This window comes from Nicotiana tabacum, chromosome 13 (assembly GCF_000715075.1).
Source record: "Nicotiana tabacum cultivar K326 chromosome 13, ASM71507v2, whole genome shotgun sequence".
Lineage (NCBI taxonomy): Eukaryota > Viridiplantae > Streptophyta > Magnoliopsida > Solanales > Solanaceae > Nicotiana > Nicotiana tabacum.
Genome location: NC_134092.1, coordinates 95,236,291 through 95,308,379, shown reverse-complemented (window position 1 = coordinate 95,308,379; position 72,089 = coordinate 95,236,291). Strand labels below are relative to the sequence as shown.

General features: G+C 41.4%; 1 pseudogene; it reads left to right on the top strand.

Annotated features, from left to right (window-relative positions):
- The first annotated feature begins 13,123 nt into the window (after window positions 1-13,123).
- LOC142168241 (LOB domain-containing protein 1-like) lies at window positions 13,124-46,173 on the top strand (annotated as a pseudogene).
- The last annotated feature ends 25,916 nt before the right edge of the window (window positions 46,174-72,089 follow it).

The window sequence follows — 72,089 nt, the reverse complement described above, 5'->3', positions numbered from 1 at the left end:
CATCCACTCAAGCCAAAATATCTGAGCCTCCAGTTTTTAACCTTTTTCTATCTTATTCAAGCTTTCTCTTAGAACAATGGACAAAACCTCAAAATCTGTTCCCCAAAAGGTTACTTCTACTTCCCAAACGACTGCCAAAACTACTTCCGATGTGATCGACCTCGGGAGACCTGCTGCTAACGTGGCTATCGATGAACCGGATCCTAAACCTCCCTTGAAGATGTTCATTCCCGGAGGTTGTTTGATCACTGATGACTTCAAGGTCGAGAAACCCTCCTCGGTGCAGGGTCGGTGTGAAAAGGCATCGAGATTTATTTGCTCGATCACTGAAGATGATCTCCCCTTAGTCCGAAAGGACTGTACCTGGGTCGATAAAGACGTAGTGGTCCCCGACTCTAAGGAGGACATTATTACACACGTTGAGGGATATCTAAGTGTCTATACTTATCCCTTTACGCTGGGCCCGGTGGATCCGATCATCATAAACTTCTACAAGAGGTACGAGGTGTGTTTCATCCAAATTCACCCTTCACTATGGAGGATCCTGATCCTCCTTCGATTTTTTGTAAATAAAACCGATTCGCATACCCTTCACTATCGATCATCTGCTCAGTTTATACAGTTCCCGAATTCTTCGGGGGGGAGGGATTGATAAAGCTTGTTTCCCGGGCCAGCAAAGCCCCATTTTCTAGTATCGACGAGGACCTAGACCGAGGCTGGCAGGGTCATTTTTTCTGGGTAAGGACCTCGGATTTGATCCCGGCCGAATTCATGCCATTCCCTGAGAAGTTGAATACATCACGTAAGTAAAACTTTCCCTCGAATGTTGATTTCGTGTTGCATCCCTCTTTTTCTTATTGGTATTCGTGGTGGTGCAACTGTCGCCCGAGTCCCAAATGTTGTTCCTCGACTCTTAGAGTGGGTCGAATGCATCATTTCACAGATGCCCTACTCCTAGCGCTCATGGCGCAAACTCTCGAAGGGCCGTTGGGAGGCCCGTTCTCATGGTAAGATTTTTCCCGATTAGGTTGTGTTAGGCTTCCTCTCTCAGCACCATGTTCTCATTTTTTTCTTTACTTCCCTTTTGCAGGTTTGCCTAAGACCGTCGATCTTCAGCCCTCGGTTAGGGACGAGGACATACTGCTGGTTCTTCCGCTTCAGGACAGTTCGGGGCCACAACAGGGGAGAAGAAAAGAAAAAGGGCTCCGAGTTCACCGAGCTCGGAGAAAAAGAAAACGAAAAAGAGGCTGGTTTGTAAGTCAAAAGAAACCTCCAACTCCCGAGTGCTTGACTCAGAATCGCTCCTCTGGCTCAGAGACGAGCCCGAGGAGGATGATATCTTCATGGTCCATAAGCTATCTGTCCCCGAGGAAAGGGTGGCAGCTGAGGGGGAAACGACTCAAGCTAATTCCCCCCAAGTTCGCGAGGCTGATGCCGAGGTAAGGGCCAAGGACTCGCGAGATGCCGGTCCTGCCCCGCCCGGCATTATAGATATATCGAGATCGCTTTCGTTCACTGAATCAATGTTTGATGAAGCCCGAACGATGAAGGAGCGATCCTAGGAGGAGGTCCATGGAGAGGATGATCCCCTCCTAGGCTTTTTTGACGGTATAGACTCATCTGCCACGGAGGATTTTACCGGGTTGGGTGACTTAGAGGTACCAAAGAAAAGTCCTCCTTCGGCTGCTGGCGGGTCGAGATCGAGCCTGAGATTAACCAATCGGTTCCCCGCTCCGAGCACGGATCCTGGTCAGAAGCGGACTGTCGTTATCACCGTTCCTGAGGATGCCCAGATCCTTTCTTCCCCCGTAGGGATAGCTAGTTACCTCCGGTGCCTGGTGACTAGAGAAGACCAGGCCAAAATGAACAAGGTAGACGCTCCATTCCTATTCAACGAAGCACAACATGCGCTAATTCGGGTAACTCTTGATAATTCCTGATGATTTCAATATCTCTTCTGATATTTTAACTATTTATTTGATAATTCTAATATCTTTTATCGTATGTGAAGGCCTCGGTGCTCCACCATGAGACCTTCTTCTGGTACCGGGATGAGCTGAACCAACTCGAGGTCGAAGTCAAAGAGCTTGCTGAGAAGAGAGGCATGTATAAGCTTCTCAGCAAGCAACGTGAAGGAGAAGTCAATAGCCTCCGAGCCTAGTTGGACACGACTTAGAAGGAGCACGCTGACCTGTTAGAACAAGTAAAAATCTTTGAAGTTAGTGATGATGAGCTAGGCACGATGTCTAACGGTCAAAATTCATAGGTCCAGTAGAAGGTCGATCAGGTCGATCAACTCCGGGCTGAGATGGACGAAGTCAAGGCCATGGACGAGTAGTTGAAGGGAAAGATGTACCGGTTGGCTTCTGAAAAGGAAACAGCCCAGGAGTAATTGGCCTCGGCGGAGGCCCAACTTTGATCGGTAAAGGAGAAGGCAGAGGTTCGATCCCAGAAAATTGAGGAGATCCAGTCTCAACTGAGCTCAGTTGTTGCCGATCGGGAGACCCTCGCCAAAGAGCTTAAAGCAGCCAAGTTAGTGGCTGAAATAGCCAAGGTCGATGCCGATGAGATGGTGTCCCAGTACAAAGCTGATGCTGAGGCAACTAAGAAATGCCTAAAGGCCATAGTCGATCATGTGAAGTGGCAGTCCCGGAGGGAACCTCTCGAGGAGGTTCATGCCCGGGGGTTCGATTTATCGGCCGAGCTTGAAAAGTTTAAGACACTCGAGGCCGAGGCCAAGAAGTTGGCGTACCCCGAGGATGAGGAAGATTCTGAGGACAAGGAAGATTCCGATGGTCCCAGTGATGAGGTGGGCTCTGGTGAGGATCAGGCTTCTTAGGTGCCTTGTAAATTTTGCTTTTGTACTTTTGCATTTTGTTGAGGCCGTTTGGCAATGTAAAAATTTACGTATATATATAAGGCTTTTTCCCTTCAGCAATTTTCAAGCTTGTTTCTTTTTGCTTTTTTCTTTATGATTGCAAAGATTTCGGATGCCTTAGCACGTAATAATTAGGTCTTATTCGAAGATTCGAACATTGTTCATTTTCGATATTATTTTGCTTAAGACTCGTGGGGGCTTGGTATGATCGGAAGCTTTCCCCGAAATGTTTACTTAGAATTTTTTATAATTTTACCGAGGGTAGCCTTCGAACCAATTTAGAAATTTTGAAGGCCTTGTGTTTTGGTTATGGATCTCGGACGTCTCCGAGTAGTAGCCTTTTAAGTTCGGGTGTTGCCTAATGAGCTTATTACCCCGAGCCATCCGGGTTTGCCCGGGACAATAGTCCCCGAATAGAGATGGCCATAACCTTTGAAATTCGGGCATGATTCTTGGCCGTTGATCTCGATAATTCGATATAGGCCTTCCCAATTCGGTCCCAGCTTCCCTTCGTTCTGGTTCCGGGTGCTCAGCATCACCTTTCTTAACACCAAGTCCCTGACACTAAAGTATTGAAGGTTGGTTCTTCGATTTGTAATACCTTTCAATCCGTTGCTTTTGGGAGGCCATTCAGACGAGGGCGGACTCGCGCCTTTCGTCTAACACTTCCAGGTTCGTACTCATGGCATTGTCGTTTGATTCTTTGGTCACATATCGAATCTGAGACTAGGTTCTCTTACTTTGACCGGTATAAGAGCTTCCATACCGTAGATCAACGAGAATGGAGCGGCCCCGATACTGGATTTTGAGGTTGTACGATATGCCCATAGGACTTCGGTCAAGGTTTTCTTCCATTTTCCTCTGGCATCGGTCAACCTCTTTTTGAGGTTCTAGAGTATAGTTTTGTTAGTGGAATCTGTTTGCCCGTTTCCACTAGGGTGATAGGGCATTGATAGGATCCTTTGGATCTTGTGGTCCTCGAAAAACTTGCTCACTTTGCTACCGATGAACTTCTTCCCATTGTCGCACATGATCTCGGCCGGCATTCCAAATCGACATATTATATGGTCCCATATGAAATCAATGACCACCTTCTCCCTGACTTTCTCAAATTCATGGGCTTCCACCCACTTAGAAATATAATCAGTCATAAATAAGATAAATTTAGCCTTACGGGGCGCCCAAGGCACGGGACCAATGATGTCCATCCCCTATTTCATGAATGGCCAGGGTGACAAGACCGAATGTAGTGGCTCCCTGAGCTGGTGGATCATCGGAGCATGCCTCTGACACTCGTCGCATTTTTGTACGAACTCTTTTGCATTTTTTTTACATATCGATCCAGTAATAGCCGGCTCTGATTATCTTCCGAACTAATGACTCGGCGTCCGAGTGGTTCCCGTAGGTGCCCTCGTGGACTTCCCTCAAAACGTACTTGGTGTCTCTCGGACCCAAACATATGGCAAGTGGGCCATCGAATGCTCTTCTAAATAGGGTACCGTCTTCAGACAAGTTGAACCGGGCTACTTTCGTACGCAAAGCTCTCGATTCTTTAGGATCTGAGGGAAGTTTTTTCAGTGTTCAGGTAATCTATATACTTGTTTCTCTAGTCTCAGGTTAATTTTGTCTAGTTTATCTCGGCGTGGCCTTCCTCTACTACCGATTTCATGAGTTGTACGACCGTTCCCGAGTTGAATTCATTGTCGTCGACTGACGATCCAAAATTAGCAAGAGCATCGGCCTCGTTGTTTTGATCCCGAGGTACGTGTTGTAAAGTCCATTCCCTAAACTGATGTATCGTTACCTATAGCTTGTCCATGTATCTTCGCATTTATTCCTCTTTGACTTCGAACGTTCCATTGACTTGATTCACCATGAGGAGAGAATCACATTTATCTTCGACCACCTCGGCCACCAGGCTTTTAGCTAGTTCAAGACCTGCAATCATGGCCTCATATTCGGCCTCATTGTTAGTCAATTTTACAGTTCTAATAGATTGTCTAACTACATTACCTGTCGGTGGCTTCAATACGATGCCAAGTCTGGACCCCTTTGCGTTCGGGAACCGTCCGTAAAGAGGGTCCAAATTCCCAAAGAAGTCCCCGAGTTCAACAACAACTCTCTTTCGACCTCGGGTATTAGGGCCGACGTAAAGTCGGCCATGCATTCTGCCAAAATTTGAGATTTGATGGCGGTCCGGGGTCGATATTTGATATCGTACCCACTGACTTCCACGACCCATTTGGCCAGTCGTTCTGAGAGCTTGGGTTTATGCATTATGTTCCTCAATGGGTAAGTAGTTACAACACATATGGGGTGGCATTGAAAGTATAGTTTTAGCTTCCTAGAGGCGCTTAGCAAAGCGAGTGCCAATATTTCTAGGTGAGGATACCTTGTTTCGGCCTCGCCTAGAGTTCTGCTAACATAATAGATAGAAAATTGCGTACCTTCTTCTTTCCGGACCAGGACTCCACTTACCGCCACCTCGGATACAGCTAAGTATAGGTATAATTGTTCGTCTGCCTTCGGAGTGTGAAGCAAAGGTGGGCTCAAGAGGTACCTTTTGAGTTCCTCCAAAGCTTGTTGGCACTTCGGAGTCCATGTGAAGCTATTCTTCTTCTTCAACAGTGAGAAGAACCGATGGCTCTTGTCGGAGGACCTCGAGATAAATCGACCCAAGGAGGCTATGCGTACGGTTAATCTTTGTATGGCCTTGATGTTGTCCACTACGGTAATGTCCTCTATGGCCTTGATTTTATCAGGATTGATTTCGATCGCCCGGTTGGACACCATGAATCTGAGAAAATTTCCGTATCCGACTCCGAATGCACATTTTTCTGGGTTCAGCTTCATATTGTATTTCTTCAATATGTCGAAGGTTTCCTGCAAATGCTTCAAATGGTCCTATGCTTACAGGGACTTAACCAACATATCGTCAATATAAACCTCCATTGATTTTCCTATCTGTTCTTTGAACATCCGATTTACTAGGCATTGGTAAGTGGCACCGACATTTTTTAGTCTGAATGGCATTACGTTATAGCAGTAGGTACCGTACATAGTGATGAAGGATGTTTTTTCCTGATCGTCACGTCCAACCGAATTTGGTTATACCCGGAATAGGCGTCGAGAAAACTGAGGATCTCGTGGACGGCCGTCGCATCGATCATGCGATCGATGTTGGGAAATGGGAAAGAGTCCTTGGGACATGCCTTATTTAAATCTTTATAGTCTATACACATTCTTAATTTATTCCCTTTTTAGGGACTACCACTACGTTTGCTAACCAATTCGGGTACTTAACCTCCCGAATGAACCCTATTTTAAGGAGTTTAGATACCTCTTCTTTGATGAATGCATGCTTGACTTCGGACTGAGGTCTCCTTTTCTGTTTGACTGGATGGAACTTCGGGTCCAGGCTCAGTTTGTGAATGGTTATTTCCGGGGGGATCCCTATCATGTCAAGGTGGGACCAAGAGAAACAACCCACGTTAGTTATAAAGAATTTAACGAGTTTTTTCCTGAGCTCGGGACTTAACCCCGTGCCCAGGTATACCTTTCGATCGGGCAAATGCTCAATCAATATGACCTGCTCCAATTCTTCGACCGTTGATTTGGTGGCATTGGAGTCATCAAGGGTTATAAAAGACCTGGGAACTCCGTAGTCGTCATCTTCATTGGTCCCCTGCTTCTCCAGTTGGGTCAGGGCTGGTGTTGGTAATTTCTATTTGGCTTCTTCCTTGGCGAGCGAACCTAGACCTTTTGTCGTTATAAGTGCGGATATCGGGATCAAATCTTTGACCGCAAACATTTCCTTTGCGGCTAGTTGTTCTCCGTAGATTGTTTTAATACCTCTTAGCTTTGGAAATTTCAACACTTGGTGCAGAGTCGAGGGTACTGCCCTCATGTTGTGGATCCATGGCTTCCCGAACAGATCATTGTACCTCATATCTCCTTCGATTACATAGAACTTGGCTTCCTGAATGGCCCTGATGGCATTTACCGGTAATGTTATCTCCCATTTAGTGGTCTCACATGTCATATTGAATCCATTTAGAACTTGGACTACAAGCACGATTTGATTTCATAGACCGAGTTATTCCATGACCCTCGATCTGATGATGTTGGACTAGCTACCTAGATCAATTAACACACTCTTAACTTGAGATTTATTTATGAGTACATATATTACCTGTGCACCGTTGTAGGGCTGTATGATCCCTTCGGCGTCCTCGTCGTTGAAAGACAAGGTTCCCTCTGGCACGTAATCCCGAGTCAGTGTTTCCCTTGTGATGGATACTTTGGCGCGCTTCAGCATCGGCCACTGGGGAACGTCGACCCCACCGATGATCATGTTGATGACATGCTGAGGTTCCTCCTGCTCGATATGTTTATTAGAATCTCTATTCCTGAAATGATTCTTGGCTCGATCGCTCAGGAATTCTTGGAGATGTTCGTTGTTGAATAGCCAGGCTACTTCCTCTCTTAATTGTCGACAATACTCTGTTTTGTGGCCATGAGTGCCATGATATTTACACATTAGGTTAGGGTCCCTTTGTGCTGGATCGGACTGTAGAGGTCGAGGCCATTTGGTGTCATTGATGAGTTTGATGGTAGATACGATGGTGGCGACTTCGACGTTAAAGTTGTACTCTGATAACCTTGGCGCCTTCTTAGGCCCGATAGTCCTATCAAAACGTTTTTGCTTATAAGTCCCGGTTATTTTGACCTCGATCACTCCTCCTTTCACTTCTCACAGTGTTTTGCCCAGACCTACTACTTCTTCGTTCTCCATTGTATGGCTGATACCGATCCTTGTTTGATCTTGGTTCACGTTCCCTGTTTGATCTTGGTTCACGGTCAACGTCTCTCTTGACTTCGTCGAGGGCTCTAGCGGGATAAATGGACCCAGAAGGGGACCCAAGCTGATCATCTTCGACCCTGATTTTTGATTAATATCGGTTATGCACATCGGCCCAAGTAACAATCGGATATTCTACCAGATTTTGTTTCAACTGTTGTGAAGCCAACAAGCTTCCAACAATGAGTCCTTGGGTGAAGGCCTGAACGGCCCAATCGTCCGCGATCGGAGGCAGGTCCATCCATTCCATTTGAAATTGGGACACGAATTCTCTAAGCATCTCATTATCCCTCTGTTTCACTTTGAAAAGGTCTGACTTCCTAGTCTCGAACTTGATAGCCTCGGCGTGTGCTTTTACGAAGGCATCTGCAAGCATAGGAAACGAGTCAATAGAAATAGGAGGTAGGTAGTGATACCATATCATATCTCCCTTTGACAGAGTTTCCTCGAACATTTTTAGCAGTACAGACTCAATCTCATCATCCTCCAAGTCGTTCCCTTTGATGGCGCACGTGTAGGAGGTCACATGCTCATTTGGGTTGGTTGTTCCGTTGTACTTAGGAATCTCGGGCATGAGGAACTTATTAGGGATCGGCTTTGGAGCTACGCTTGGAGGAAAAGGTTTTTGAGCAGGCCTTTTAATATCGGCGATGCTCTTGGGATTTGGTTGACCCTGGAATTGTAGGTTTCCACCTTTTTATCATTGGCTTTGATTTTCTTCTCTCCCGATTCTACCCGTTTTGTCAGCTCCTCGAGCATATTTATGATCTCGGGGTTGGTCTTCGATTCATTCTCATTCGTCCTCTCTGTGACCCGTTCATTTTTGTGGGTGACTTCCCGAGCTAGCTCGGGTTCAATTTTACTCGGCGCGCGGCTTTGGTTCTGCAACTGGGCTATCGCTGCCTGTTGAGCTTGTAACATTTTGAAGATTACCCGCAAATTGATCCCATCACCTTCACCGTTGTGTGTATTTTGGGCAGTCGATTGGACTTCCCTGCGGACGCTGTTCTTAGGATCGGTAGGCAAATTTGCATTGATGGACACATGCGAGCTAGTGTCGATCGGATCCGCGGCTGGAACTCCGCCGAGATCGACGGGGGGCACCTTGTTACCAGGTGCTACATCGTTGTTCTCACCATGGTGGCCGGATTTGGCATCCACATTTAGAGGGGCAGACTGGGAGTTTGACATTTCAAATTTTAACCTGGAATCAAAGATACTCCAAAGAACAAGTGTAAAATAGGGTGTGTTATGGGAATTTGTATCAAATTGCTGCTATTATCCTTAACCCCACGATGAGCGCCAAACTGTTTACCCTCAAAATCGGATAACAGTTAAATTTGTAAGTGATTTTAAGGATACACGAATTAATTTGATACAAAGCGATAAATTAAGTCAAATTGAACAAACAAAGATAAAATGGATTCAAACCACACGAGTAGGATAGTTTCGACCTTAGTGAAATATTCACCCTCGATCCGGGCTCGTTATGGACAACACTGATGAACAAGAGAAAGAGCTAATAATAGAGAAACTAATAATATATTGCTTTGGAATGTGTGTTACAATATGCTTAATGAATTATCGGATCCCCCTTTATATAGTAGGGGAGTCATACTCTAAGTATACAACTCTATAAAAGGTAAAAATATCTTATGTTTAATTGATTGTCGGTTCTACATCGATATGTGCCGAGATCCACGCCGTGATATCCGGCCGGTCACGGATATTATGGACTCTTATCGGCCATGCTTGATTACCTGGTGACGCTCTCCGAAGTCCTTCAGGTTTTAGGTCGGTCTTGAATCATGACCCCGACATTATCGAGGGTAGATGGTCGGCCCCCGTACTCTGACTCGAGGATATTCTTGCTTCGATTCCGATCTTTCGCAATCATATCTCGAGCTCGGTTTACCCTGTTGGAGGTTGGAGTGTATCATGAGCCTGATTTTTACCCGTACACAGATAGTCCCCTCATTTCTCGGAAAGTAAGCTGATGAGAAACGACATGAGCGTCCCGATTCCTTCTTCGATACACCGTGACATAAACGACAAAAATCCGAAACATCTCGTCAGTCATGTCAGAATGGAATTAAATGCATGTCAGCCACCGGTCCTGGAGGCGAAGCATCACGGCACCATAATAAATAACCCCTATTTCGTTCATTTTTTACTTTGCGTTAAACCGTCTACCCTCGTACCGTCAGGATTTCACTACTCTCTTTCACATTCTAGCATTCTTACCTCTGGTATTCAAGATTCCTTTGAGATTTTTACTCAACATCCACTCAAGCCAAAATATCTGAGCCTCCAGTTTTTAACCTTTTTCTATCTTATTCAAGATTTCTCTTAGAACAATGGACAAAACCTCAAAATCTGTTCCCCAAAAGGTTACTTCTACTTCCCAAACGACTGCCAAAACTACTTCCGATGTGGTCGACCTCGGAAGACCTGCTGCTAACGTGGCTATCGATGAACCGGCTCCTAAACTTCCCTTGAAGATGTTCATTCCCGGAGGTTGTTCGATCACTGACGGAGATACCCTCCCCGGTGCAGGGTCGGTGTGAAGAGGCATCGTGATTTATTTTCTCGATCACTGAAGATGATCTCCCCTTAGTCCGAAAGGATTGTAACTGGGTCGATAAAGACGTAGTAGTCCCCGACTCTAAGGAGGACATTATTACACACGTTGAGGGATATCTAAGTGTCTATACTTATCCATTTACACTGGGCCCGGTGGATCCGATCATCATAAACTTCTACAAGAGGTACGAGGTGTGTTTCGGCCAAATTCACCCTTCACTGTGGAGGATCGTGATCCTCCTTCGATTTTTTGTAAATAAAACCGATTCGTGTACCCTTCACTATCGATCATCTGCTCAGTTTATACAATCCCCGAATTCTCCGGGGGGAGGGGACTGATTAAGCTTGTTTCTCGGGCCAGCAAAGCCCTATTTTTGAGTATCGACGAGGACCGAGACCGAGGCTAGAAGGGTCATTCTTTCTGGGTGAGGACCTCAGATTTGATCCCGGCCGAATTCATGCCATTCCCCGAGAAGTGGAATACATTACGTAAGTAAATCTTTCCCTCGAATGTTGATTTCGTGTTGCATCCCTCTTTTGCTTATTGGTATTTGTGGTGGTGCAACTATCGCCCGTGTCCCAAATGTTATTCCTCGACTCTTGGAGTAGGTCGAATGTCTCGTTTCACAGATACCCTACTCCGAGCGCTCATGGCGAAAACTCTCAAAGGGTCGTTGGGAGGCCCGTTCCCATGGTAATATTTTTCCCGATTAGGTTGTGTTAGGCTTCCTCTCTCAGCACCATGTTCTCATTTTTTTCTTTACTTCCCTTTTGTAGGTTTGCCTAAGACCGTCGATCTTCGGCCCTCGGTTGGGGACGAGGACATACCTGCTGGTTCTTCCACTTCAGGACAGTCCGGGGCGACAGTAGGGGAGAAGAAAAGAAAAAGGGCTCCGAGTTCACCGAGCTCAGAGAAAAAAAAAATGAAAAGGAGGCTGGTTCGTAAGCCAAAAGAAACCTTAAACTCCCGAGTGCTTGACTCAGAATCGCTCCTCTGGCTCAGAGACAAGCCCGAGGAGGATGATATCTTCATGGCCCATAAGCTATCTGTCCTCGAGGAAAGGGTAGCAGCTGAGGGGGAAACGACTCAAGCTAATTCCCCCCAAGTTTGTAAGGCTGATGCCGAGGTAAGGGCCAAGGACTCGCGAGATGCCGGTCCTGCCCCGCCCGGCATTATAGATATATAGGGGTCACTTTCGTTCACTGAATCAATGTTCGATGAAGACCGAACGACGAAGGAGCGATCCCAGGAGGAGGTCCATAGATAGGATGATCCCCTCATAAGCTTTTTGACGGTATAGACTCATCCGCCACGGAGGATTTCACCGGATTGGGTGAATTAGAGGTATCGAAGAAAAGTCCTCTTTCGGCTGCTGGCGGGTCGAGATCGAGCCTGAGATTAACCAATTGGTTCCCCGCTCCGAGCATGGATCCTGGTCGGAAGCGGACTGTCGTTATCACCATTTCCGAGGATGCCCAAATCCTTTCTGCCCCTGTAGGGATAGCCAGTTACCTCCTGTGCCTGGTGACTGGAGAAGACCAGGCCAAAATTAACGATGTAGAAGCTCCATTCCTATTCAACGAAGCACAACAGGTGCTAATTCGGGTAACTCTTGATAATTCCTGATGATTCCAATATCTCTTCTGATATTTTAACTATTTTTTTGATAATTCTAATATCTTTTCTCGTATTTGAAGGCCTCGGTGCTCCACCGTGAGACTTTCTTCTGGTACCGGGATGAGCTGAACCAACTTGAGGTTGAAGTCAAAGAGCTTGCTGAGAAGAGAGGCATGTATAAGCTTCTCAGCAAGCAACGTGAAGGAGAAGTCAATAGCCTCCGAGGAGTTGGACATGACTCAGAAGGAGCACGCCGACCTGTTGGCACAGGTAAAAATCTTTGAAGTTAGTGATGATGAGCTAGGCACGGTGTCTAACGGTCAAAATTCATAGGTCCAGTAGAAGGTCGATCGGGTCGATCAGCTCCGGGATGAGATGGACGAAGTCAAGGCCATGGACGAGAAGTTGAAGGGCAAGATGGACCGGTTGGCTTCTGAAAAGGAAACAACCCGGGAGTAATTGGCCTTGGCAGAGGCCCAACTTTGATCGGTAAAGGAGAAGGCCGAGGTTCGGTCCCAGAAAATTGAGGAGATCCAGTCTCAACTGAGCTCGGTTGTTGCCGATTGGGAGACCCTCGCCAAAGAGCTTAAAGCAGCCAAGTTAGTGGCTGAAGCCAAGGTCGATGCTGATGAGATGGTGTCCCAGTACAAAGCCGATGCTGAGGCAGCTAAGGAATGCCTAAAGGCCATTGTCGATCCTGTGAAGTGGCAGTCCCGGAGGGAGCCTCTCGAGGAGGTTCATGCCCGGGGGTTCGATTTATCGGCCGAGCTTGAAAATGTTAAGACGCTCGAGGCCGAGGCTAAAAAGTTGGCGTACCCCGAGGATGAGGAAGATTCTGAGGACAATGAAGATTCCGATGGTCCCAGTAATAAAGCGGGCTCTAGTGAGGATCAGGCTTCTTAGGTGCCTTGTAAATTTTGCTTTTGTACTTTTGCATGCATAGTATATAGTTACCGTTACTCTTTTTATTATCATTATACATGTCACCGTAAGATACTATATATTGTTTTAGTGATGACATCATTAAGCTGACCACTTACGTGGGGAGACGTCATTATTCTTGAGCGATGTTTTGGTCTATATATACAAAGAGCCCTTTGCTAAACCACAACCCTTTCAAGTCCCACCAAAGTGATTTTGGTCTCTATATACATATGCCCCAAAAACCTACACGCCAATTAACATGGATTGCATTGAAAAAACCACCATTACTACTTCACAAACATTATCTTCCTCATCTTCTTTTGCCGGTGGAAGCACGACTGCTCCTTCATCACCTCCGCCAGTTGTTCCGATAACACCTTGTGCAGCCTGCAAAATCCTCCGCCGGAGATGCATCGATAAATGTGTGTTGGCACCGTACTTTTTGCCCACGGAGCCCCTCAAGTTTACCATTGCTCATCGAGTCTTTGGTTCAAGCAACATCATCAAATTGTTGCAGTATTTCTACGTTGATCATCTTTCTCAATTTTCACTTTGCATGATAATCAAAAGGGTTTTCGATTTGAACACATATAAGTGTTTATAGTCCACCAAACTGTATAAAAACCAGGTTCTCTATCAGTTCCCACGGTAAAAAACAGACCATAAATCCACGTTCTCTATCAGTATAGGGAACCAACTTCTTTATCTGTTCCCACAGTAAATCCACAGTAAATAAAGAATATGCGATATTTACGTGGAAAACTCCTTGCTATTTCTGTTGTTTTAAGCTGTCTGATTTAATTGTAAGTTATAAACTCAATCATAAATCTTCATTTGCATATCATATCTCAGTATATTCATTATTCATTGTTATATCACACGTTGTTGTTATTTTCCATATGTGGTACTGTTTGGGCTGAGTGAGATGAGATTGTGAGCCCTCAAGACTTGAGATGTTGATCATCATCATCATCATCATCATCATCATCATCATCATCATCATCATCATCATCATCATCATCATCATCATCATCATCATCATCATCATCATCATCATCATCATCATCATCATCATCATCATCATCATCATCATCATCATCATCATCATCATCATCATCATCATCATCATCATCATCATCATCATCATCATCATCATCATCATCATCATCATCATCATCATCATCATCATCATCATCATCATCATCATCATCATCATCATCATCATCATCATCATCATCATCATCATCATCATCATCATCATCATCATCATCATCATCATCATCATCATCATCATCATCATCATCATCATCATCATCATCATCATCATCATCATCATCATCATCATCATCATCATCATCATCATCATCATCATCATCATCATCATCATCATCATCATCATCATCATCATCATCATCATCATCATCATCATCATCATCATCATCATCATCATCAGGATCCGCCCCTCTGGAGTCTAACATACTAGCAGTGAGCACAGACACAATGATATGTATACACACGTTACAACCTATTGCAATCTAGGAATTAAACTCTTAATCTCTTACTCCTTACAATAACTCTATTGTAAGCCCTTTGTAATAACTCTATTACAAAGCAACAATCCTTGACTAACTCTAGTCAATCTAGGAATTAAACTCTTAATCCTTCACCCCTTACAATAACTCTATTGTAAGCCTTTTTCAATAACTTTATTACAAAGCAACAAACCTTGACTAACTCTAGTCAAGAAACTAAACCAAACAGTGATTTAAATCTGTCCTACAAAGATACTTCTTGAAAGTAGTGTAGGATTACAAATGAAAACAAAATAACAAAGACTCAACAAACCTAAGGACTTAAGATATCTTCAATCTTTGAATTTTGTCCTTGATGTTGCAGCAACTTTGTTCTTAAGAGGGGTGGTGGCTAGCGCTTGAGAGAATATCACTTTTTGGATTTTCAAGTGTTAGGCAAATGAAATCCTTTGTCTCATGTTGATAATATGTGTGTGTGAGGTAATCAGGGATGGTGCAACAAAGTTTCTTTTAGTTTGGACTTACCAAGATACAATTGTGCTGCTGTACTGCTTCCAGACGGTACAGTGCATCAACCTGCCAGATAATTATAGTGCAGTAACTTTTACAGTTGTAGAGTTAATTGCACGACGACCAGGAAAACTGATCCCTATATGTTCCCTCTGTTGTTCCCTTATCTGATTTCATTGAGAATTGAACTAGACATCTGACTAGTTACTCTGAACGCAAGGGAACTAATTGTATCAAGTTCCTTATCTGGTTCTCTTTTGAAGTTTGTCAAATCATCAAAATAAAAGACGCATAACTTATCAATTTCCCCTTTTTTTATTGATGACAAACTTAGAATTGATATTCCCCCTGAGAACCAGATCTCCACATTATTCCCCCTACGAATCAGCCATATTCCCTCTGAGAACCAGACCAAAAGAACTGATCACAACTGGTTCCTCGAGACTGTTTGGCAAATCATCAAAACACAAAATATCATAACTTATCAATTTTCCCCTTTTTGATGATGACAAATCCAGAATTGATATTCCCCCTAAGAATTAGATTCCTTACATCTACTGATCACATCTCGTCCCTACCTGGTAGGGCTGCTTATCGGGCATTTATTTACTCTTAACGATTCAGCTAATCCGTTATCGACTTTTAAATGTATTAATCAGCTAGCCACCCGATAAGATATCAGGCAGATTGGTATCGGTTTAGCTATTATCGGGCGGTTTATCGGCCTAGTTGAATCTGTATTATAGAGGCCTATTTTGGTCCTTCGTTTACATTGTTATTAGTAAATATGAGCAAAAAGCTAGTTTACTTTGCATGTATTCCCACCATTTTTCACCGTTACCTTCAATGGTCGTAAAACACATGCTATTGCTTGTTACTATCTTCCTTTGGCCAACAATCTAGTCTATCTGGTGGCATTAGGATCCATTTACCTATATATTTATAACATACACAGAAGGAGATTGTTGGCATGTTATAGGTTTGAGCAACATCAAAAAATAAAAAATCTCCAACAGTGGATAAGGGGAACCGTGGATATAACGGGTTAACGGTTTATCCGATAATAAAATTGAATGATCCGCCCCCAAACCGATAAGCCGTTAATAATAAAATTTAAATCCGTTAAATCGATAACCCGATACCAATAAGACATTAAGCCACTTTTGCGGTTAGGTTTTCGGTTTCGGTTCAGTTTTGAACACCCCTACTACCTGGTTCCTCGAGAACGTTTGGCAAATCATTAAAACATGAAATAGCGTAACTTAGAGAAATTTCCCCCTTTTTGATGATGACAAACCCAAAATTGATGTCGCCCCTGAGAACCAGATTCCTCATATGTTCCCCTATGGATCAGACCTATAATCAACATGTTATCAACAATGTTCCCCGTGCGAAGCAGAGCTGTCGTTGAAAAGAATAACAGAAGAAGCACAACCAAAAAAGAAGTTCAGCAACATTAACTCATGCCACTTGGGCAACACATCATAAACAATAACAAGAACAATAAGTGAATGTCATTGCACAAAATAGAGTGATTGCCCATGGTAGAGTAATTATAACAAAAGCACAGTAGTTTCAACAATACATAATATGACAATTTAAACAATTAAAGTACCAATGTCATCAAACATAGGGATCAAAATCATATAGGAATTCGAGGGAATTTTGAAGGAGTGAAAGACATGGATCACTGGGCAGGAAGAAAAGTAAGGGGCTAAGGCCTTGATGAGCCTGTCCATTCGTTCATTCACAATCCTTTGATCAATGATTATCTGCTCTCTCAGATCCTCCACCTATTTCCTCAATCTTTCATTCTCACCCTTCAATTGAGCATTCTATTCTGCCAAGGGTCCACGGGAACCTGGTTCTCTACCTATCTGAGCAGGCTGAACCATCAATCAGATCACCAAGAATCTCCCCAAGCTTCTCCTTATCAAGAACAAACTCAGTCTCAGTTTTTACTTTTTTTTCATAAACGTTGGGACTTGGAGGAACAAAGAGGTGATTCTATTTTTGGAACTCAACAATGTCAAGAAGTTCCTCCATTTTTCAGCAATATTATAGTCAACACTGTGCCTAACAACACTTTTTGAGACATTAGAGTCTTCTACCTCTCCAAACCCGATAACTCAACCTTTTACTTTTGTAAGAAACCAGGTTCCTCACCTCACACTACCCTTTCTTTTTCCTGAGTGGCCATCTCTCCCTTCTTCTTCTCAATCTGTTCACCCTTATCATATGTTGCATCTTTCTCAGGCTGACTTACTTTTCTCCAGTTTGATTTTTTTTTGAATTCTTTCTCACGCATGAAGATTTTTCGACTTCATTCTCTCTTCTATATTCACCACATCAGCAGGTCACGCCACTTTATCATCAATATGTTTTACTGGATCAGAAGTTCGTTTAAACACAAAGATAAAAAAAGAAGTCATCATCAAAATTAATATTCTGAGATGGGCTAGAGGGATCAGGTCCCTCATTCAGTTCCCCTTTTTCCAATACATTCACCAATTCCTCCATCCTTCAAGGCTTCTACAAACCCAGCAACAATTTCAGCCTCACTCTCTAGAAAATTAGATCTACCACGTTCCCTTTCAGTTAAAGTCCCCTCAAAATCTACCAAAGACTTCTTGGGATTTTGATTCAGATGGAGTTAGAATTTTGAAAGATGACAGAGTTGGGTTCACTTTTGATATTTGGATAGAAGGATTCTTTTTGAGACAAGGTTGATTTTGGTTTTGAAGAAAAGAATCAGTTTTGGTTGGGTGTGAGAGAAGAAAATGGTTTTTTGGGGAACGTATCAGATCAGAAAAGGTTTAGCATTTTGGAATTCAAAACTTTGGAGAGAGGTGGGAATAAATTAATGACATGATACTTCAGCAGTTTAAAAAGGCATATAAGTATTGAAAAGACTACTAACCTGAGTAAAATAAACCATGTTCCTTGACTGTTTTTGAAAATTTGAGCAAAAACTCCTAGAAATGCAATGTCACTCTTACTTGTTTTGTTTTGAAACTGCCATGTATGTATACCTGTAACAGTATAGATTTAATTTAGATGTCGCCAAAAAATACTTTTTAGCATTGTACCTTTCCTTCTTAACATAGCCAATCATCGAGGGATCAGGTCCTTAGTTAAGATTGATCAACCCCAACTCCAGACGATTTCTTTCAAAGTGTTCCCTGCTCGGTGTCTTGGTAAAAATGTCTGCTACCTGGTCCTCCGTCTTCCTGAACTTCATACAAATTAGTCCCTCTTCAGCATTATTCCTCAAAAAGTGATGTCGCACATCAATGTGCTTTGTCCTCTTGTGTTGTACCGGGTTCAAGCTGTAAATACACCAAAATTTTCAAGATGTTGCTTGATCTATAGTAGTTGAGCACAACAAGTAGCAACCACGTATTCAACTTCAGTAGTTGAAAGAGCCACAAAGCTTGTTTCTTTGTACCCCATGAGATCAAGCATGACCCCGAAAAATGTGCCATTCCAGATGTGCTCTTTTTATCCACTAGGTATTCAACATAATCAATATCAGCATATCCAACCAAGTCAAAATTATCTCCTGAAAATAGAGGAGGACCAGGTCCTGCATTCCCTTAGGATACCTCAAAATTCCTTTGGTAGCCTTCAAGTGCGATTCTTTTGGGCTAGGTTCCAATCATTGTTCTATTTGAAGGCCTATGGACCAGGTGCCACACTTTGTTCCTCCTAAACTGATGGAGTTCTTCTTGCATAGCAGCTATCCAGTTAACATTTTTCAATGCTTCTTTGATGTTCTTAGGCTTGATTTGAGACAAGAAGGCTGAGAGGGCAAACATGTTCCTTGCCTTAGATCTAGGTTGAATACCAGAGTCTAAGGGTGTGATTATATTTTGAAGGGATGTGAACTCTTTTGCTTTTAGTTGGATACTTGAACTTCAAAATTTAAAGGACTAGGTTCCTCCATATTTGAAACATCATTGATATCAACAGAATTATGACTTCCACTCTTTTGTTCTGCATCAGGAGTACCTAATGCAGCATCGACAACCCTATGTTCAGCTTCAGTCGAGGTAATAGAGGGACCAGGTTCTTCTGTGCCTTTTGGAGATTTTGATGCATCGCTCTTCTTGACTTGACTCATCAAATCAGTCTTTCCATTTGCAATATCTATAGCTTCACCAAGAGCATTTGTAAATTCTCCATCTGCATCTTCTTTGTTATGTGACCCTTTGCCACCATTATTGAGAATAAAATATTTTGCATCCAAAGGCTCTCGGGTAAGTCGGCTTGGGTTTTCTCCCATTGAGAAGTTTATAGAGAGACTTTTCAAGAAGGGACCTGATCATGCACTTGTTAATCAAGTAGCAAGCAGTGTTGAATGCTTCAGCCCACAGACCAGGTCCTCCATAACCAACTTTTTCAGCAAATAAAAACTCCCATGCCCCAGTCGTCTGTGTCATAACTCTGCATCATCATCAATGATACTTAGGCATGTTAAATCACCACCATTCAGTGAATCAAGGTCTGTAACATAGATGTTCTTGAACCTTTTGGCTATCAATACCATTTCACCAGCTTTGAGATTGGTGAAAGTGCATGATTTGGACAAGAAGTTCACTTTATTTTTCCTTATCACAGATTTGAGACACACTTAACGAGCTATATTTCAAGCCATTCACATAGTATACATTATCAATTGTATGGGAGTGTGTTTTGCCAATACAAAAAATATAGCTTTTCTTGCCGTTTCCAAAGGACACACTCCCAACTTGGAAGGCCTAAAGTTAGAGAAAATCATACATTCTTTCAGTCATATGCTTAGAGTAGCCGCTATCCATGTACCATTTTTTGACTGCTACCTCTCACTCCAACCTGCACACGAAATCACTGGTTAGACTTAGGAACCCAAGGCAACTTGGGTCCTTTATAATGATAAAATGGGCGGATCAACCTTCTTTTCGCCCATGTAGGAAACACATATTTTCCTCTTAGAGGACCAGGTTCCTCAACAATATGCTTCTTTTCAACAAAAACTTTATTTTTCTGTAGAGACTGAATTTTAACTTTACAAGAGTCCTAGTAATGACCAGTTTGACCACATTGAGTACACAGCCAATTATCAGCCACGGTTACATACTTGCTATGGGGATTATATGAGGTTTTAGCCTTTTGGAACCCGATTCCTTTCATGTTTCCACCATTACTCTTGTACAGAGACGTTATTACATCAGGGGACCAGGTCCATTTAAGTGACTTATCAAGATCATTTTTAACCCTTTTCAGATCGTCCTGAAGTTGTCTATTTTTTTTCAAGCTCAACAACAAGACTTGTTTTAACTTTCTTAATCTCACTCTCAAGATCAAGTTGAGCCTCACTAGCCACTTCTTTACCCTTAGGGGTGTCCATCCATTGTTTTATTTGGTTTTTCAACAAGGTATTTTCTCTAGTTATTTCTTCCACTTGTTCCTTTAAGTCTACAATGGAAACTACTATATCATCACTCTCTTGTTCTATGTTACCAATTTCTTCAATTAAAGCATTTTTCTTATTAATGAGGCTATGATAGGCATCAATCAACACATTTGCTAAGGACATCAATTTTTTCTTAGAGTAAGTTTTCAAATTTCTTTGAACATCAAGAAAACTTACCTCATCTTCCTACTAATTCTCATCATCATTAGATTTGGTCATGAGTGCAAAGATTGACTCATATTTTGAAGATCCATTGTCAACAACCATCATTGATGTATCTCTTTGGTCATCTTCTTCTTCAGATTCACTGGAGGAATCTTCCCAGGCAGCCATGGCTTGCTTTACCATGTTGTCAGCAACATCTCTTCTTTTGAACTTTCTGTCAGGGACCTGGTTCCTCTTAACCGCCTTATCAGTGTTGGTTTTGTAATGATTCTGCTTATGAAGAGGACAGACTTTAATGAAGTGTCTAGGATTTCCACACATATGACATCAATTATTTCCTTTGAAATTCCTGTCGGAACTTCCTTTCTTTGGGATCCCACCATTTCTACAAATTAACTTTTGAAATCTTCGAGTGAGATACGTCATGTCAGATTCATCACTACTTGAGTCGATGTGGGCAGCTTTGAGAACCAGGTTCTCCTTCTTGGGCTCTCTTGTTTCAAGATCTTTCTTTCTCTTCATCTCATAGGTTTTGAGATTTCCAATGAGTTCATCAATGGTCAGCTTCTGCAGATCCTTGGCACTAGTGATAGAATTCACTTTACTTTCCCAGAAACATGGTAAAACATTAAGTATTTTCCATACCAGCTTGTTTCATGGGATGACTTCTCCAAGGGAGTGAAGCTCATTGATAATGGAGGTGAAATATGTGTGCATATCCTGAATAGACTCATCCTCAGTCATCTTGAAAAGCTCATACTCAGTAGTAAGCATATCAATTTTGGACTGCTTAACCTGAGTAGTTCCCTCATGGGCAGTTTGAAGAGCTTCCCAGATCTCCTTAGCAGACTGACAAGCTGAGATGCGGTTGTATTCATCTGGTCCAATGCCACAAACAAGAATCTTCTATGCCCTGAAATTCTTCTCTATAGACTTTCTATCAACATCGTTGTACTCTTTTCTTGCTTTTGGGACTGTACTGTTCCCTCACCAACAGTTTTCATGGGAATAAAAGGTCCATCACAGATTACATCCCACAACCCTGAGTCCTGATAAGTGGGGATTTTGACTACTTATTTGTGCCCTTTTTACTTTTGTTTTAGTTCAAAAATGCTTAAAGGTATTCCCGATAACTGATAAAATATGATTTCTTGCAGGAGTATTGGAAAATGAGCCAAAACAATGAAATTCAACTCAAGAAGGAGTATTTTTGGATAAGGACAAAACCAAGCAAAAAGGGTAAAGTGCGGACCGCAGAATTTTGTCTGCGGCCGCAGATCATGAAGGGATTTCTCTTAGAGCTTCTTTGAAAAGTGCGGACCGCACAATCAAGAAGTGCAGACCGCACTATTATTGTGTGGCCGCAGAACTCAAGAGTGCGGCCGCTCTCAGAAATGTGTGGTCCGCAGAACCTGAAGAAGTGCGGCCGCAATTCAGAATTGTACAGCAGCAGAAGTCCCTCCTGTCAAGCTATGCATCAAAGTACAAACCGCACACAGAATTGTGCGGCCGCAGAACTTCCGAAAGGGCAATTTTGTCCAAAAATTTTAACTGTGTATAAATAGTCTCTTTTTGACAAAATTAGGTTAAGTTTGAACATCTGAAAGTTTGGAGCCGTTTTTATTTACCGCTTTAGGAAATTTTATGATAGTTTGTCTATTTTACATTGGAGTTTTATCTCTTTATCATTGAATATGAGTTTAATCTTCTATTCTTCTTTAATTTCTTCATTTTTATCTATGAGTAGCTAAATTTTTAACTAGGGTTGTGACCCAACCCTAGTGTGGGTACCTAATGGGTGTTTGATTTAGGGCTTGTTTATGGTTGGGTGTGTAATATTTAGCCTAGTTCTTGCTTTAATTATAGAATTAATAGTTGCAAATATTGATTCAAGACTATTTGACTTAGTCTCTACTTGAGAAAGAGAAACTGAGTCTAGAAAAACTTGGCAAACAAGAAATTGGGGTGAACTCAAGAAATTGATAGTCCCAATTAAAGAGTTGAATCTAGAGATAGTAAAACCCGACTTGAGCATCTATTAACTGTTTTGTGATTTACCCATTTGGACTTGAGAAAGCCAAATTGGGAAAAACCACTGTATTACCGAGAGGTATTGAGTGGGTAATTGCGTGTTGATTGTTATATTACACCCCGACCTACCAAACCTGACCTAAAGCCCACAACCCGTTAGGAAAACACCTAGGAGTAAGTCACAACCCTAGATCTTTTACATACTTGAAAAACAACAACAAAAATATTATTCTCTACCTTTACATTTGCAAACCGTAGCATAATTTAGAAGTAGAATCAAAACACAGTTTGTGGAAGTGCATCTTAGACACTTTACGTGCTTAGTCCAAATATATACCTAATCCCATCTACGCTCCCTGTGAATTCGATCCCGACTCCTAGTTGGATATTATTATTGCAATCGACTGCGTCACAACCCCAAAATAAGGTGTGATTTGGGCCAGATCAATTTTTGGTGCCGTTGCCGGCGAGCATAAAAACAGATTTAGCTATATATTTGGTTTTGTGTGTGAATTGTCTTCTTTTCCTTCCGTGTTACTAATCTTTTTGGTGAAACAATTGTAAGTGAAATAATGGCTCTCAACAACAATGATCCTCTCAGAAACATGCCTTTGGGGGATGTGGACGTGGAAGATGACCAAGTTGAAGAGGTTCCTCCTGAACCTCAAGCAAATAGACGAGGCCGACCGCCTCAAGACAACGTTCCCGTTCCACCCCCACCTCCACTAAGAGCGGCTCCACACTGGGTGTTGCCGACTGAAGGGTATGCAAGTGCCAAGTTCTTTTCTCCCGGGCATATGGCTACTCTTAAAGATGAGATTTTAGCATTCAAACAAGAACCCAATGAGCCTTTGCATGATATATGGGAGAGGTATCGAACTATGGTGAAAGAGTGCCCGAACAATGACATGACTGAGGCTATGATTCAACAAACTTTCTATAGGGGGATCAATACTACCAATCAATGCGTGGTCAACCAACTTGCCAGTGGAAATTTCATGACAACACCATATGCCGAAGCTTGTGAGATCTTAGATGAAATGGCGGATACTTCATCGGCATGGAAAAGTAGAGCAAATGTTCCTCAAGGTGATCCAAATGTGATTCACCTACATAAAGAATTACATGATCATGGGCAAGCAATTGCCGAGTTGACTACCACAATGAATCAATTAGCCAAAGCTCAACTTCAACAAGTTCAAGGCCCTAAGCAAGTAAATGCAATGGAAGGAGTAAATATGATGGTGAACAAGCGAAGGCAAAAGGGTCAACAAGTGCAAAATCATGCGGAATAATATGTGCAAGAATACAGTGGGTTTGACCAAGATGAATCTTACAATGAAAAGAGGAGGAAGTACGATATGTGAACAACTTCCAAGGGCAAAGAAACAACTCTTAAGGCCCGAATCAACAAAAATGGCGATCTCAAGGTAATCAAGGGAATTGGAACAATCAAAACAACCAAGGTAATTGGAATGGTCAAAACAATCAAGGGAATTGGAACAATCAAAACAACCAAAGCAATTGGGGTGGCAATAGTCAAGGATATTGGGGAGGCAACAACTAAGGGGGATGGAACAATAATCAAGGGAATCGGGGGTTGGGTTTTCAAATGCCCCCGATGTATCAACAACCAAGCAACCCGCCTCCTTACCTTCCCATGGTCATAGCTCTTCCAACAATGAGATGAGGAGAATTGAGAACATGTTTAAACAAATGATGGAGAAGAATGCCTACTCCGATGCTCAACTAGCCTCTCACAATACTTCAATTCGCAATTTGGAAGTTCAATTGGGGCAAATCTCGCAAGCTTTAAACACTCGTCCTAAGGGGGAACTACCAAGTGAGATGGTGGTGAACCCGAAGGGTGGGAATTACACGGGACATGCCATGGCTGTGACTACAAGGAGTGGAAAAGGTGAGGATGTAACCACCTCAAGTCAAAGAAAAAATGTGGATGATGAACAAGTGATTCAAGAAGATGATATTCCAAATAGTGTGGTGCAAGAAAATGACAAAAGGAGAATTGATATTGATGAAAATGTGGAGGAGACTCAAGAAGAAGTGAACCTGTCTAGGGAACACATTGTTGACATACCGAAACTGGTAGTGCCAAAGGCTATGGCACCAATGCCAAGGCCTCATCCTCCATACCCTCAAAGGCTTGCCAAGCAAAATGGCGAGAACCAATTAAAAAAAGTTCATTGACATGATAAAGAGCTTATCTATTAATATGCCATTGGTTGAGGCTTTGGAGCAAATGCCCGGATATGCAAAGTTCATGAAGGATTTGATGACAAAGAAGAGGTCGATGAATTGTGAGACTATAAAGATGACACATCAAGTGAGTGCAATTGTGCACTCAATGGCTCCTAAATTGGAAGATCCCGACACTTTCACAATCCCTTGCACCATTGGAAGTGCCGACTTTGCCAAAGCTCTTTGTGATCTAGGGGCGAGTATCAACTTGATGCCCTACTCGGTTTTCAAAACATTAGGGATTGGGCAACCAAGAACCACTTCTATGAGGCTACAAATGGCGGATCGTACTATGAAGACACTATTGGGTATTATTGATGATGTGTTAGTTCAAGTTGATAAGTTCATCCTCCAGGCAGACTTTGTGATTCTTGATTGTGAAGTGGACTATGAGGTGCCTATTATTTTGGGTAGACCTTTCCTTGCTACGGGGAAGGCACTTGTTGATGTGGAAGCTGGCGAGCTCACCTTCAGGGTGGGTAATGAAAAGGTGGTTTTCCATGTGTGCAAATCTATGAGGCAACTGAATAGCAATGAAGTTTGCTCGTTTGTGGACTTGGTGACCGAGGTGATTTTTGATGATGCTAGTGCCATGATGAATGTTGATGATACTTTGGAGGCTGTATTGCTTAATCATGATGATGATGAGAAAGATGGCTATGTGGAATGTGTGAATGCATTGCAAGGAATGGGGTCGTACACTTATGAACCCCGCAAATTATCCTTAGATCTTGAAAACTGGAAGACTCCTCCAACAAAGCCCTCAATCGAGGAGCCTCCCACTTTGGAGTTAAATCCATTGCCTCCACATCTCTGGTATGAATTCCTTGGCCTGTGTTCTACTTTACCGGTTATTCTTTCCTCTTGTTTAACTAACGTGCAGGTAGACTCTACTTTGGCGGTGCTACAAAAGAGGAAGAAAGCTATCGGATGGACATTGGCAGATATTCAGGGTATAAGCCCCGCCTTTTGCATGCACAAGATTATTTTGGAGGAGGATGCCAAACCCTCCGTTGAACATCAAAGAAGACTAAATGAAGCAATGCAAGAGGTGGTAAAGAAGGAGATCATAAAGTGGTTGGATGTCGGGGTTGTTTACCCCATTTTCGATAGCTCGTGGACCTCTCCGGTGCAATGTGTCCCAAAGAAAGGGGGCATAACTATGGTCACCAATGACAAGAACGAGTTGATTCCTATAAGAACGGTGACCAGGTGGAGAGTGTATATGGACTATCGCAAGATCAACAATGTCACAAGGAAATTTCATTTCCCACTTCCCTTCCTTGATCAGATGCTTGATAAGTTCGTCGGTCGTGCTTTATATTATTTCCTTTATGGATATTCCGGCTACAATCAAATTCTTATTGCTCCGGAGGACCAAGAGAAAACTAATATTACATGTCCCTATAGTACTTTTGCATTCTCGCGGATGCCATTTGGGTTGTGCAATGCACCAACGACTTTTCAACGGTGTATGATGGCTATCTTCACCAACATGGTGGAGGATTTTCTTGAGGTCGTCGTGGATGATTTTTCTGTGGTTGGGAATTCCTTTAATGATTGCTTGACAAACTTGGATAAGGTCTTGGCAAGATGTGAGGAGATAAACTTTGTGCTCAATTGGGAGAAGTGTCACTTCATGGTCGAGGAAGGCATTGTCCTTGGCCACAAAATTTCAAAGAATGGTATTGAGGTCGATAAGGCTAAAATAGAGGTGATTTCTAAACTCCCACCCCCTACATCTGTGAAGGGAGTGAGGAGCTTCTTGGGTCATGCGGGGTTCTATCGCCGTTTCATCAAGGATTTTTCTAAAGTGGTGAACCACTTGTGTAATCTTTTGGAGAAGGATGCCAAATTCTATTTCAACGAGGATTTCATGAAGGAATTAGAATTGCTCAAGTTCAAAATTGGCTACTACTCCTATTATCACCGCACCAGATTGGAGCTTACCTTTTGAGCTCATGTGTGATGCCAGTGATGTGGTGGTCGGAATAGTTTTGGGCCAACGTATCAACAAAATCTTCCATCCAGTCTACTATGCTAGTAAGACCATGAAGGATGCTCAAGTCAATTACATAGTGACCGAAAAAGAGCTCCTTGTTATTATCTTTGCTATGGAGAAGTTTCGCCCGTACTTGATGGGTACAAAGGTGATTGTCCACACCGATCATGCGGCGCTTCAGTACCTAATGAGCAAAAAGGATTCAAAGGAGAGGTTAATGCGGTGGGTGCTTTTATTGCAAGAGTTCGATCTCGAAATTCAAGACCGCAAAGGCAGTGAAAACCAAGTGGCGGACCACTTGTCTCGCTTGGAAGAGTAGGGGAGGCCACATGAAGGCCTTGAGATTAATGACTCCTTCCCCGACGAGCAACTTCTAGCCTTTTCAATGACCGAGATGCCATGGTTCACCGACTTAGCAAATTACCTTGTGAGTGGTATTGTACCGAATGAGTTCTCTTCAAACCAAAGGAAGAATCTCAAACGAAATTGCCTTGACTATTATTGTGATGAACCGTATCTCTTTTGGATTTGTACTGATGGTATGATTCGACGATGTTTGCTAGAGGAAGAACAAATGGAAATTCTTGAGGCTTGCCACTCTTCACCATATGGTGGTTACCATGTTGGAGCGAGAACGGCGGCAAAAGTGTTGAGTTGTGGATTCTATTAGCTTACCCTCTACAAGGACGCTAGTGATCTAGTCAAGCGCTGTGATGAATGTCAAAGGGCTGGTGGGATTTCTAAGAAAAATGAGATGCCCCTCACCACCATCTTGGAAATTGACATTTTTATGTGTGAGGGATTGATTTCATGGGACCGTTCGTAAGCTCCTGTGGGAACACATACATTTTGGTAGCTACGGACTATGTGTCAAAGTGGGTTGAGGCCGTTTCTCTTCCCAACAATGAAGCTCGAAGTGTCGTGGCATTTTTGAAAAAGAATATCTTCACAAGATTCGGCACTCCAAGGACCATTATAAGTGATGGGGGATCGCACTGTTGCAACAAAGCTTTTGATACCTTACTCACCAAGTATGGTGTCACTCACAAAGTTTCGACCCCCTATCATCCTCAAGCAAACGGACAAGTGAAAGTCTCCAACCGGGAGATCAAGAGTATTTTGTCAAAGATCGTGAATGCCAACCGGACGGATTGGTTGAAGAAACTTGATGATGCTCTATGGGCTTATAAGACGGCTTACAAAACACCGATTGGGATGTCTCCATACCGATTGGTGTTCGGGAAAGCTTGTCACCTTCTGGTGGAACTTGAGCACAAAGCTATGTGGGCATTGAAGAAGCTTAATCTTGAGTGGGATGTCGCAGCTAACCTGAGGGTGGCAAAATTGAATGAGCTTGATGAATTCCGGTACCATGTATATACAAGTTCTTCCTTATACAAGGAGAAGATGAAGTACCTCCATGACAAGTACATCCGGAACAAGGAGTTCAAAAAAGGTGATCTTGTGTTATTGTTTAATTCTCGGTTATGGATGTTTTCGGGAAAGTTGAAGTCTAAGTAGAGTGGTCCGTTTGAGGTTGTGAATATGACCCTTTGGTGCATTAGACTTGAATAATAAAAATGATGAAGTGTTTAAAGTCAATGGTCACCGGGTGAAGCATTATCTTGGAAAAGTTGATGATGGCCACGTTGTGGCATTAATTCATTTCAAGTGATTGAAGGTAATATGCGTCGTGCCACGACATCAAATCAGGCGCTTCTTGAGAGGCAACCCATGTTTCTTTTTATTTTTGTTTTTCTTATTTTTTAGATAGGTTTTGTTTTGAGCTAACTGGTTTTGAAGTGAATTGCAGGAATGAGTGTGCTTTACAGGAACTGTGCTCAAGAAATTGGCCAAGTATTGAAAAAGTGCGGACCGTACAATATTGAATGCCACATAGAGAGGAGTCTGCGGCCGCACAATTCTTTGTGCGGCCGCACAACTGGAGACCAAAAAATGCAACTCTCTGAAGTTTGGAATTGCAGAGAAATGGCCATTCTACGGCCGCACACAAAATTGTGCGGACCGCACAAATATCTGCGGTCGTGCTCAATTTTGTGCAGACCGCAGATCTTCACAAGGGTTCAGGTAAAGAGTGTGGACCACACTAAAAAATGTGCGGCCGCACTCAGCTTCATTTTTTTTTACCTAATTTGGTCAACCTATAAATAGGCCCTCATAGCACTGTTTCAAACTTTACGCACTCTGAACTCTTGAGACTAAGGCTAGCACAGTGTACAAAAATTGTTTTACACTCTACACTCATTTCATCAGCCTAGATTCTACCTTGAATCCTTCATCACTTGTATGTTCAATTCATGTTTAGATTTTTCAAGTTTTCTTAATTTTTGTTTTTAAGTAGTATAGTTATTTTTAGGCCTAAAATGTCAAATGTTCATCATGTGTGCTTAGAATTGTGTGGGTAATCTCATATACACTCATTGGGGGCTAGGTAAATCATATATAATGTTTAATTTGTCAATACCATGTCTAAACTATGCAAAACAAATTGCAAAACCTAAGTTGAGTGTAGTATTATTTTGAATTGTTTGACCGCACATAAAATTGGACGGTCCGCAGATCCTGAGTTAGGGCAACAATGTATGCTTGCAATGTGTGGACCACACTCAAAATTGTGCGGTCCGTAGAAAAATATGTGCGACCGCAGATTTAACTTCAGAGAAACAGTAGTCTGAGCCTGGTCTTGTGCGGCCGCACTCAAAATTGTGCGGTCTGCATTTTAGTTATGCGACCGCACTTCAAATTATTGCGGTCCGCACAAGGCAGTATGCTGTCGCACTCAATATTATGTGGACCGCACTTTCACATATGCACACTGTTTTTCCTGCAACTGCTAACACACTGCTTCGGGACTTTAACTGACTCATGTTGCTTTGTATTGTAGACAATGGTTCGATCAATAAGTACAGGTGATACTTCTAAAGGGAGGGGTGAACCCTCCCGAGGCCGAGGCAAGGGTACTCAACCTCTCGCGGTACAGACGAAAGCAATAGCCAAGAAGCAAACCACTGGGAGAGGCAGGGCCACAGAGCCCTCAGAATCAAGCTCTTATGTCCCGTCTAGGGAAGCCTCCGAGGGTCACTCAGTGGAGGTACAACCAGAGGCCCAATATTAACCACCACAATTCACTGGGAGATACCAACTCCGCAACGAACCCTCCACCACAGCAAGTTCTTCTGAAGGTTCAGATGCCGGCAGCCAGGGTTCAGAGCCTTCCTCTACACATATTCCCCCTACACCAGTTGCAGTAGATGATGATGATGATGATGTTCCTGATGATGGTAGAGGAGGTGAAACTAGAGTTGGCGGCCTAGAGAGGTCGAAGAAGAAGAGGGCATGTAAAGATAGGTTTGTGATCTTGACAGCCTGCACAAAGTTCAGAGAATGGTGGCCCCAGAAATCGCTCACACTTGAGCGATAGTTCTTATTGAAGGATTTGGATAGATACATTCCAAATGTGCTTAGACAGTTCAGGGAGTGCAAGGGGTGGATGTGGTTCACCCAAAGTGTTATGGATGCCAAGGAGAATTTGGTACGGGAGTTCTATGCCAATGTGGCACACATCAAGAAGGGTACCAAAGTGACCAAGGTGAGGAACTTGAAAGTCAGATTTGACCAAAGCACTCTGAACACTTACTTGGGGTTCGAGAAGGTAGAGCCAGTCCAGTACTTGGAGAAGCTTTCTATGGGTGATGCAGCTCGCCCTTGGCTAGCAGAGATCTTGGCAGCTCCAGGACCACCACTACCGTTGATCACAGCGGGGGTTCCCATTGCACTGGCCACCCTCAATTTTGAAGCAAAAGGGTGGCAAACTTTTGTGTGCAGCCGTATAGACCCGAGACAGAATGAGAACAATCTTCCAATCCCCCGGGCAGTTTTGGTGGCATCTATCATGGCCGAGTGCCCAATTAATGTGGGTGCCATCATGTCGGCCAACATGTCAGTGGTTGTCAAAAAAGGTAAAAACTCCTACCCATATCCCAACACCCTCACAAAATATCTCACGGATGCAAAGGTGGAGCCGAGGAGTTTTGATACAAAGGTACGGGCCAAAAAGCCCTTCTCATGGTACTCTTTGCAAGGTCTGGGGAACCCAAAGTTCAAGGGTAAGGAAACTGCTACCGTTGGTCAGTTTGATGAGCCATCGGTGGTGGTTACAGATTCAGCTACTGAGCCTTCTACAGCTCCCATGCCTTCTGCAGCTGCCATGACTTCCACAGCAGCCGGCCCTTCCACCGAGACAGCTGACATTCCACTACCTTCATCTTCTAGACCATCAGCATCAGTACCAGTGCCTTCCTCATCCACATATCCACTGACTGTGATGCGAGTCTCCCAGACATTGGCGAGTCTCAATAACTGGATGCAGACAACTAATTCAAAGTTGTCTGATATATCCAGTGCTGTTGCAGCACAGTCTTCCACCCCAGCAGTACCACAGGTTCCTCCGTCAGTGGAAGAAGCATTGAAGAAGATCTTGGACAATTAGAAGACCATTATGGATACATTGGTGGCGCATGGGGGAGCTATTAAGGAGTTGGGTAAATAGGTGAAGAAGATGAGGAAATCTCAGGCCTCGAAGAAATCAGTGGACAGATTGAGGAAAGAAGTGACCAAGATTGCAGCAGCTGGTAACTTCCATTTGACCTACTGATGGAGACAGATCCATCAGTACCTCCAGACCCAACAACACCATCAGCAGAGGCACCAGCTGGCCAGTCTGACGAGCTAGACCTTGCTGCCCATACTACTGAGGAGGTGCGTCAGATGTTCACCAACCCAGTTACTCCCCGAACAGAGGATGATGAGATCCAGTTGGAGGAGCCCGAGGGTGGTGATGCTGCCATGCACACTGAGATCATATAGGGAGTTTTCTTCACTCTCTATCCTTCCTTATTTTGATTTTTGTTAAACATTGAGGACAATGCTTATTCTTTTTCAGGGGGGTGGTCTATTTTGGTTGATTTGATATGACATTGGCCTGTAATAACTATAATACTCTATTTTTATCTTTATTTTCTTTTTCATTATGTATATATTCCTCCCTCTCTTTTGATGTATATATTTTATTCCCTATTCTCGGTTTATATATTCATTTTCTTGTTTTTAGTAGTTTATTTCATAGCTTCTTTATTTTGCTTTCTTAGTAGTTTAGCTTCTTATTTACTTTAATAGCTTCTTTTTGATTTGGTAGCTTCTTTTTACGTTTAAGTGATCAATAAGCCTTTGGTTTTCTTAATGCCACGGTTCTTTCCAAAGGTAGGTTTTGTGTGAACTGAGTGGCTCTTCCCAACGATGGATGGAGTGATAACCTTGTTAAGGGATTGAGTCCGTTTTTGATGTTTAGGTAAAAATAGTAGTAATAATGAATAAAATGGTCAAGTATGCTTCACTTGGTACCTGGTTAAAAACAAGATCTTAAAAAGAAATGGCTCTAGTTAGTGACCTTGTGACTCTTATGTTGACTTAGGCAACCATCGGTGGTTTAGTTGAACTATTAGCGATTTTCAATATTGAATATAGTTGTTGTGGGCCCTCGACTCTATCCTCTTTGACAATCCAGTTGTGTGAGAGGTGAGATATTTCGTTACAAGTCCAAGTACCCGTGCGAATGGTCTAGAACTTTCCCCGAATGTGTTTCTAGGCAAAATTCTAAGTTTTGCTTGGCTTGAGAAGTGATTGTAGGTTCTCCTTGACCCGTTTTGAAACTTTCCATGCTCTACCAATGATGTTATCCCTAGTCAACCCATTTGAGCCTAAAACCTTTTTTATTTGATAACCATGTTACAAGCCTTTACCTGTTTGATAGTGACCCTCTCTTGGTACCCGAGCTTTCCTTAGCACTCATGAGAAACAAATGGCGAAAACATAAGTTTGGGGGAGAGACGAGGAGTTTGAAAGTAGTATCAAGGTACAAAAAGATAAAAGAAATGAAGAAAAGGAAAGGCAAAGGCAAAGAAAAAGAAAGAAAGAACAAAAGAAAAACACAAAAAGAAAGTGAATAAAGTGAAGAGTTGATGGGATTCAAAGAATAGCAAAAGTGCAAAGCATGGAGAAAAAAAAAGAAGGAGAAAGTGAATATCATGACCAAGAAAGAGTGATGTCAAGTCTCTCTAGTTCCCCTAAGGAAAAAGAAAGTGACTCAAAGAGTCGGCAAAAGCATGAGCCAAAAAGAGAAAATGGAGTGCTTAAGGAAAGATGAACCCGTTCTATTTCTACATTTCCCACCTTAGTCCAAAAGCCTTCATTACATGCCGAAAAAGCCCTACGTGATTTCAAGCCGAGTAAGCTTACATTATTGTTGATCTGCATGAGGGGCAAGCATATGGTACTTAGAGCCGTACTTGTGATATTCTTTCGAGAGTGATGAGCGAACTTTTCACAAGTCATTTAATTGAGTGCTATATTCTTAAGTGAGATGAGCTAACATAGAGTATAGGAGGAGGAGTTTGGGATCCACAGTGACCTACATGAAAGTGCGAACTTCCTTGATAAGTAAAGTCAACTCTTGATGCTCAAGTGTCATATTAGAGCTATTCGTGCTTTAACCTTCAAAACAGTGCCTTGTTGATAATTCATGAGTGTGTGGGTCATTGTTGGTCCCAATTGATGTGTGTTTGATTCACCTTAGGCTAGCTGAAATAGCTCTTTTCTTATGGAGGTGGGAATTACCTTATTTGCTTGAGGACAAGCAAAAGCTTAAGTTTGGGGGAGTTGATAAGTGGGGATTTTGACTACTTATTTGCTCCCTTTTTACTTTCGTTTTAGCTCAAAAACGCTTAAAGGTATTCTCAAAAACTGATAAAATATGCTTTCTTGCAGGTGTATTAGAAAATGAGCCAAAGCGATGAAATTCAACACAAGAAGGAGTATTTTTGGTTAAGGACTAAAACCAAGCAAAAAGGGTAATGTGCGGACCGCAGAATTTTGTCTGCGGCCGCAGATCATGAAGGGATTTCTGTCAAAGTGTTACAACCCAAATTCGCATATCATAGATCATGCCGTAAGGTAGTCGACGTAAATCCAAGAAGAGATTATCTTTGAGATGATAATAAGTTAATCCTGTTGGTCTTAAACGATACAAGGGTGTATAAGAGTGGTTAACAAGTATTTGAAGTTAAGCTAATCAAGGATGTTGTAACCCGTATTTTCGGATAACACTAGAGGTGATTAATTGTCCCAAGAGGTCTTGTTTTAATGTATTTGAATCATATAATATCCGTATCATAAGTTTTGAAGTCAAGCAAGTTATGAAACAAAAGTCGATAAAAGTTGTCGCAACTTAGGTTTATAATTTAACTTAAACTTTAGGTTAAATGTTACTGCATTTTACTCCCAATGTGCTTGGAATTATGGGGTGCTATCAAATTGAAGATCTATGAGTCTAGTTTCCAACGCATTAAACCGTTCGTCGATACGATCTCGGAATAGAGAGATATTCGCGTTTTCGCGAGAGTGCGCCAAGCTGCTCTCTATGGGGCCCACAAAGGCGGTTTAAGACATTTGGACATATATAAGATAACTCAACCCCGTTTTAAGTCATTATTTTTCAGTATATTCAGACCTTATAACCCTAAAAACATTCTCTCAAGGTTCTCTCATGATCCAAGACCCAAACAAAGGGCAAACAACACAAATCAAATGTCGGGAATCCCGTGGTGCTAGTAAGTTTCTTGTTTTTCTTGTTGTTGCTGATTTTTGTGTTGTTCCAGCTCGTGTGGGAGGTTGTTTTAAGTGCTTTATGTTCTGTAAATACACCTTTAAGTTTTTAATATCAACCCTAGGTGATTTCAAGTCTTCTAAAGTAATTCTAGTGCCGAAAAACCCGAATTAATTGCTAGTTTCGCTTCCTTATTCTTGTGGCAGAATTGAAGGGATATTTCGTGAAAAATTAAGGTCAAATTGGAGTTGTTCTTTCTGTTTAAAGGTAATGAACCTCTTACTCTATATATATTAAACATTATCCAAGTTGTGGCTAAGTCGTTGATGCTAGAACTTGTAAAATATATATCGAAAGGCTTGGTAGTAATGTTGTTAGTTGGTGGACTGTTTTGGAGACTCAATATGATTATTAATGATGTTGTTTGGGCTGTTTGGTGATTGTATTGACTTGTGGGAAGTCATATAAATAGGGGAGGTGCTGTCCGTTTCATCGTAAAATAGGTTGCGGTCGATACATAATAGTTACGACGCTTAAACGATAATGATAGTGTCATTTCTCTTATTGTAGACTAAGGAGTCGTGACATTTGCATAGCTTGAGGTTGGGCAGTATATACAAGGTATGTGAGGCAATACCCTTCATTCTTTTGCACGACTCCAATTGTACATAATGTAATGAACGAGCTCCCAAAGATACTCTACTCTTAGAAGCTAGCAGTACTTACATTGCTGCCCTTCTTATGAAACGATTGATATTGATGTTACTTCTCTTATTCTTATATTATCAATGTTGTTGGTAGTTCCTGATTCTTATAAGATTCTTGATGAAGAGTTAATCCTAATAACGTGTACGAAAGATACCGACCTTACGTCACTCCGAAAGGTTCAAATTATGATTCCAACGAGTCCAGCATGCATCATATATATGTATCTATTTTACTCTACCGAGCCGCGCTATAGTCGGCCGGGTATGGCACCTATTGTGCAACCACTGATCAGTTGGGTTTTACCGAGCTCCACGTGGCCGGGTACGATTCTACCGAGCCCTATGATGGCCGGGTACGTTTTACCGAGCCTATTATGGCCGGGTACGATATGATGATGATGATGCCCACAAAGGCATATGTTTTAAACGTTTACGTATATATATATATGTATGTATCATGTATTTCATGTCAGTAGCCCTCAAAGGTACCCAGATGTCACAGGTTGTATATTCCCTATCACTGTTTACATTATTATTCTTACTTATGCTATTCTGCCTTACATACTCAGTACTTTATTCGTACTGACGTCCTTTTTATTTGTGGACGCTGCATGTCGTGCTGCAGGTCCTGATAGACAGGTAGACGTCGCTCCCCCATCACAGTAGGCTATCCGGTTCAGCGTTATTGGCAAGATCCTTTCTCCGGACTTGCCGTGGTCTTGGTATGCATTTTTGTTATCGACATTATGGGTATGTCGGGGCCCTGTTCCGGCAATGTTGTAGCACTTATGTTCTTTTAGAGGCTCATAGACAGGTGTCGACTCATGTATGGTTTGGAATGCCTTGTTGGCTGATTTTTGTTGTATAGTCTTTCATGGCACCATGGTAGCTCGTACCTTATATATAGTTTCTTGACAGTCTTGTCATCCCATGTTACGTATGTTCATGACATTATCTTTCATTGTTGGATGTTCATGATCCATGTCTTTCATTTATATTGGTCTTGTCGGCCCTTAAAGATAATAAGGAAGGTTAGAAAATGTACGTTGGTGCTCGGCAAGTATGGCCCGGGTGCTAGTCATGACCCTCCAGTTGGGTCGTGACAAACTTGGTATCAGAGCAAGTCTGTCCTAGGGGTTGTCTATGAGCCGTGTCTAGTAGAGTTTTGATTATGGATGTGTAGCGCGCCACATTTATAATCAGGAGGCTACGTGACATCTAGGGTTGTTACTTTCTTCCTGAATCTAGATCGTGCGTAGAGTTGAGTCGTAAGTGTTCATATCTAATATTCACCTTGTTTTCTTTTAGCGATGCCTTCGACTAGGAAGCAAGCGATTAGTAAACGGCTTGATACAGCTGTAGGAGAGGGTAACATTCAGGTACCTCCAGCCATAGCAGGCCAAAGTGAGCCTCAGAGTGAGATGCCGTCTCATACCTCTCTGTCTCCTCCAGAGGATATTAGGAGGCACCCAGTTCATCCAGTTCCTCCGTCTGGCACTACAGACCACGATATGCGCAGTGCAGTGCAGTTGTTGAGTAGCTTAGTAGCTGCTCAGGCTCAGAGGCAGAATACCGGTGCTGCTGATAAACCGGTTAGTGCAGGAGTTCGTGATTTTATTAATCTAGACCCTCCAGTGTTTACCGGATCAAACCCCAAGGAGGACCCGCAAACATTTATTGATCAGGTTCATCGTACATTGCGGGTTATGCATGCTAGTGATACGGAGGCAGTAGAGTTGGCTTCTTATCGGTTACGGGATTTAGCGGTTTTCTGGTATGATAGTTGGGAGAGATCTAGGGGTCCGAACGCTCCTCCAGCCGTGTGGAAGGAATTTTCTGAGGCCTTTCTTCATCACTACTTACCAGCTGAGATACAATGAGCTAGAGCTGATAAGTTCTTGAACCTTCGACAGGGTAATATGAGTGCATGAGAGTATAGTATATAGTTTGATTCTTTATCAAGGTATACTCCCCATATGGTGGCCGAGATGAGTGATAGGGTGACCACATCTGATAAATGAGTGCACAACAGCCTCCTTGGTAGAGGGCATGGATATTTCCCGTATTCAGGCTTATGCCCAGACCCTTCAGGATCATAAGTTATATGCTAAGCTCTCTAAATGTGAATTCTTGCTGAACTCAGTAGCATTCCTTGGCCATGTGATATCTGATGAGGGTATTAGTGTCAACACTCAGAAGATCGATGCAGTGAAGAATTGGCCGAGACCTACAACACCGTCAGAAGTTCGCAACTTCCTGGGGCTAACAGGATATTATAGGCGGTTTGTAGAAGGGTTTTCCTCTATATCAGCACCATTGACTAAGTTAACATAGAAAACTACCAAGTTCCAGTGGTCTGATGCTTGTGAACATAGTTTTCAGGAGCTAAAGAATCGATTGACATCCGCGCCAATGCTCACTCTCCCAGAAGGAACAGAAGGTTATGTGGTATATTGTGATGCCTCAGGTATAGGTTTGGGGTGTGTATTGATGCAACGTGGGAAGGTGATTGCTTATGCATCAAGACAATTAAAGAAGCATGAAAAGAATTACCCGACTCATGATTTGGAATTGGCTGCAGTAATATATGCTTTGAAGATATGGCGGCACTACTTATACGGCGTCCATATTGACATCTACACAGATCACAAAAGTTTACAATACATCTTCAAGCAGAAGGAGTTGAATTTGAGGCAGCGTAGGTGGCTTGAATTACTGAAAGACTATGACGTCGAGATATTGTACCATCCTGGTAAAGCCAATGTTGTGGCAGACGCTCTCAGCCGTAAGTCAATGGGAAGCTTAATACATATTGAGGCAGGTAGACAAGGGTTGACCAAAGAGCTTCACCAGCTGGCCAATATGAGAATCAGATTGTTGGACTCTGATGACGGAGGTGTTACTGTACAGAATACAGCAGAATCATCTTTGGTAGCCGAGGTAAAAGCACGGCAATATGAAGATCCTACCTTAGTAAGATTGAGAGAGGGAATTCAGCAGTGTAAGATTACAGCTTTCAAGATCGGAGGAGATGGGACACTGAGATACCAGGGCCGATTATGTGTGCCTAGTGTGGCAGGGTTGCGAGAGAAGATTATGATTGAGATTCATCAGTCCCGATATTCTATCCATCCTGGCTCGACAAAGATGTATCATGACGTTAAGGAGCAGTATTGGTGGGACAACATGAAGAAGTCTAATTGCAGAATTTGTAGCCCAGTGTCCTAATTGTCAACAAGTAAAGATCGAGCATCAGAAACCCAGTGGATTGATTCAGAATATAGAGATTCCGACCAGGAAATGGGAGGTGATTAATATGGACTTCATTATTGGATTACCTCGCTCTTATCATAAGTTTGACTCCATTTGGGTGATAGTTGATCGACTTACAAAATCTGCCCATTTTCTACCCGTTAAGACAACTTACACGGCTGAAGATTATGCGAAGTTGTATATCAAGGAGATTGTTAGGCTTCATGGTGTGCCGGTATCCATTATATCAGACCGAGGAGCTCAATTTACGGCTAACTTTTGGAGGTCTTTTCAGAAGGGTTTAGGCACACAAGTAAATCTCAGCACTGCATTCCATCCGCAGACTGACGGACAGGCTGAACGTACCATCCAGACGCTGGAAGATATGCTACGAGCATGTGTTCTAGATTTTAAGGGGAATTGAGATGACCATCTGGCACTTATAGAATTTGCCTACAATAATAGCTACCATTCCAGTATTAAAATGGCCCCGTATGAGGCACTGTACGGGAGGAGATGTAGATCACCAGTTGGATGGTTCAAAGTCGGTGAGACAGAATTATATGGGCCAGATTTGATTTACCAAGCCATTGAGAAGGTGAAACTGATACAAGAGCGGCTGAGGACGGCAAAAAGCAGGCAAAAATCTTATTCCGATGTCCGACGTCGTGATCTGGAATTTGAGGTTGGTGATTGGGTTTTCCTGAAGATCTCGCTGATGAAGGGTATTATGCGTTTTGGGAAGAAGGGTAAGTTGAGTCCGCGGTATATTGGGCCGTACAAAATTCTTCGACGAATTGGACAGGTTGCTTACGAGTTAGAATTGCCATCTGAATTGGAATTTGTCCACCCGGTATTCCATGTATCTATGTTGAGGAAATGTATTGGAGACCCTTCTCGGGTCGTCCCTATCAAAGATGTACAAGTTACAAAGGATCTATCATATGATGAACTGCCAGTGGCTATTTTAGATCGACAAGTCCGCAAGCTGAGAACAAAGGATGTAGCTTCCATGAAAGTATTATGGAGGAAAAAGAATATAGAAGAAATGACATGGGAAGCAGAAGAGGAGATGAAGTCTAAATACCCTTACCTATTCCAGAGTGAAAATAACGAGGATACCGGGGGAAAGAAGGACGCATTATAAGGTGAAACGGCTCTATGAGATAAGCAATAGCTTGTGAATACTCTTTTTTTAATACAAAATGGTGATATGCAGATAATGTACATATCCATAATGCTTTGTATAGTCTTGTATGGCCATAGGTTGGGTTTAACTGCTTGCAAGTTTGGCTAGTGTCCATTTTATAAGGGAAACTCAGCCGGAAATCTCCGTCGGAATCCACGATGAGTTAGACACCCCATAAACCCTTACATTCGAGGACGAATGTTCCTAAGGGGGAGAGGATGTTACAACCCAAATTCGCATATCATAGATCACGCCGTAAGGTAGTCGACGTAAATCCAAGAAGAGATTATCTTTGAGATGATAATAAGTTAATCCTATTGGTCTTAAACGATACAAGGGTGTATAAGAGTGGTTAACAAGTATTTGAAGTTAAGCTAATCAAGGATGTTGTAACCCGTATTTTCGGATAACACTAGAGGTGATTAATTGTCCCAAGAGGTCTTGTTTTAATGTATTTGAATCATATAATATCCGTATCATAAGTTTTGAAGTCAAGCAAGTTATGAAACAAAAGTCGATAAAAGTTGTCGCAACTTAGGTTTATAATTTAACTTAAACTTTAGGTTAAATGTTACTGCATTTTACTCCCAATGTGCTTGGAATTATGGGGTGCTATCAAATTGAAGATCTATGAGTCTAGTTTCCAACGCATTAAACCGTTCGTCGATACGATCTCGGAATAGAGAGATATTCGCGTTTTCGCGAGAGTGCGCCAAGCTGCTCTCTATGGGGCCCACAAAGGCGGTTTAAGACATTTGGACATATATAAGATAACTCAACCCCGTTTTAAGTCATTATTTTTCAGTATATTCAGACCTTATAACCCTAAAAACATTCTCTCAAGGTTCTCTCATGATCCAAGACCCAAACAAAGGGCAAACAACACAAATCAAATGTCGGGAATCCCGTGGTGCTAGTAAGTTTCTTGTTTTTCTTGTTGTTGCTGATTTTTGTGTTGTTCCAGCTCGTGTGGGAGGTTGTTTTAAGTGCTTTATGTTCTGTAAATACACCTTCAAGTTTTTAATATCAACCCTAGGTGATTTCAAGTCTTCTAAAGTAATTCTAGTGCCGAAAAACCCGAATTAATTGCTAGTTTCGCTTCCTTATTCTTGTGGCAGAATTGAAGGGATATTTCGTGAAAAATTAAGGTCAAATTGGAGTTGTTCTTTCTGTTTAAAGGTAATGAACCTCTTACTCTATATATATTAAACATTATCCAAGTTGTGGCTAAGTCGTTGATGCTAGAACTTGTGAAATATATATCGAAAGGCTTGGTAGTAATGTTGTTAGTTGGTGGACTGTTTTGGAGACTCAATATGATTATTAATGATGTTGTTTGGGCTGTTTGGTGATTGTATTGACTTGTGGGAAGTCATATAAATAGGGGAGGTGCTGTCCGTTTCATCGTAAAATAGGTTGCGGTCGATACATAATAGTTACGACGCTTAAACGATAATGATAGTGTCATTTCTCTTATTGTAGACTAAGGAGTCGTGACATTTGCATAGCTTGAGGTTGGGCAGTATATACAAGGTATGTGAGGCAATACCCTTCATTCTTTTGCACGACTCCAATTGTACATAATGTAATGAACGAGCTCCCAAAGATACTCTACTCTTAGAAGCTAGCAGTACTTACATTGCTGCCCTTCTTATGAAACGATTGATATTGATGTTACTTCTCTTATTCTTATATTATCAATGTTGTTGGTAGTTCCTGATTCTTATAAGATTCTTGATGAAGAGTTAATCCTAATAACGTGTACGAAAGATACCGACCTTACGTCACTCCGAAAGGTTCAAATTATGATTCCAACGAGTCCAGCATGCATCATATATATGTATCTATTTTACTCTACCGAGCCGCGCTATAGTCGGCCGGGTATGGCACCTATTGTGCAACCACTGATCAGTTGGGTTTTACCGAGCTCCACGTGGCCGGGTACGATTCTACCGAGCCCTATGATGGCCGGGTACGTTTTACCGAGCCTATTATGGCCGGGTACGATATGATGATGATGATGCCCACAAAGGCATATGTTTTAAACGTTTACGTATATATATATATGTATGTATCATGTATTTCATGTCAGTAGCCCTCAAAGGTACCCAGATGTCACAGGTTGTATATTCCCTATCACTGTTTACATTATTATTCTTACTTATGCTATTCTGCCTTACATACTCAGTACTTTATTCGTACTGACGTCCTTTTTATTTGTGGACGCTGCATGTCGTGCTGCAGGTCCTGATAGACAGGTAGACGTCGCTCCCCCATCACAGTAGGCTATCCGGTTCAGCGTTATTGGCAAGATCCTTTCTCCGGACTTGCCGTGGTCTTGGTATGCATTTTTGTTATCGACATTATGGGTATGTCGGGGCCCTGTTCCGGCAATGTTGTAGCACTTATGTTCTTTTAGAGGCTCATAGACAGGTGTCGACTCATGTATGGTTTGGAATGCCTTGTTGGCTGATTTTTGTTGTATAGTCTTTCATGGCACCATGGTAGCTCGTACCTTATATATAGTTTCTTGACAGTCTTGTCATCCCATGTTACGTATGTTCATGACATTATCTTTCATTGTTGGATGTTCATGATCCATGTCTTTCATTTATATTGGTCTTGTCGGCCCTTAAAGATAATAAGGAAGGTTAGAAAATGTACGTTGGTGCTCGGCAAGTATGGCCCGGGTGCTAGTCATGACCCTCCAGTTGGGTCGTGACACAAAGCTTCTTTGAAAAGTGCGGACCGCACAATAATTGTGCGGCCGCAGAACTCAAGAGTGCAGCCGCACTCAGAAATGTGCGGTCCGCAGAACCTGAAGAAGTGCAGTCACAATTCAATATTGTGCGGCCGCAGAAGTCCCTCCTGTCAAGCTCTGCATCAAAGTGCGGACCGCACACAGAATTGTGCAGCCGCAGAACCTCCAAAAGGAAAATTTTGTCCGAAAATTTTAGCTGTGTATAAATAGTCCTTTTTGACAAAATTAGGTTAAATTTGAACATCTGAAAGTTAGGAGCCGTTTTTATTTACTGCTTTAGGAAATTTTATTATAGTTTGTCTATTTTACATTGGATTGTTATCTCTTTATCATTGAATATGAGTTTAATCTTCTATTATTCTTTAATTTCTTCATTTTCATTTATGAGTAGCTAAATTTCTAGCTAGGGTTGTAACCCAACCCTAGTGTGGGTACCTAATGGGTGTTTGATTTAGGGCTTATTTATGGTTGATTGTGTCATATCTAGCCTAGTTCTTGCTTTAATTGTAGAATTAATGGTTGCAAATACTGATTCGAGCCTATTTGACTTTGTCTCTATTTGATAAAGAGAGACTGAGTCTAGGAAAACTTGGCTAATAAAATATTGGGGTGAACTCAAGAAATCGATAGTCCCAATTAAAGGGTTGAATCTAGAGATAGTAAAACCTGACTTGAGCATCTATCAACTGTTTTGTGAATTACCCATTTGAACTTGAGAAAGCCAAATTAGGCAAAACCACTGTATTACCGAGAGGTATTGAGCGGGTAATTGCGTGTTGATTGTTATATTACACCCCGACCTACCAAACCTGCCCTAAAGCCCACAACCCGTTAGCCAAACACCTAGGTGGAAGTCACAACCCTAGATCTTTTACATACTTGAAAAACAACACCAAAAATATTATTCTCTAGCTTTATATTTGCAAACCGTAGCATAATTTAGAAGTAGAATCAAAATACAGTTTGTGGAAGTGCATCTTAGACACTTTACGTTCTTAGTCCAAATATATACCTAATCCCATCTACGCTCTCTGTGGATTCGATCCCGACTCCTAGTTGAGTATTATTATTGCAATCGACCGCTTCACAACCCCAAATTGAGGTATGATTTGGGCGAGATCAAGTCCTCAGCCATTATGAAGTCATGCATTCTTGTTTTCCACCAACCATAGTATTGGCCGTTGAATCTTGGTGGTCTGTACGTTGATTGTCCTTCCTCGAAGTTTGGTGGAGTAGCCATGAGGATCCTTTCTAGGTGTTAACCTTTTAGAAAGAACCTGCTCTGATACCAATTAAAAGAAACTAAGAGTCCACCAAACTATATAGAGAACCAGGTTCTCTATCAATCCCCACAGTAAGCAACAAACCGTAAAATCATACAGTATAGGGAACCAGCTTCTCTATATGTTCCAACAGTAAATCGGCAGTAAATAAAGAACACGTGATATTTACGTGGAAAAATCATTGCTTAAGGGATTAAAAACCACGACCTACCTTAGTAGGATTTCAACTCCACTAAACCGAGCAAACTTCAGATTACAACCTATTGCAATCTAGGAATTAAACTCTTAATCTAGGAATCCTTACAATAACTCTATTGTAAGCCCTTTGTAATAACTCTATTACAAAGCACCAAACCTTAACTAACTCTAGTCAATCTAGGAATTAAACTCTTAATCTCTCACCCCTTACAATAACTCTATTGTAAGCCCTTTGCAATAACTCTATTACAAAGCAACAAACCTTGACCAACTCTAGTCAAGAATCTAAACCAAACAACAGTTTAAATTTATCCTACAAAGACACTTCTTGAAAGTAGTGTATGATTATAAATGAAGAACAAAATAACAAAGACTCAACAAACGACTTAAGATATCTTCAATCTTTGGATCTGGTCTTTGATGTTGCTGCAGCTTTGTTCTTAAGAGGGGTGGTGGCTAGCACTTGAGAGAATATGATTATTTGAATTTTCAAGTGTTGGGAAAATGAATTCTCTTGCCTCATTAAATAATATGTGTGTGTGAGGTAATCAAGGATGGTGCAATAAGATTTCTTTTAGTTTGGCCTTACCAAGCTACAATTGTGTTGTTGTACTGATGCAAGACGGTACAGTGAAGCAGCCTGCCAGACAGTATAGTGTAGCAACTTTTACAGTTGTAGAGTTAATTGCATGACGACCAGAGAAACTGATCCCTATTTGTTCCCTCTGTTATTCCCTTATCTGATTTCATTGAGAATTGTATCAGACATCTTACTAGTTACTCTGAACGCAAGGGAACTAATTGTATCAGGTTCCTTATTTGGTTCTCTCATAAAGTTTGTCAAATCATCAAAACAAAAGACGCATAACTTATCATTAGTGTTTTGATAAAACTTTTAATAGTAATAACTAAATATTATGTGTACGTGTTAACTAATGCATGTAATGACTTCCGCTTAATAAGTGAGGCAAGTCATTTCCCCTTAAAAGTGATAACTAAACCCCAAAGTAGTCGTCTGGCTCCTTTAAGATGCATTCTGATCTCTTTCACATTCCACACTAAGCGTTTACTGATCTAAAGCTAATTTAACTTTATCTAATCTATACCTAATTCCTGCTCAAGTTTAATTACCATAAACTATGACTTCAACATTTCCTCAAACTAAAGCGAATCACAGTTAGGATGGATCAATGTTGACTCGAAAAATCAGATAACGTTAAATTTATGTACGGTTCTAAGGATACGTGATACCCTTTGATACAAAGATAGCAATACGAGTATTCTTGACTATGAAAATGAGAATGATGAACAGAAAGAATGAGTAAAATGAAGTAAAACAAGCACAAGGAGATATCTTTGTATATGAGAAAACATCTTTTGTTCCAATCTATTCAGTGTGTTTATAGCTTACAAGGATCTCTCCTTTTATAATAGAGGGTCATTACTTTATTTATAACAAAATAATAAAATAAAGCATATAGTGGAGGACCCATGATTATTTCTCTCTTCCTCGATTCCCGACAAGATTCTCTCTCTTGGTGCGGTTCTAACGACTCTTGTCTGTGAGCTCGATACTGGCTCGAACTCGATACTGGCTCGAATTCGTTACTGGGACGGCCCTTTGGTCTTGGCTTGAGTTCGACCTTCGGGATGGGCGTGGCGCATTTCCGACCTCGAAGCAATGCCTTGCGGATCGATTTGGTCACGGGCTCGATAAGATTATCGAGCCGACCTCGAGCACTCTTCGGACTCGAGGCTCGTTTGTACTGTCTTCGGAGCTCACTCCCAAAATCCTACTCCGGTTTCTTGCCACTCGAACTCGATCGAACGTAGGAAGGCCGAAATCTATTTTGACCGTATACACCATAGTCCAATGTTCATTTTCTAATATATCTTCATTTCCTTGATATCTTTGTAAACCAACGGCGAAATGCACAAACTCTAATTATTTATAGGAACTTTCGGAGGATCAAAGAGCAGATGCGGTGAACAGCATGGTGTATGAAGCAAATGCGAGAATCAGAGATCCAGTATTCGGCTGCGCTGGAGCAATTTGCCAGCTACAGAAGCAAATAAGTGAGCTTCAAGCACAACTTGCCAGGTCTCAAGTAGAGATGTTGAATGTGCAGTCCCAAAACGCCAATTTAGTGGCATTAATTTTCAGGGAGATGTCACATAATCAAGTAAACAAAGATAAGAATGATATGCACAGTTTTATAGAAATACCAGCCTCTTGTTGGAAGACAATAGTGTATATGCAGCTCGGGAACCACTTTGGACATGATAGAAAAAAATGTTGGAATATTTCCACAAAATTATACTTTAACAATATTTCCCCCACATAAGAAGAATGCAATGACATTCTTTTGTTCGTCTCCCACATCGGATGGAAATGGGGACTTGGTCTTCTTATATTGCAATTTGTATAACTCAATAAGAATTATTTTTCATTAAACACTAATAATCTAGAGTGTTTACGAGATTATCAAAGGTATTTGCATGTGAGATGTAATATATTAGACTTTTTTTTCTCTAATTTGACGTCAAATACGGATACTGGTATACTACTTTTAATTTGTTGATATATATCCTTTTCGTTTAACTAGTAATTATCAAGTTTCCTTGTTCAATTTTGTCTTTTGACTGTATTTGTTGAGCTAACTCCACCTTTTATTGATAACTAGACTCCAAAATTTGGCAAAGAGATCTTATCTCATTGAGTTGTTTGAAAAAAGAGTTAAAATTTGGTGTGTTCTTTGTTTCTTTCTAAAACTAATAAGGATGCTTTCCTTTGAAATTAAATTTTAGAAGGAAAACGAAAAAGAAAATGTAGGTTCACAGGTATAGAATTGTTAATTACTTGAAAACTGTGTAAAAATACTATAAATCACAATAATTAACAATGGGACGCGCCGCAAGAAAGAAAGAATCTGTATTTATGATCTTGAAATTGTTACCTATAAATATTATAAATCACAATAATTAACATAACACTCATTAAGCACCAACAAAGGAAGAATTTGTATTTGTGATCTTGAAATTGTACCTCTTTTTGCGAACTGAAATTGATGTTTGGAGAGAAAACATCTATTGTGTATTTTGTTATATAGCTAGAAAAGGAGTTGGTTAACTGTAATTTTGTCACAGAAGTAAGTTTTATGCACCCCTCTGTCAAGTGTTTTTTTTTTGGCATGGTATAAAAGGATTATGCCTCCTCATGGCATAAATTTTATGTAAAAAATAATAATTTAAAATATTTAGAAGGCATATAAAAATATTGCAGTAAAAAAAAAATTCGTTTGACTCTTAAAATTCAAATATCACCATATAAATTGAGACGGAGAAAATAGTTACAAGGAAAGATTGACCTAGTGCTCGAATAAGAAGTTGCCTCTTCTTGGAATGAAACAATGAAAAACCCTATCAGACCTTAAGGAGACTTGAATTTCATTAAGGATATGTTTTGAAAACCATCCTGGAAAATAAGATTTCGGTGTAATTAGACAATTTTGGCATATTTTATAGCCAAGAAATATATACTCTCAGGTTCTGAAGGCGAAGATGAGAATTGCTAATAAATATGTGGTGTAATAATAAGGTAACTTTTCATTATTGGAAAAAGGCCACTTAAGGTCCACCTATTGGAACCCTAACTTGGGGAAGAAAGCAATGATATCTTCAAGAAAAATGAGATATTTTCGTTCCAGAAAAGCAATCTAAGTCAGCAAAAAAAAGTTAAGCTTGTTGTCGTTCCAACTGGAGCTTCCTCGTTAGTGGGGAAGATATTTATGATATTTTTGAATTTTGAGTAACGGCGAGCCAAGATTGAACCAAAACTAAAACAGGGGTAATTGTACAATAATAAATAATTCAGATATAAATTTTGATTATTTCCCCGATAGTTAAATATATATGTGGACTCAAATAAACAATAATGCCTCTATCTAATCAATCCCAAGGACCTTGATCGATAAACAACTTTTTAAGACATTTGATCAAAAAAAGAAAAAGAAACATTTTAAGCCCCCCAAAACGTTTATTAATCAGCAGACGAATTTAAAATTTAGAACTTATGTCGGCAAACGATTGGATCGTGCAAAGTTGCAAAAGCGATGATTTTTCCTTCCTTTTTCTTGGTTTGTTTGTAAAAGTTATGTAAACATAGAAAAGATACTCCCTGAATGATGACACTGAGAAAAGGAAAAGAACAAAACAAAGATTATCGTTGCAAAAGTACCCTACTATTTGATTGGATAATAATTCCAACTTCTAAGTCCTAAGTTCCAAAGTCATAACCAATTTGCATAATTAAATAATTAGCTATTTGAAAGGACCTATTTAATCACTAATAGAAATGAGAAAACAATCTCCTTAAATAGAAATTGTCTAGAAAGAGGCCGAGGAGATGTTCACTAATTTTTGGCTAGGTTATTAGCTACAAGACAACATAAATATTATACCTTGTGATTTAAGAGATAATGCTCGGTTCTTAGAAATTAAATGATGTTTCTTTGACCGTAATCTTTTTTTTCTATCACAATCCGAAATTCTCACTTTCGGGACCGTGATGGCGCCTTACATAGCAAGCCAACGTTAAAATAATCTTAGCCATGTCTAAACAAATTAAATTAAACAAAAGTCCATTACTGAAATAAAGTGCGGAATACCATAACAAACGAATTATCCAAATACATCCCCGAATCTGGTATCACAAATGTACGAGCTACTAGAATAATACAAATAAAACTCTGAATAAAATGAAGCTGTCTGAGAAAAATATACAGCTACGATAAAGTGGAAGAAGACTTCAGAACTACCTTCTCGACCATACGATGAGCCTTCATATAAGAAATAATCTTGTTGGTAGAATGACGAGGTTTTGACCAATATTGTCCCTTATCTTTGAGGGTAGGTCTATTTTGGTCCCTCAAATATAACCCTGAGCATATTTAGTCCCTTAAGTATGCTAAAGTGGAGCACCTTTAGTCTCACTGATACAATATATTCAAAAACTAACGGTGTTACCCAACTCTGATTCATTAAGCAAATCTTTTGCTCTAAAATAAAATGTTTCCTCTCATTTTATTGGATAACGCAAATTATCACTTTAATTCCTCATTTTTAGATAATGTCTTCTAAAATTTTGATCTTGAAAATATCCCATTCTGTGCCAGTTTTCAATGAGAAAATGACACTGTATAGCCGCTGTTAAAATAATAGCCGAAAAAATATATAAAATTTGTAAATTGTTTTGTGTATATATATATACATTTAAAAATTTCGGTTGATTTTTCCAAAAAGAAAAAGTTAAAATTTGAAAAAAATAGAGCTGACAAGATCACTTCTAGGCATATTATTGAAGCAAACGAATAACCAGGTTGTATTATCATTTTTAGCCCGTGCCAAAAATTATTTACATCTGGTAGCGGAATAAGTATATAAAGTTGATATATTTTTTGTATATTAACATACAAAAAAAAATTAAAAAGAAAATATATATATATATATATATATATATATATATATATATATATATATATATATATATACACACACAAAATATATAAATTTTATATATTTTTTCGGCTATTATTTTTATAGCGGCAATACAGTGTCATTTTCTTATTGAAAACTAGCACAAAAGGAGATATTTTCAAGGTCAAAATTTTAGAAGACATTATCTAAAAATGAGAAATTAAAGTGATAATTTGCGTTATCCAATAAAAAAAGAGGCAACTTTTCCTTCAGAGCAGAAGATTTGCTTCATGAATCAGAGTTGGGTAACAACGTTAGTTTTTGAATATATTCTGTCAGTGAGGCTAAAGGTGCTCCACTTTATCATACTTAAGAGACTAAATATGCTCAGGGCTATATTTGAGGGACCAAAATAGACCTACCCTCAAAGATAAGGGACAATATTGGTCAAAACCTCTATCAGTGAGATTAAAGATGCTCCACTTTAGCATACTTAAGGGACTAAATATGCTCAGGGTTATATTTGAGGGACCAAAATAGACCTACCCTCAAAGATAGGGGACAATATTGGTCAAAACCTCGTAGAATGACCAAGAGTTCCTTTTCACTCTAATTGAGGCAACCCCGGCATGGCTAAGGTCACTATTTTGGCGTGACAATCCAATATAGCATGATAAGGTGACAGCCAATCCATACCCAAGATGACATCAAAATCTACCATATCAAGAGGTAGAAGATCCACACTAGTCTTAAGACTCCCAATAGTAACCATACACGAATGACAGACATGATCTACAACGATAGAATCCCCCATCTGTGTGGACACATGCACAGAAGCACTCAAGGAATCAAGAGGCACAACCAAATATGAAGAAAAGTAGGAGGACACATAGGAATAAGTAGATCCTGGATCAAATAAAACTGAAGCATCTCTATGAAAAACTGGAATAATAGATGTGATCACGGCATCGGATGACTCGGCCTCAGTCCTAGTTGGAAAGGCATAAATCTTGGCGGTGCCCCAATACTCGGAGCAATATCTCTGGGACTGTAACGAACCGACCGGTCGTTTTGAGCTCTAGCACGTCATTCGGCGGTTTGAGGCCATGAGCAGCTTCACTTCAGGTATTGTGACTTGTACGCGTGGTCGGGATTAAATTTCAGGAAGTTCAGAGTTGAATTGGAAAGAAAATTCTCATTTCGAAAGCTTTAAGTTGGAAGAATTGACTAAGATTAGATTTTAGAGTAAACGGCCTCGGAATCGGGATTTGAAGGTTCCAACAGGTTCGTATGATGATTTCTGACTTGGTCGTATGTTCGGATCGGGTTCTAGATACCCTGGGAGCGTTTCGGCACCTATTGTGGAGGTTAGCATTTTGGAAGAATTCCACAAATTTGGGTTGAAGTGCATTTCATTGTTATCGATGTCCGTTTGACATTCCGAGTCTAGGAATAGCTCTGTATGGCGATTCTAATATTGGGAGCACGTCCGGAAGTGGATTGGAGGTCCGTAGGTCATTTTGGAGTCATTTGGCTAAAGCTAGAAATTTGAAGGTTTTTGAGAAGTTTGACTGGAAGTGGACTTTTTGATATCGGGGTCGGAATCTGATTCCGGAAGTTGGAGTAGGTCCGTAATGTCAAATGTGACTTGTGTGAAAAATTTGAGGTTAAGCGAACGTGATTTGTAGACTTCGGCATCGAAGGTAGAAGTTTGAAATTCTAAAGTTCATTAAGCTTGGAATGAGGTACGATTCATGAATTCGACGTTGTTTGATGTGATTTGAAGGCTCGACTAAGTTAGTGTCCTCGGCTGGATTCCGGATGGTTAACGGATCGAGTTTGGACTTGGAAGAAAAGATGAGGCAGCTGATATCTGGTGTGATCGCACCTGCGCAATAAGGGCCGCAGGTGCGAGCTCGCAGGTGCTGTTTAGGCAAAGCTGGGTAGTGACCTCAGGTGCGAAGAGTTGTTCGCACCTGCGAGGTCGCAGATGCGGAGGTGCGTCGCAGGTGCGAGAGTGAGAGAAGAATCTGGGAGCGCAGGAGCGAGGTAAGTCTCCTTTCTAACCTTATAAGAGGGACTTAACCCCATAGGTGAAATAAATTAATATATGCTTCTAATTGTGGGGGCAACGTATGCACGGGGTGACGAGAGTCCGTACGTAGCTGCTAGTTATGCCTATGTCCGGGTAGTCTAGGTTTACATCATGCCTTGTTAACATTGTTGTCGATTTATGTTATTGTTTGCCTTGAGAAGAAGCAAGATTGAGGTTGAGTAATAATTGTCTTGAAAGAATGGAAATTTGAAGAATTTAAGATTTAAAAGGTTTCATTTGAACTTCGTAATTTCGAAAAGAATTAAGGAATATTATAATAGCTTAAGAAATCTATGTGTAACTGCATCGCATGTATGATTCGCGAGCGGGATAATTTTCTTTAAAAAGCTTCAAGTTGAATTTCCCTAATTTTGAAAAGAATCAAGAAAGAAATATGATTTAAATGTTAAATATATGTTTGACCGTGTCGCATGTATGATTCGCGAGCGTCGTAATTCCTTAAGTTTACATTTGACCACGTCGCATGTATGATTCGCGAGCGAGGTAATAGATAATCTATGGTTCGTGTCGTTCTACCCTCGGCAGTGCACAGTTTAAATATTTGTTGGATCGGGCCGTACGACCTCGACATGATTTGCGTATGCTTGTATTGCTTGCCTTGAAATTTATACATAATGATATTGCCTCCCTGGTTCGAGATAAATTGGTAATTTGATATGGCCTCATTGGCCTGAGATATAAACTGTTAAAATGATGAAAATGAATTTGGGAAAAACTTCTTGTTAACAAAAGAATTGTTTGCTTACTTCATGATATCGGGCTGACAATCGTTCTACGTGATCCATGCTTAATCATATCATTGATATATTAATTATAGCCCATAGTAGGTGTCCGAGTCGACCCCTCGTCACTACTTCTTCGAGGTTAGGCGAGATACTTATTGGGTACGCGTTGATTTACGTACTCATACTACACTTGCTGCACATTTTTGTACAAGTACATATATGACTAGTGGCCTTGTGGGCGCGGTGGCGCGGTTATTACGGGGAATTAGGTGAGCTGCACTCTATACTACGATTCGCCGCCAGCAGAGTCTCCTTCAGGGGTATTTATATTTCTCCTGTCCAAAATTTGTATTCCGGACAGTTATTGTATTTTATTTTAAATTCCTAGAAAATGCTCATGCACTTGTGACACTGGATTCTGGGATGATTATGGGATGTTCACTATTGGAATTGGAAAACATTGTTATTTATTCTGTAAATTCATCTTTTACTAGATAAATTGAAGTAAATTTATGATTTCAAAATATTAAAAATGAGGATTTAATTAACTATTTAGCGTTGGCTTGCCTGACAGTGGTGTCTAGTGCCATCACGACTTTTAACGGAGTTTGGGTCGTGACAACATGGTATCAGAGCACTTGGTTTACTTAGGTCTCCCGAGTCATGAGCGAGTCAAGTAGTGTCTTGCTGATCGGTATGGGGACGTCTATACTTATATTCGAGAGGCTATAGGGCTGTTAGGACCACGTCCCTTCTTGATTCCTCATCGTGCGATTTGATTCCTTTGAGGCTTATGCCTTTATTTCTTCCTATTCCATCTTATGCGATGTGAAGCGCTTGCTATCGAACGAGAATTGAGGAATTGTAATGGTACTCCAGAAGCGGTGCGAGATGTTTTCCCCTGCGTAGTTGATTGGGTTATTGTTGTCGCCTTACAGAAGGATATTCCGTCATTTCAACATAGTAGTTGTACTTCTGAGAGCTTTGAGGCTCTGCACGGGTTTCATGATGCTCATGAGTTATTATCGCACAGTATTAAGGTGAAGGTAAGATGCTTGCCTATGTGTCGGGGCAGTGAATGACTTGAGAAGAGGGTTGCTCTGTGCATGATTCAAGGATTCAGTATTTTATTTATGGCGGAGGAAAAGGCAATCAGATTATAAATGTTCAGATTTGGGTTGATGGAGAACGAAACTTGGTATTTTCGAGCATGGTGGATTTTTCATTTGTGATGAGGTGTCATTGTTCTTGTTGGATACGTTAAGTTCGTCGGTGTTATGGTCTTCATCAAATTGCCTTTGGGGTAGGGTAGTATGAGATAGTGCTGGAGAAATGGCTATCAAAGGTCGCGGTGTGCGGTAGTTCAGGATTGAATCGGTGCTCCTGGTGTCACTACAGAGATGGATTTTGACTTAGGGTAACAACTGGGCAGCGAAGGATGAGGAAGGACATGTGGGAGGTTTCTCGTGGTGGATAAGCTTCTAGAAGGCCAAGTGCGAGAAATAAGAGTCGAGTAGTTTCTTAAAGGAGTGAGTTTGACCAAAGTGGGAGAGTGCCAAGGTAGCATATGGGTTACGGGGTAGGATAGCTACATGTCTTGAGGAAAGTTTGGAGTGATTTCGGATTCACGGTGGACAATGACTAGGTCTACAGACTTAATTTGAAATGGTGGCTATTATACTGGGGGAAGATTGGATGCGACAGAAATGAGTTTGCCGATATGAAGAGAGATACATCAGTTGGAGGATGTCGGCATGGAATTTCCACATGTGGGTTATCTCCTGTGAGCGGGTTAGCAGTTGCATGGTGTTGACGAAGCTCCTACGGAGAATTTCTACTGACTATCTAGGAAGAGGTCGAATATGTGCATGTGGCTAGTGATTCAGAGTATTCATGAAGTGTTTAATAGAAAGGATTTCGAGGAATTTGGCGGGTTGATTGTGCTAGATCATGTCGATGAAGGAAGTATCTTGGTGGTTTCCAAGTTTATGCAATATAGCTTCAAGATAAGTAGGAGAGTCCCACCGCCTATAGTTGGATTGCATGGTCGTCTATTTGTAATATTTTTGGGCTATCGGCATATTGATGGGTTGTTACGACTAAGGAAGGAGAATATCAGTGGTAATTTGAGCAAGCGATTTGAGGGATGTGTGCTATAGTTGGCCTTATCGATTCATGCTCAGGCTCTGGGAAGACTCAGGATTTATGCTTCGTATAGAGGCGAGTTACAAGGAAGATGATTCGGCCAGGTGCTTCTTTGAGAGGGTGCTCATGTGCTAGCAGAGCCTTGGAGTTAATTATATTCAGGACCAAGTCAGAGTGGGTGACTCTCAATAACGGCCCTAGTATATTCAAAAGTTAAGGTGTGGTGTCTAAGTATTTCGAGTCCATAGTATGGTTGAATATCGAGCTTTTGTAGCGGATTTTGATAAAGGAGCCTGGAGTGTTCCGTGTTATCCTTGTTCTACGGGGTATCATGAGAGAAAAGGGGTACATGTAACTTTTGATTTATAGAATAGTCATCAAAATGGGTATATCAGTTGAAGACTCGATTATGCTCACAAGGAGGGTATGAAATGGTTCATGGGTTTTGGGGACAATGTGGTCTCGTGAAATAGGGTCACTCGGGATGAGTGCAGATTTAGTTCGTTATATTGATAAAGGAGCTGTTGTTATTTCTAAGGAAGATCCAGAGTAAATTAGGAGAAGTCAGGTTTGGTTAGCAATGGTTGAATTGGCATGATGATGGCAATGATCAACTCATTTAGCATGTTGAATTGTGCATGTGATTTGTGGCGGTACGTGCGAGGTTTGACGGCTGCCGTAATTGATTTTATTTGGGGGCATTGAGCATTATGGAATTTTATGTATAGACGGATCCCGGAAGGATTATGGTGGTTTAAACCACTACTCGAGGTTTGTATTTTTTGTGGTCATGGGAATTTGGCTGCGTATTGCAATGGTTCTCTTGAAACGAGCTAAGTAAAATATTTCTATATGATGAAGTGTTTACCCTATTAGTGGTTACGGAGTTATGACGAAATTTTTGGTGCTTTTGTGCATTGGCATGATTAAGTGCAGTGATCGACATGGTATTCGGAAGTTGAGGGTCAAGGTTGCAGTTTGGTGTCGACAAGAATGTCAAGAGCTCGGATGAGTGGGAAAAGATTCAGATGGTTAGAGTAAGCTGTTATTTTCTTTAGCATCACCTAAGTAGTGGGAAAAGATCCAGCTGTTTGAGTAGTGATTTCGGATTTTTTTTATTTGCTTTACAACATTTGTGCGGCCGGTGGTATGGATGTGCAGACTTGTTATCTGATGCAGAAGGTCGTGGGAGCACGTCCCACTGGAAGATTGTATAAGTGTGACATATAGTCACTTGATTGATCGAAGATTGGAACCAAGTATGGAGATTGTGATACTATTGCTCATGTGAGACTTTATGCCTGGAGGGCGCTTAGTTCATTGTACTTGTTGAGCTTGCAGAACGGTTCTCTCATTTGAGTCATTTTCCATTTTTGGGCGCATTTGAATTTTTGCTTATTGGTGCACAAATTGCACAGTTTTTGATTCTAGGTAGTATTGGTGTGGCGTGTCAGTAGAGTAACTTGTATTTGATGAGATGGAGTCTTTAGGCCTGAAGTGATTGCTATCAAATTTGATTACGATATGTTTGGGAGGATAATATCAGAAGTCAGCTTAGAATTTGGGCTATGATTTTGGTTAGGCGAGAGAGCTTCGTGACATGTTGATCTGATGAGTGGTTATGAGTTTCTGTGTGTTTCATTCATCATCAATAATGTACGAAGGTTTTAGAAAGAGGTTTTGTTTGATATGAGGTTTGTTACCGGCACCAGTTGTGTGCATGGTAAGGTTACACGGCGATTTGATGGCTTTGGAACTACCCTTGGCACGTTCGAGGACGAACATATGTTTAAGTGGGGGAGAAATATAATAACTCAGTCGGTCATTTTGAGCAGTTGCATTTCATTCAGTTATTTGAAGTCTTGAGCAGCATCGTATGATGTATTATGACTTGTGTGAATCATCGGTTTTGGTTTTCAGGTTATTCGGAATTGATTCAGAAGATTGAATTTCATGATTGAATCTTTAGAGTTGGAAGAGTTAACAAGTTCGACATTTTAGTAATTGACCTAAAATTGGAGTTTTGATAGTTCTGTTAGGTCCGGATGGTGATTTTGGACTCGGACATATTCCTGGATTTGCATTTGGATATTTCTAGAAGGTTTCAGCGCTAATTGGCGAAGTTGGAAATTGGAAGGTTTGGAAAGTTCATAAGTTTGACCGAAAGGTGACTTTGAGGATATTGGATTCAGATTGTGATTCCGAGAATTGGAATAGCTTCGTTATGTCATTTTGAACTTGTGTGCAAAATTAGAGTTCATTCTGAGTTGATTTGATATGTTTCGGCGCAAGTTTTGGAAGTTAAAAGTTCAAAAGTTTGATTTGAGGTGTGATTCGTCATTTTGATGTTGTTATGCGTGATTTAAGGCCTAGAGTAGGTCCGTGTTATGTTATGGGACTATTTGGAATGTTCGGACGAGGTCCCGAGGGGCTCGGGCGTGTTTCAGATTTAATTCAGATCATTTTCCTTCATTTTGGCATTGTTGATTCTGCTGAGCATCTAGTTTTCATGTTCGCGATCGCGGAGAATGGATCGAGATCGCATAGAGTTTTTTTATGGCTGGGGAAGATTGTTCATCATGTTCGTGAGTCCAGAGTTGTGTTCACGAAAGTTGAGGCATTTTTAGTGCGTTCGCGAGTCTAGCGACGCGTTCGCGTATAAGAAAGGAGGGCCTGAGGATGTCAAGCATTTGTTCTTCGCGGTCTCCAAGTGTGGAACGCGATCACGTAACTCTAGGAGATTAAATTATGGTTAACTCTGTTAATCATGCTGATTTGAATAATTATAATTTATTCCATTTATTATTGATGACCCTTATTGAGTGTTAAAGTCGGCCATCTAGTCTCTACCACTTTGAGATTAGGCTTGATACTTACTGGGTACACGTTGTTTACGTACTCATGCTACACTTGATGCACTTTTTGTGCAGGACCCGAGGCAAGTACTAGTGGGGAACCTATCATCTTACACCCACGTTATCCATGGGCATAGTTGTGAGCTATCTTTCTGAGCCGTTCTGTAGCTAGCGGTATCTCTCCTTGTATTTCTTTTTCATTCTATCTATTTTTATTTCAGACAGTATTTGAGGTTTTGTATAATCTACTAGATGCTCATACATTTGTGACACCAGGTCTTGGCACACACATTGGTAGAATTTGGTGTCTTATTATTTTTTTGGATTTAAATTTTATCGATATATGTTTAATGTATTAGTTGGCTTGCCTAGATATAGTGTTGGGCGCCATCATGACCTATAGGTGAAATTGAGTCGTGACAACATGGTATCAGAGCACTAGGTTCACGTAGGTCTCAAAAGTTATGAGCAGACATAATAGAGTCTTGCGGATCGGAACGGAGACGTCTGTACTTATCTTCGAGAGGCTATAAGGTGTTAGGAAATTACCTTTCTTCATATTCCATCGTGCAATTTATGTAGTTCTAAATATCCTTCTTTTATTCTCTCACGAATGGTGAGAATGCGCACTAATGAGGTTCCAGACCAGGGAAGAACTACTCCCCCAGTTGCTAGAGGTAGAGGCCGAGGGAGGGCTCCAGCCCGTGGTAGAGGGCGAGGATGCCCCAGGACTATTCTAGTTATGCCGCCAGTGGGTCCAGCAGGGAATCCTATTATTAAAGAGCAGGGTGAGGTGCCTGTGGCAGAGCCAGCTCCGATGAATTTCACATCTGCACCAGGATTTCAGGATGTCATGGGTTGTATGCTGCGATTCAAGGAAAATATGACTCAGGTCGGTTTATTTCCGGCAGACCCGGCCACATCTCAGGCGGGCGGGGGAGCACATACTCCGACCGCACAGGCTCATGGACAGGCAGCTGTTGTATATCAGACCCAGGGTGCACTACTTGTGGGTGGAGCCCAGCCAGTAGCAGCAGCTACACCTGAGCTCAGGCTAGCTGTAGCCGCTGATCCTTAGAAACTATTGGACAGATGTACTAGGCTACATCCTCCTATCTTTGGGGGTGAGCGATATGAGGATCCCCAGGATTTCATTGATCGGTGCAAGGATAAACTGTACAACATGAGGATATTAGAGTCTCATGGGGTAGACTTTGCTACTTTTTAGCTAGAGGGCAGAGCCCATAGATAGTGGCAGTGTTATGTTCTTGGCAGACCAACAGATTCTCCTCCCATAACTTGGGACAGGTTCAACTGTATCTTCCTGGACAGGTATATTCCACACTCTCAGAGGGAAGAGTTGAGGTTTCAGTTTGAGCAGCTCCAGCAGGGTCAGATGTCAGTGACCGATTATGAGGCGTGGTTTTCTGAGTTATCTCACCATGCACTTATGATACTCCCTACTGAGACGGAGAGAGTGCGGAGGTTTGTTGCGAGTTTACATACTGGAATTCAGGCCACTATGGCTCGAGAGGTTGAGATGGGTACTTCTTATGAGCTAGTCGTGGAGATAGCCCGCAGTATTGAGGGTGTACATCAGCAGAGCCGAGAGCAGGTTATGAGAGATAAGCGGTTTAGGTATTCTGGAGAGTTCAGAGGTGTTCCGTCTAGGGGCAGAGGTCAGTTTGTATGAGGGCAGTCCAGCAGGCCCCCATATCCAACACCAACGCCTCCTCGAGGTGCTCCAGTGCGACCCTATCTCAGTGCTATACCAGAGAGTTCTTATTGCCCACCAATTATTCAGGGCCTTTCCAGTGGGTATTCAGATCCCCAGGGCCAAACACTTAGTCAGCAGCCCATCGCATCGAAGAGTTGTTACGAGTGCAAGGACCCCAGTCACATGCGGAGATTCTGCCCCAGACTGCTGGGTAGAATAGTGCAGCAGGGTCAGCAGCCTATGATTACCGCAACAGTTTCTCCACCAGTAGTCTGACCACCAAGAGGTGGAGGACATGTGGGTAGGGGCTGTCCTAGAGGTGAAGGTCAGCCAGGCAGAGGTCAGCCAGTTAGCGCTCCAGCTCGGTTCTATACTTTTTTGGCCAGACCAGATGCAAAGGCCTCAGATGCCGTGATTATATATAATATTTCTGTTTGCGGCAAAGATGCCTCAGTATTATTTGATCCAGGATCTACGTATTCATATGTGTCATCTCTATTTTCTCAATTGATGGGTGTTTCTCGTCAGTCCTTGAGTACTCCTGTTTATGTGTCCACTCTTGTGGGAGATTCTGTTGTTGTGAACTGTATCTACCGATCCTATATTATTACATTCTGTGGTTATGAAACTAGAGCAGATCTCCTATTGCTTTAGATGACCGATTTTAAAATTATTCTGGGCATGGACTGGTTATCTCCATATCATGCTATTCTAGATTGTCATGCCAAGACTGTTACCTTGGCTATTCCAGCATTACCTAAGCTGGAGTGGAAGGGTTCGTCTGTTAGTTCATTTAATCGAGTTATTTCTTTTATAAAGGCTCAACACATGGTTGAGAAGGGCTGTTTGGCTTATCTAGCCTATGTTCAGGATACTACTGCAGAGACTCCGGCTATTGATTCAGTGCCTGTAGTTCCGGAGTTCTCCGATGTATTTCCTTCAGATCTTCCAGGTATGGTATCTGATCGTGATATTGATTTCTGTATTGACTTGGCACTAGATACCCAGCCTATGTTTATCCCATCGTATCGCATGGCTCCGAAAGAATTGGAAGAACAACTTGAGGAGTTACTAGCCAAAGGGTTCGTCAGACCGAGTGTATTTCCTTGGGGTGCACCGGTATTATTTGTGAAGAAGAAGGATGGAATAATGCGGATGTGTATTGATTATCGTCAACCGAACAAAGTCACTATTAAGAACAAGTACCCGTTGTCGCGTATTGATGATCTATTTGACCAGTTGCAGGGTGCTAGGGTGTTCTCTAAGATCGACTTGAGGCCAGGGTACCATCAGTTGAAGATTCAGGATTCTGATGTTCCGAAGACTGCTTTTCAGACTAGATATGGTCATTATGAGTTTCTGCTGATGTCCTTCGGTTTAACTAACACCCCGGCAGCGTTTATGGATCTGATGAATAGGGTATTCAGGTAATATATTGATTCGTTTATCATTGTCTTTATTGATGACATTTTGATTTACTCGCGCAGTAAGGAGGAGCACGAGCAGTGTATGGGAGTGGTGCTTCAGACGTTGCGGGAACAAAAGCTATATGCTAAATTTTCCAAATATGAGTTCTGGATATAGTCTGTAGCATTTTTGGGACATATTGTATCGGGCGAGGGTATTAAAGTTGATCCCAAAAAGATTGAGGCAGTTCAGAATTGGCATCGTCCCACTTCGGCGACAGAGATCAGGAGTTTTCTAGGTTTAGCAGGTTATTATCGTCGGTTCGTGGAAGGTTTTTCATCTATTGCAGCACCTTTGAAAAAATTAATCCAGAAGGGTGCTCCATTCCGATGGTCCGATGATTGTGAAGTGAGCTTTCAGAAGCTCAAGACGGCATTAACTGCAACACCAGTGTTAGTGCTGCCTTCCGGTTCGATACAGTGTATTGCGACGCTTCACGCATTGGTTTGGGTTGTGTATTGATGCAGGAAGGGCAAATTATTTCATATGATTCACGTCAACTGAAGTCCCATGAGAAGAATTATCCAGTACATGATTTGGAGTTAGTTGCGATTGTTCACGCTCTTAAGATTTGGAGGCATTATCTTTATGGGGTGTCTTATGAAGTTTACACTGATCATCACAGTTTGCAGCATTTGTTCAAGCAGAGGGACCTAAATTTGAGGCAGCACAGATAGATGGAATTACTGAAAGATTATGATATTACTATCCTATACCATCCGGGTAAAGCAAATGTGGTTGCAGACGCCTTGAGTAGAAAAGCGGAGAGTATGGGTAGTTTGGCTTTCATTATAGTAGAGGAGAGGCCATTAGCTTTGGATATTTAATCCTTGGCTAACAGACTTGTAAGATTGGACATTTCAGAGCCCAGCCGAGTTCTTGCATGTGTTGTAGCTCGGTCTTCACTATTTGAGCAGATCAAGGCTAGCCAGTATGAAGATCCACACTTAATGGTTCTTCGAGAAACGGTACTACGGGGTGGTGCCAAGGAAGTTACTATTGGAGCGGACTGTGTTCTGCGACTCCAAGATCGTCTATGTGTTCCTAATGTGGATGGACTGAGGAAAAAGATCCTAGAGGAGGCACACAGTTCTCGATATTCTATTCATCCAGGTGCTATGAAGATGTATCGTGTTTTGAGGCAACATTATTGGTGGAGGCAAATGAAAAAGGACATAGTTGATTATGTAGCTAGGTGTCTAAATTGCAAGCAAGTTAAATATGAGCACCAGAGGCCAGGTGGCCTACTTCAGCAGATGACTATACTAGAGTGGAAATGGGAACACATTACTATAGACTTTGTAGTTGGGTTGCCGCGGACCTTGCGGAAGTTTGATGCAGTTTGGGTCATTGTTGACAGGCTGACCAAGTCTGCACATTTTATTCCTGTTGTGACTAAGTATACATCAGAGAGGTTGGCCCAAATTTATATTCAAGAGATAGTTCGGTTGCACGGTGTGCCAATTTCTATCATATCAGATAGAGGTCCTCAGTTTACTTCACATTTCTGGAGAGCAGTACAGAGTGAGTTGGGGACCTGTGTAGAGCTCAACACAGCCTTTCATCCGCAGACCGACGGGTAGTCAGAGCGGACAATTCAGATTTTGGAGGATATGCTCAGGGCATGTGTGATTGAATTTGGAGGTCATTGGGATCGTTTCTTGCCTTTGGCCAAGTTCGCTTATAATAACAGTTACCAATCCAGCATCGAGATGGCTCCATTTGAGGCTTTATATGGTCGACAATGTCGTTCTCCCATCGGATGGTTTGAGCCCGGTGAGACTAAATTATATGGTAATGATTTGGTGAAAGATGCCTTGGAAAAGGTAAAGTTGATTCAGGACCGACTTCGTACAGTACAGTCCAGACAGAAGAGTTACGCAGATCAGAAGGTGCGAGATTTATCATTTATGATGGGTGAAAAAGTTCTCTTGATGGTTTCACCGATGAAGGGAATCATGAGATTCGGGAAGAAGGGCAAGTTGAGCCCAAGGTTTATAGGCCCATTTGAGGTGTTGAGATGATTTTGGGAGGTTGCTTATGAGCTTGCATTGCCTCCCAGCCTATCGGGAGTTCATCCGATTTTCCATGTATCTATGCTCCGGAAGTCTCATGCCGACCTATCACATGTGTAAAACTTCAGCACAGTTCAGCTAGATAATAGCTTGGATTATAAAGAGGAGCCAGTTGCCATTGTTGATAAACAGGTTCGCTATTTGAGGTCCGAGAGGATTTCTACAGGACAAGTCCAGTGGAGGGGCCAACCAGTTGAGGAAGCGACTTGGGAGGCCGAGGAAAACATGCGGAGCAGATATCCACACCTATTCAGCACTTCAGGTATAATTCTAAACCTGTTAGAGGACGAACGTTTGTTTTAGAGGTGGAGAATGTGATGACCAAAATGTCATCTTTAAATTTAATAATTAATTTTGTGTTCTAAGACCTCGAAAAGCACTATTTATCATTCCTCGACTTGCGTGTGTTGTCTGTAAAATTTTTCGCAAAGTTTTATGTGAAAAATGGATTAAAAAGTGAATTAGAGTTTTAAAACTCAAATAAGTTGACTTTGGTCAACATTTTGAGCAAATGGACTCGGATTAATGTTTTGACAATTCTAATAGGTCCGTATCGTGATTTGGGACTTGGGCGTATACCCAGAATCAAATTCCGAGGTCTCTAGCCCGAGATACGGAATTTTGATGAAAAATAAAAAACTTAAGTTCAAATAGTGACTAGATGTCAAATTATGTGCAAACGACCCCGGAATAGAATTTTAAAGATTCCAACAGCTCCGTATGGTGATTTTGGACTTAGGAGCGTGATCGTAATTTTATTTGGAAGTCCGTAGTTAAATTAGGCTTGAAATGGCTAAAATAGGAAATTTACATTTGGATGTTTGACCGGGGAGTTGACTTTTTGATATCAGGGTCGGAATCCATTTCTGAAAATTTTTATAGCTCCATTATGTTATTTATGACTTGTGTGCAAAATTTGAGGTCTATCGGACTTGATTTGATAGGTTTCGACATTGAATGTAGAAGTTGGAAATTATAAGTTTCATTAAGCTTGAATTGGAACATGATTTGTGATTTTAGCGTCGTTTTATGTGATTTGAGGTTTCAAATATGTTCGTATGATTTTTTAGGACTTGTTGATATATTTGGTTGAAGTACCGAGAGCCTCGGGTGAGTTTCAAATGGTTAACAGATCAAATATTGGACTTAAAAAGCTGCTGCAATTTGTTTCTCTTTTGCTGAATATTTTGGGCTGTGATCAGCCCAAGATCAAGCCAGATATCGAGCCCAGGGTCAACGGCCAGGGTCGAAGCCAAGACGAGGCTCAGGATCGAGCCCAGGCTCGATGCCCTGATTGAAGGCCCAGGCTCGATGCCCTAATCGAAGGCTAGGCTCGATACCCTAATCGAGGGCCTAGGCTCGATGCCATAATCGAGGCCATGACCGAGGTCCAGGCTCGAGGCTGTGATCGAAGCCACGATCGAGGCCCAGTTCCGAAGGCTGCCCGGGCAGATTTATATAAGAGGGCATTCGTCCCATTTGCCATTTTTGACGAGCTTGAGCAGAGGCGACTTTGGACAGATTTTCAAGGAAAAAATATTGGGGTAAGTGATTCTAACTCGGATTTGGTCTACATATACAAGTATATCATTCTTTTCACCATAAATTAGTGTTTTGAGATTGAAATTTGGGAAACTTTTGAAATCTCATAGAAACAGATTTTCGAGATTTTGGTATCGATTCGGAGTCGGATTTGAGTGAAACTGGTATGGTTGGACTCGTAATTGAATATGTTATCGGATTTCGTAATTTTTACCGGATTTCGAGACTTGGGCCCTACCGATGAATTTTTAATTAATTTCGGAATTTTTAATACAAATGAAGTATTTCCTTATATAATTGATTCCTATAAATTTTAATTATTGTATCGAATTATTTTGGTTAGATTCGAGCCAATCGAAGTTGGATAATCGAGGAAAAGGCCTACTAGTAGATTAAATTGGAGCAAGACGAGGTAAATCTCTTGTCTAATCTTGTGAGGGGGAAATTACCCCATATGTGACTAAAATTAAATAATTGTTGCTAATTGCGGGGGCTACGTATGCAAGAGGTGACGAGAGTCCGTACGTAGCTACTATTAATGCTAAAGTCCAGGTAGTTTAGGACTCAAAGCATGAATTACTTGTGTAAATTATATTCTTTATTAATTAAAATATTTAATGTATATATTGTAAATTGTTATGAAAGGTAGAGAAATTTGAAATTTTCATATGCTTAATATTTGTTTAGATTAATTAATTGTTGAAATAAATTGTTATCCTCTCGAATAAATTTTACAATAAATACTCTTATTCCTCCTGAATTTATCTTATAATAAATATACTCTCATTCCGGAGGTACATAAGAAAATGTCCTCCTTTCTTGTGGAATGGGCCGAACGCCTCGGCAGGATAGAGCATCTATGGATCGTATTGCACGTCCCTCAGCAGTGTACACGAAACTCTGTATCGGGCCGTACGACCTCGGCAGAAATTGTGCTTAATAATTATAATTATACGATACTTGGACAGTTTATTGCAGCTTGCAAAGCTATTTGATAAATTGAAAATTTATGGAAATTGAATTGCAGCTTGTAAGCTATTTGATAAATTGGAAATTTATTGAAATTGAATTGCAGCTTGTAAAGCTATTTGATAAATTTGAAGTTTTATTGAAATTGAAGGATTTAATTAATAGATTGAAAATTATTGCATTTGAAGGATTTTATTATTTTTGCTAATTAAATAAATTATTGTTATCTCTGTGAATCATACTGATTTGAATAATTATAATTTATTCCATTTATTATTGATGACACTTAGTGAGTGTCAAAGCCGGCCATCTCGTCTTTCCCACTTCGAGAAGCTTGATACTTACTGGGTACACGTTGTTTACGTATTCATGCTATACTTTCTGCACGTTTTGTGTATGATCTGAGGCAAGTACTAGTGGGGAACCTATCGTCTTACACCCACGTTATTCAGGGGCATAGTGGTGAGCTGTCTTTCTGAGCCGTTCTGTAGCTACTAGTGTCTCTCCTTGTATTTTTTATTTCACTATGTCTATTTTTATTTCAGACAGTATTTGAGGTTTTGTATAATCTACTAGATGCTCATATACTTGTGACACCAGGTCTTGGCGCACACATTGGTAGAATTTCGTGTTTTATTAATTTTCTTGAGTTTAAATTTTATCGATATATGTTTAATGTATTAGTTGGCTTGCCTATCTATAGTTTTGGGCGCCATCACGACCTATAGGTGAAATTGGGTCGTGACATCAATGATGATTGTATGATAGCCTTCGAATTGTTAAAGTTCAAATTGACAACCACTCCAATTATCACCGCTCCTAATTGGAGTATTCCTTTTGAGCTCATGTGCGATGCTAGTGATACATCGGTTGGGGCTATTTTGGGGCAACGCATCAACAAGAGTTTTCATCCGGTCTACTATGCTAGTAAGACCATGTATGGTGCCCCAGTCAACTATATTGTTACAGAGAAAAAGCTCTTTGCCATTGTGTTTGCAATTGAGAAGTTCTGCCCGTACTTGATGGGTGCGAAAGTTATAGTCCACACGGATCATGCAACATTTTGTTATCTTATGAGTAAGAAATATTCCAAAGCTCGGTTGATGAGATGGGTGCTTTTGTTGCAAGAGTTTGATATTGGCATCCAAGATAGAAAAGGGAGTGAAAATCAAGTGGCTGACCACTTGTCTTATTTGAAAGAGGAGGGGAGGACGCATGATGGCCTTGAAATCAATGACTCCTTCCCCGATGAGCAACTCTTGGCTATTTCAATGAAGGAGGTGCCATGGTTCTCGGATCTAGCAAGTTTCTTTGTGTGTGGAATCATCCCGGATGAGTTCTCTTCAAACCAAAGGAAGAAGCTCAAACGGGATCGTCAAGATTATTATTGGGATGAGCCATACCTTTTCCGAATTTGTACATATAAGGTAATTAGAAGATGTGTACCGGAAGAAGAGCAACGTGACATTCTTGGGGTTTGTCATTCTTCGCCATATAGTGGTCACCATGGTGGAGCAAGAACGGCGGCCAAAGTTCTAAGTTGTGGTTTCTATTGGCCCACTCTTTACAAGGATGCAAGTGATGTGGTAGAAAGATGTGATGAATGTCAACGGGCCGGTGGATTCTCGAAGAAGAATGAAATGCCTCTCACTACCATTTTGGAGATTGATATCTTTGATGTGTGGGGTATTGAGTTCATGGGTCCTTTTATGAGTTCTTTTGGAAACACCTACATCTTGGTCGCGGTTGAATACGTGTCTAAATGGATTGAGGCCATGGCTATACCCAACAATGAAGCGAGAAGTGTGGTGGCGTTCTTGAAAAAGAATATTTTTACAAGGTTTGGTACTCCGCGGGCTATCATAAGCGATGGGGGTCGAATTTTGTCCATAAGGCTTTTGACACTTTACTTAGCATATATGGTGTTAAACATAAGGTTACGAATCCATGTCATCCACAAGCTAGCAGTCAAGTGGAAGTCTCCAACCGGGAGATAAAGAGTATCTTGTGCAAAACAGTGAATGCTAACCGGACATATTGGTTCAACCAGCTTGATGATTCATTATGGGCTTATCAGACTGCTAACAAAACCCCTATCGGGATGTCTCCATACCGGTTGGTGTTCGGCAAAGCTTGTCATCTTCCGGTGGAACTTGTGCACAAAGCCATGTGGGCTCTAAAGAAGTTTAATCTTGATTGGGATGTAGCCGCTAACTTGAGGGTTGCACATTTGAATGAATTGGATGAGTTCTGGTACCATGCTTATGCAAGTTCGTCCTTGTATAAAGAAAAGATGAAATATCTTCATGACAAATACATTTGGAACAAAGAGTTCAAGGTGGGTGATCTTGTATGTTGTTCAACTCATGGTTGAGGATGTTTCTCGGAAAGCTAAAGTCTAAATGGAGTAGTCCCTTTGAAATTGTCGGTGTGACGCCTTTTGGTGCATTAGACTTGAAGAACAAAAACAATGAGGTATTCTGAGTCAATGGTCACCGGGTGAAGAACTATTTGGGAAAAGTTGATGATGGCTACGTTGTGGCAGTGATTCATTTCAAATGACGGTAATTTGTGTCATGCTGCGACATAAAATTAGGCGCTTCTTGGGAGGCAACCCATGTTTCTTTTTCTTTTCTTTGTTTCTCTTGTAGTTAGGAGTCATTTTTGTGCTAACTTGATTTGAAGTGTGTTGTAGGGATGAGTGTGCTTTACAGGAATTGTGCCCAGAAATCTGGTTAAGTGTGGAAAGAATTGTGGACCGCAATTGCATTGTGCGAACCACACAATTTTGGTTGCTACAACAGAAGGTGCTCTGTGGTCACACAATTACATTGCGTACCGCACAAATTGAAGGTGGAAAATTATAGCTCTCTGAAGTTGTCCGGTCATAAAAATGTTCGATTTGTGTCCGCAACACAAAATCTGTGGTCCGCAAAACATCAAAATTTGTGGTCCGCAAAACAAAAGGGCATTTAAGACCCCAGGTAATAGAGTGCGAACCGCAATTGGAATTCTGTGGCTGCACTCGCTTCTCTTTCCCTTGGAAAAATCGATAGGTATAAATAGAGGCGCTAGGGCGACTTTTCTCCTTTTCCCTCTCTGAGCACAAAACTTGCACCAATTTGAGATATTTTCTTAAATTAACTGCCCACACGCCTAGCAAATCTGGTATGCTTCAATTACTTGTTAGAGTTTTCAATTTTTAGGCCACTTTTCTATTGAATCTAATTATACATACTTGTGGGGGTAAATCTGTAGTGGGTCAACTAGTACATTCTAATTCGGGACTGGGTAACTAGATTTCATGCTTGTACGTTGTTTCTATGTCAAATTTGTGCAAAAGAATTGCAAGCCCTATATAAAAATGCCCACATGTTCGTAATTGTTTGAAATCTGCGGCCGCACAAGAAATTATGTTGTCCGCATAAGTTGGGTCTAGGGAACCTGTTGTCAAGCATGAGTCTGTATCCGCAAGGAAAGTTGTGCGAACTTTGGAATTTCCATTGTAGCCGCAAAACAGCTATTTTACTGTCATCAGAGAGTGTGCATGTTAGTACTTCAATGTGTGGCTGGAAGACCAAAATGTTCGGTCCACAGAAAACATGTTGTGGCCACACATCAGCCAATTCTGTGTCATCAACGATTTGGCATAATTTAGGTCTTTGCTTTGCGGCCACAATAGAAAATGTGCGGACCGCATTCCTCATTTGCAGCCGCAAAAAAGAATTCTGTGATCCGAAATGTCCCAATCTGCGGCCGCAATGAAAATGTGCGGACTGAAAATCCCTACCCTGCAAGCATGTTTCAATTGTGTTCTTCACTATATCTGCTAGTGTGTCCTTACATTCATTATATGTCTGAACTTGTATTGCAACTAACAATAGCCTTTGCTTGGTATAGAAAATGGTTCGATCTAGAGGTACAGGCGATACTTTGAAAGGAAGGGGTGACCCTTCTCGGGGACGAGGGAAGAGACCCTTACCTAGTGCCCAACAACACGAAATCAGAAAGAAAACAACAGTTGGCAGAGGGAGAGGTGCAGTCGGCTGTCCAGTCAAGGCCTCTAGAGAGGTATCAGCTCATGGACGAGACGTCCACATCCCATAGCACTTCCGAGGGTTCAGAGAGTGCTAGTCAGGCTTCTGAGCCTTCCACTACACATGTCCCTTAGGCACTAGAGACATCAGTTCAAGACATCCCCGATGATGGCAGAGGGGGAGATGCTACAGTTGTCGACCTTGAGCGGTCGAAGAAGAAAGTGGTATGGGAGGACCGGTTTGTCAGCTTGGCTGCTTTCTCAAGTTTTTGTGAATGGTGGCCAGTGAGGTCACTCACTCTTGAGCGACAGTTTTAGTTAAAAGATCTGGAGAGGTATAACCCTGCAGTATTGAGACAGTTTAAAGAGCAGAAAGGGTGGATATGGTTACCTAGAGCGTGGTGGATGCTAAGGAGTACCTTGTCCAGGAATTCGAAGCCACTGTGGCGCATATCAAGAAAGGGACAAAGGTGAAAAAAGTGAGAAACCTCAAGGTGCGAATTGATCAACACACTTTGAACACCTACTTGGGATTTGATGATGTTGAGCCTACAGAGTACTTAGAAAAATGTGCATTTGGGGATGCAGCTCGTCCTTGGCTTGCAGAGATTCTAGCAGCTCCTAGGCTACCACTACCATGGATCACATGAGGGGTTTAAAATCACAGAAGCACTCTGAGCTTCGAGGCAAAGGGGTGGCAAACCTTTGTATGCAACAAACTAGACCCGTGCTAGAATGAGACATATCTTTCGATCCCTCAGGCAGTTCTAGTTGCTTCCATCATGGTCGGGTACCCTATCAATGTGGGTGTCGTGATGTCGGTCAACATCTCTGTTGTTGCCTAACAAGCTCACACATCCTACCCGTATCCCAACAGCATTACAGAGTATCTCATGGATGCGAGGGTAGAGCCAAGGGACTTTGATACAAAGGTGCGGGCAAAGAAGCCTTTCACATGGTACTCATTGATGGATGCACATAACCCTAAGATAAAGGGTTAGCCGTCTACCACCACAGGCCAGTCTGATGAACTATCTGTGGTAGTTGCAGAGGTAGTTGATGTTCCATCCACTTCGATCAAGCCTTCATCTAGTGTCATAGCCATGCCTCCACCACCATCCTCAGTTCCTATAGTAGTTCCTGTCACAGGTTTCACCTCGGCTTTGAAGCCGGTGCCCATACCTACCATTCTAGTTTTTGCGCTGTGAGTCTCCCAGACATTGGCGAGACTCAACAACTGGATGCAGATAGCTACTGCAAAGCTGTCTGACTTATCCAGTACTGTTGCAACACAGTCTTCTATTCCGGTACCTCAGATACCCCCATCAGTGGAAGAAACATTGAAGAAGCTCCTGGAGAACCAGAACACCATCATGGCTACATTGGTACAACATGGGTTAGTGATCAAAGCGCTGGGAAAAGAAGTAAAGAAGATGAGAAAATCCCAGGCCACCAAGAAGTTAGTGGACAAGCTTCGGAGATAGGTTTCCAAGCTTGGATGCAGCAGGAGATATTCCATTTGACATGTTTATTGACCCTCACCATCCAGGCCTAGATCCTACAACACCAACAACACCAGTGGCACCAGCTGGCCAATCTAAGGAGCCAGACTCTGTTGCCGACACTGCCAAGGCAGTGCGTCAGATGTTCACCAACCCAGTCACTCCCAGAGTTGAGGATGATGAGATCCAGTTGGAAGAGACTGAAGGTGGTGACATTGTTGGGGACAAAGAGATGTCCAAGGAGCCATAGGGAGTCCTTATTCACTCTTACCCTTCCTTTACTCTTATTTTGTTAAGCATTGGGGACAATGTTAATTTTTATTCGGGGGGTGGAGTTTATTTGATCTTATTTTATGATTCTGAGACATTTGGCTTGTAATAACCTGACAATATTTTCTTGTCTTTCCTTATTCTGTATATATATTCTCTCTTCTTCTATCATTATGTATATATCTTCTCCTTCTCCCTCATTATGTATATTCGTTATGCTTTCGAAAGCTTTGCTTTGTAGCTTCTTTATGTTTATTTTCGTATTGGTTAGTGTTTAATTTAGTAGCTTCTTTTTGATTTAGTAGGAGTTTTATGTTTTAGTAGATAATAAATCTTTGGTTTTCTTAATGCCACGGTTCTTTCCAAGGGTAGTTTTTGTCTGAACCGGGTGACTCTTCCCAATGATGGATGGCGTGATAACCTTTTTAAGAAAATGAGTTCGTTTTGTGTTTAGGTAATAATAGTAGGAGTAATGAATAAAAAGACCTAATTGAGTCATGCTCGAAGAGTCAACCGTATTTCATTTGGTACCAATACACTTAACTACGCGCTATTAGTTAGAAACAAAGTTTTTGAAAGAAAGAGCTCTAGTTAGTGACTTTGTAACTCTTGTGTTGACTTTGGCAACCATAGAGTGGTTTAATTGAACCATAGTGATTTTTAAACTTGAATGTGGTCGTTGTGGGCCCTTGACTCTGTCCTCTTTAACAATCCGGTTTTGTGAGGGGTGAGATGCTTTGTTGCTAGTCCAAGTACCCATGCGAAAGGTCTAGAACTTGTCCCGAATGTGTTTCAAGGCGAAATATTATGTTTTGCTTGGCTTGAGAAGTGATTGTAGGCTTTTCTTGGCCCGTTTGAATTTTTCATTGCCTACTAATGTTATTATCCCTAGTCAACCCATTTGATCCTCGAGCCATTCTCATTTGATAACCATGTTACAAGCCTTTACCCGTTTTGTCGTGACCCTCTCTTGGCACCCGAGCGTTCCTTAACACTCTTGTGAAAAAAATAGCTAAAACCGTAAGTGTGGGGGAGAGACGAGGAACTTGAAAGAAGTATCAAGGAACAAAAAGAGAAAAAGAAATGATGAGAAGGAAAGGCAAGAAAAGAAAAGAACAAAAAGAAAAATGCAAAAAAATGAATAAATGGATGAGTTGGAGGGATTCAAAGAGATGTAATTATCCAAAACATAGAGAAATCAAAGAGGGAGAAAATGAATATCATGATCAAGAAAGAGTGATGTTAAGTCTCTCTAGTTTTCCAAGGAAAAGAAAGTGCCTCAAAGAATTGGCAAAGTGTGAGCCGA